This window comes from Paramormyrops kingsleyae, chromosome 20 (genome assembly GCF_048594095.1).
Source record: "Paramormyrops kingsleyae isolate MSU_618 chromosome 20, PKINGS_0.4, whole genome shotgun sequence".
Classification (NCBI taxonomy): domain Eukaryota; kingdom Metazoa; phylum Chordata; class Actinopteri; order Osteoglossiformes; family Mormyridae; genus Paramormyrops; species Paramormyrops kingsleyae.
Window position 1 is genome coordinate 13,663,499 of NC_132816.1, and position 70,569 is coordinate 13,734,067.

Sequence of the window (70,569 nt, forward strand, 5' to 3'; positions counted from 1 at the left end):
CTCTGAGCCGCAAGTGGGTCGTCCGCCCCTTTTTGTGCCTGCACTATGCCTCGTTCCCGCACCCAAGCTGCCCGGTACCGTGACAAACTTTCTTACGCGTAACTTTCTTACGCGTAACATATGCAGAAACACGAGCCGCCCGGTACCATGACAGAACGAACCACCCTCAAGGACGATCCCCAGGCTCCGGGACACCTGCCCCCCCTGAAGGTCTGGATGACGTCCAGGCTCGTGTGGAGCAGCTCCGTTCCCTTCAGGCCGTCTGGAAATGGCTATTCCTGACCCCTACAGTCCTCCGGTCACCATGGTTGTGCCAGGCCCTGATGGAGGCTGGCAACCAACTTCTCCAGCTCTCTCCTGCATCTCCAGAGGAGGAGGTGTGTAGGCTGGAGACAGTTTTTTTTGACACCTGGTGGACAAAAACAAGTCTGCTCTGCCCGAGCCCTGCCCAGGGGAAGCGTCCGCCACCACCGCCGCTCTGCCCGAGCCCTACCCAGGGGAAGCCGCAGCCACCACCGCCGCTCTGCCCGAGCCCTGCCCAGGGGAAGCCGCAGCCACCACCGCCGCTCTGCCCGAGCCCTGCCCAGGGGAAGCCGATGCCGCCGCCTCCGCTGCTCTGCCCGAGCCCTGCCCAGGGGAAGCCGATGCCGCCACCTCCACCGCTCTGTCCGAGCCCTGCCCAGGGGAAGCCGCAGCCGCTTCCGCCGCTCTGCCCGAGCCCTGCCCAGGGAAAGCTGCAGCCACCTCCGCCGCTCTGCCCGAGCCCTGCCCAGGGGAAGCGTCCGCCACCACCGCCGCTCTGCCCGAGCCCTACCCAGGGGAAGCGTCCGCCACCACCGCCGCTCTGCCCGAGCCCTGCCCAGGGGAAGCCGCAGCCGCTTCCGCCGCTCTGCCCGAGCCCTGCCCAGGGAAAGCTGCAGCCACCTCCGCCGCTCTGCCCGAGCCCTGCCCAGGGGAAGCGTCCGCCACCACCGCCGCTCTGCCCGAGCCCTACCCAGGGGAAGCGTCCGCCACCACCGCCGCTCTGCCCGAGCCCTGCCCAGGGGAAGCCGCAGCCACCACCGCCGCTCTGCCCGAGCCCTGCCCAGGGAAAGCTGCAGCCACCTCCGCCGCTCTGCCCGAGCCCTGCCCAGGGGAAGCGTCCGCCACCACCGCCGCTCTGCCCGAGCCCTACCCAGGGGAAGCGTCCGCCACCACCGCCGCTCTGCCCGAGCCCTACCCAGGGGAAGCGTCCGCCACCACCGCCGCTCTGCCCGAGCCCTGCCCAGGGGAAGCCGCAGCCGCCGTCTCCGCAGCTCTGCCCGAGCCCTGCCCAGGGGAAGCCGCAGCCGCCGTCTCCGCAGCTCTGCCCGAGCCCTGCCCAGGGGAAGCCGATGCCGCCACCTCCGCCGCTCTGTCCGAGCCCTGCCCAGGGGAAGCCGCAGCCGCTTCCGCCGCTCTGCCCGAGCCCTGCCCAGGGGAAGCCGCAGCCGCCACTGCTCTGCACGCACTGCCCGTGCTCGGCCCACAGGGGGCCATGCCTTTTGACTTTGCCCCTGGTTCTCTGCCCAAGGCCGTCCTGGCCCCAATCCCCAAATGTCAAGCTACTACCTCCACCCAAGCGAACCTTGCATGGCGCTGGTGGAGGTCCAGCAGAGGGCCAGGCCGGTTCTGTCTCCCGAAAGGGGAGACGGGGACACACCAGGCGGACCAACCGCCCAGACGCAGTCCCTTTCTCATCACCCTCCAGTTCCTGTCCTGTTCCTTCCTCATCGCTCCCCAGTTCCCATCCTACAGACCCCTCCTCGTCATTCCCCAGTCCTGTAGTCCCTTCCTCGTCACCCTCAATTCCCAGTTCCAGTCCTGCAGTCACCTCATCGCCCTCCAGTCCTGCACTCCCTTCGTTGTCCCCTTCCAGTTCCCATCCTGCAGTCTCTTCCTCATCACTTCCTGGTTCCTGTCCTGCAGTCCCTTCCTCGTCGTTCCCCAGTTCCCGTCCTCATCCTGCAGTCCCTTCCTCCTTGCCGTCAAGTCAGTCACAGAGCCCGCAACCTACCCATCCTTTCCCTTTTCTGTTTCCTGGCCAGCTGCCCCAACAAGTCCCATTTCTGCCCTTCCCTTTCAGTTCGTCTGCCCAATTTCAGTCCCAGTGTCATGTCCCTGGTCCTTTCCCTCGCCCTGCTCCTTTTGTACCTTTCCCTTCCGGTTCCCCTACACCATTTTGTTTTCTGCCTCGTGCCCCTGGTCCTGTTCCTCAGTGTCCGCGTCCGTTTGTTCCTGGTCCCCCAGTTCTGCCCCCTACTGTGCTCCCTCGTCTAGTCTTCTTGTCCCAGCTCCTGGTGTCTGCCCTATCTGTTTTTGTTCCCCTCTTGTCTGAGCTCTTGATTCTGTCTGTCCAGTTCCTTGGTTTTCGTTAGTGGGTTCCCTGTCTTGTTCTATGTCCTTGTCCTGTCCTCCCGTTCTCTGTGGCCCTGGCAGTGCCCTTGTGCGCGTCCGGTGTCTGCGCGTTAGGTGGGGGGTACTGTCAGGGTCAGCCTTTTTTACGCGTAACTTTTTTACGCGTAACTTTCTTACGCGTAACTTTTTCACGCGTAACTTTCTTACGCGTAACTTTCTTACGCGTAACTTTTTTACGCGTAACTTTCTTACGCGTAACTTTTTTACGCGTAACTTTCTTACGCGTAACTTTTTTACGCGTAACTTTTTTACGCGTAACTTTTTTACGCGTAACTTTTTTACGCGTAACTTTTTTACGCGTAACTTTTTTACGCGTAACTTTTTTACGCGTAACTTTTTTACGCGTAACTTTTTTACGCGTAACTTTTTTACGCGTAACTTTTTTACGCGTAACTTTTTTACGCGTAACTTTTTTACGCGTAACTTTTTTACGCGTAACTTTTTTACGCGTAACTTTTTTACGCGTAACTTTTTTACGCGTAACTTTTTTACGCGTAACTTTTTTACGCGTAACTTTTTTACGCGTAACTTTTTTACGCGTAACTTTTTTACGCGTAACTTTTTTACGCGTAACTTTTTTACGCGTAACTTTTTTACGCGTAACTTTTTTACGCGTAACTTTTTTACGCGTAACTTTTTTACGCGTAACTTTTTTACGCGTAACTTTTTTACGCGTAACTTTTTTACGCGTAACTTTTTTACGCGTAACTTTTTTACGCGTAACTTTTTTACGCGTAACTTTTTTACGCGTAACTTTTTTACGCGTAACTTTTTTACGCGTAACTTTTTTACGCGTAACTTTTTTACGCGTAACTTTTTTACGCGTAACTTTTTTACGCGTAACTTTTTTACGCGTAACTTTTTTACGCGTAACTTTTTTACGCGTAACTTTTTTACGCGTAACTTTTTTACGCGTAACTTTTTTACGCGTAACTTTTTTACGCGTAACTTTTTTACGCGTAACTTTTTTACGCGTAACTTTTTTACGCGTAACTTTTTTACGCGTAACTTTTTTACGCGTAACTTTTTTACGCGTAACTTTTTTACGCGTAACTTTTTTACGCGTAACTTTTTTACGCGTAACTTTTTTACGCGTAACTTTTTTACGCGTAACTTTTTTACGCGTAACTTTTTTACGCGTAACTTTTTTACGCGTAACTTTTTTACGCGTAACTTTTTTACGCGTAACTTTTTTACGCGTAACTTTTTTACGCGTAACTTTTTTACGCGTAACTTTTTTACGCGTAACTTTTTTACGCGTAACTTTTTTACGCGTAACTTTTTTACGCGTAACTTTTTTACGCGTAACTTTTTTACGCGTAACTTTTTTACGCGTAACTTTTTTACGCGTAACTTTTTCTCTCCCTAATGCACTGCGGCTGTGTTCGCGCTGCTGCTCTCAATTGCCACTCCCAGCTGTAACATGACTGAGCGGCTCCAGAAACACACTTTCACTGACTGGGGCATGATCACACATTTCTTCAAATATCATAAACTTAATTCATGACAAATTATTTTTTATATATTTGCTTTGCCATTACACTCGTCTTTATTTTAATGTATTTTGTAAATATGTCAGATTTTTGGTAAGTTTGTAATTTGACATCAAAGTAAAGACATTGCAAAATGCAGTTTGGAACACTTGCAGAAACATTATAAAAGTACATAGTAAGCAATGCTGGCAGTTTGTTTTGATCCCAGATATCTGATCACCAAAGTCTTGGCTACATGAAGATGACTAAATGGTGTAGTTGCAACATTCATTTTGATAAATAAGAAAAACCTAACTCATGTAACTATTTCTGGCTCCTTTCATTGAATATGTAGCAACTTTAATGTGTATGAATGAACCATTGTCACCTGGCCACGTCCCTACCCCCCTTTTATGGAGCTGATGGGGACGTATCTGGATCGCGTTTCACCGTTGCGCTGTTAATCAAATTACCATGCGAATGCGATTTGAATATGCTGACACAATTACATGCTGGGAGGGGGGGTCATGTACTAACTGACAAACTGGAGCAAATGTAAAAAGACAGAGCCGATAACTATTGCACAGCACATTTATAGTCACGCCAAAAAAAGTTACGCCAAAAAAAGGGAGCACAGTATGGGGCAGAACTAGGGGACCAGGAACAAATGGACGCGGACACTGAGGATCAGGACCAGGGGCACGAGGCAGAAAACAAAATGGTGTAGGGGAACCGGAAAGGAAAGGTACAAAATGAGCAGGGCGAGGGAAAATGACCAGGGACATGACACTGGGACTGAAATGGGGCAGACGAACTGAAAGGGAAGGGCAGAAATGGGACTTGTTGGGGCAGCTGGCCAGGAAACAGAAAAGGGAAAGGATGGGTAGGTTGCGGGCTCTGTGACTGACTTGACGGCAAGGAGGAAGGGACTGCAGGATGAGGACGGGAACTGGGGAACGACGAGGAAGGGACTGCAGGACAGGAACCAGGAAGCGATGAGGAAGGAACAGGACAGGAACTGGAGGGTGATGAGAAAGAGGCGGCGGAGGCTTCCCCTGGGCAGGGCTCGGGCAGAGCGGCGGTGGTGGCTGCGGCTTCCCCTGGGCAGGGCTCGGGCAGAGCGGCGGAGGTGGCTGCGGCTTCCCCTGGGCAGGGCTCGGGCAGTTTTTGTCCACCAGGTGTCAAAAAAACTGTCTCCAGCCTACACACCTCCTCCTCTGGAGATGCAGGAGAGAGCTGGAGAAGTTGGTTGCCAGCCTCCATCAGGGCCTGGCACAACCATGGTGACCGGAGGACTGTAGGGGTCAGGAATAGCCATTTCCAGACGGCCTGAAGGGAACGGAGCTGCTCCACACGAACCTGGACGTCATCCAGACCTTCAGGGGGGGCAGGTGTCCCGGAGCCTGGGGATCGTCCTTGAGGGTGGTTCGTTCTGTCATGGTACCGGGCGGCTCGTGTTTCTGCATATGTTACGCGTAAGAAAGTTACGTGTAAGAAAGTTTGTCACGGTACCGGGCAGCTTGGGTGCGGGAACGAGGCATAGTGCAGGCACAAAAAGGGGCGGACGACCCACTTGCGGCTCAGAGACAGATGGGGATTTATTCAAATAAAACAGAAAACACTATAAACACAATGAAACCAAAAGGACCACGAGGGGTCAAAACTAAAGGTGGTAATTAAAGTGTCTACTTTTAAATAAAGCAATTTAAATGAAAAATAAATATTTTCAGTTTATGTAATCCATGTGAAACCAAGGAGAGGCACAGAATTTCTGTCGCACTTCATTATCTGCTAATGACCCGAGGCAGGGCACGCCCACAGCCATTCACACGGAAAACAGTCCGGGCAGCATGCGTACAAGGCCACGCCCCCCGGTTTAAAAACACATACAGTCTAATGGTGCGTTCGTTTTTCTCTCGGATCTCGGAAATTCTGAGTTGAGTGACATTATGGTGCGTTCGACTATTTCTCTCCAAGTCGGAACTCGGATGAAAACGTCACGAAACGTCAAGAAAAACGTCGCTTCCCGTCGGAAACACGCCTTTTTCATGACGTTGAAGTCGGACAAGATTTGCCCCAAGAGCCTGTCACTTACCAGCCAATCAAAAAAAAAAGAAAGGGCCTACACAATAGCCAATCAGAAAATAGTACTATTGTATCTGGGTAAAATACAACACAACAACCAATGAAAAGGCATCCTGTGGAATGTCACTCTTGCCTGTGTTCAAAACTTGACAGCCCTGGGGTAAGTTATTAAGTCTTATATAACTCTTATTCTGATAATAATAAACTAATATTAGTAAATATTTTCCTCACTTCAGCTAGCTTTTGTCAGCTTATGTGAAACATTGGCTTTCAATTCCATTTACATAGGTTAGTGTAGCATGTAGATAACTCTGCTAACATGCTGCCTTATGTAGCAAACATGTTTCCTGGTGGCTAAGATAATGCCTTATGGAGTTTACAGATGTTTGTAAATGTCCTAATGTATTTCACCTCATTTTGGATAGCTTTAGATTATGGTTGCTAATATATATTTGGCTCCGTTTTGGTTAGCCTATAATACTGCTATCGGTAATGTTATTTAGCACAAACATTTCGGGTGTAAATGTTTGAGATGCTAACATTTTTTTATTTATTTGTTTTTAGGAATGTGTCTGCATCACCCTTGCCTTCACCAGCACCTCACATCGGGACATGCATGCTAAATAAACCACAAACCAAGAAATATGTTTCTGTCCTCAAAGTATTTTCTTGTAGCACTTTCCTCTGTCCCATACCTGACTGAAAGGGGTAATTATACAGCTCATTATGCAGGTCTTTGTCTTCTCTGGTGTGAACTACAGCATTATTGATGAGCATTCCCACCTCCTCGCATATGGCCTTTCCAAACAAAAAGTGTCTTAGAAAATTTAAATGGATGTATTGTTTTCTGTGAATGAGTGAGTGAGATGATTGTCACATCATTTTGAAGTAAAACCTCTACACTACAAGATCCAGGTCACAAAAGTCTTGTACACAAATGTCATGAATGTGTTTTGTGGTCTAATTTCAGTGACTTATTTTTTTGTTGTTTTCAAGAATCACACATAACTGTTATTTTCTCCAATATAACGACTTGTACATACATGCTGCTCATATATTATTGTAGCCCAGTTTCTGCTGAATACAATGTTATCAGACTTTAGACATTTATATGTTTATAAGTAACTGAAAAATACACAAATGTCAGGACATGTCAGAATCTCTTCAGGGCTCCAAAACACCTTCAGACTCCTAAGGGTTAATGAATGATGAGTGCACATACATTGCATTAATCAGTTCTGTATCAAAATGCATAAGTATTAATATTGAACTTCTAGCAGCAAGTCATTGCTCTTGTTTGGTAGTTGAGCCTCACAAGTACAGGTGCAGCATTGTACTAAAAGTGATGCAATTGTTACTGTTTTATGAAAGGATCATGAAGCAGATTGAATCTAATGTGATCTACATGTGAACCATATATATGATATATTTCTGTATTGTCTTTGTATCTCTTATTTTCATAAATAAAGCATATCATTTTAGAAAGGCTTACAGCTCATTCTTGATAATGAAAGACAAGCTAAGGTCTTTTAAATTATAACTAATTATCAACTTCAGGTTATATTCAACAATACTTAACCTATGTTAAAACATAGGCTATTACTCAGAACTGTGAAAACTTTTTACATCTAGTTGGCTTTTTCTGTTATATAAGTCAACTTTTACACTGCTGTTCATTTAAGGCTCTGTTAGGCAATAATAGCAAGGAACAGGCAGACATTCAAAAGAGTAATTTATTTCTGTGACTGTATCCTATGCTGTCTCCAGAAGACTGAAATTAATTTGTATCATAAAGCTATATAATAGATTAAACAAAATATTGTGGGCATATAAATTAAACTGTTAATGTTTTATTTAGAAATCCCAGACATTACCCTGAAATAATCCCTGTAAAACACACATAAACGTCCTGCTTAATTAAAGTAGCCATCATTCATTATTCTTAAAATACATTTTACAGTTTAAAGCTTCTTTTGAAACATTGTAAGCCGTTTGAATGACTTTATATCTTAAATATAAAGTACGGTGCTTTCTTTTTTTGAGATTATAACTGGAATTAGTGGTTTTGTCTCCACTCAACATCAAATACCTCAAAAGGAAAAAAAGCATTCTCAATAAAAACATCAAACGTTTCTGAAAGTATCAAACTTATTTTAACATTTGCTTGAATAAATATTCAGATAGTATGTATTCTGCCAGTATATGTCGAAGAAAGGCCTTTTATACCTCAAACGAGAACTAAACCTCAACTTATTTCCTATGTAACTCTACATAATTACAGTGAATAGTTCACACTCTCATTGAAATACTATATGACTAAGAAATATTTCAGTTATGGCCCTTTTTTAGAGGGCAAGTCTATTTCTGTGATGATTGCCGTGAATTTAGTAGAGCTCAGCAGTGGTCCTTTGGTCACCTTTAACTTTAAGCGATTTCTCATCGAACCTCCTCATCCCCTTGTCCTCATTAAGATCCCCGCAGGGGCCCTCGTCGCTGCCTTCCTGGAGGCTGTCGAACGTACCCTGTCTTCCCCCCGGCTTTAGATTCTTCTCCCCATGCCTTTTCCTCCTACACTCCTCAGTGCAACGGTCAAGGCACCGGAAGCGGGATTCAGCGGCGCAAGCATACATCCCAGCGGGAATGGCCAGAACCATCGCACAGACGATAACGACGATGTGAATGAGCTTCTCCCTCTGCTCCAGCTCGCTGATGTCGCTGCCCGTCATAAACATGACACACTGACCGCTCCTGGGCGTGTGGTTCTTCAGAGACACACACATCTCATACTTAGTGGCAGGCAGGAGGTCATTGACTGAGTAGCTGTTGATCCCGGGCCCAATGTAGATCATTTCTTTCTTGGCGTCATCAATCCTTCTGAAGTGTATGGTGTACCAAGTCTCATCCGGGGTCTCCGTCACAGCGTACCACTCTAGGGTGATGCCGTACACCGTCTGCTTGGCGATGCGGATGTCTATGAATGCGTTTTCTTCAGCTGCAGCCAAGGAGTGCATGGGCAGCAGTGCGGAGGAGGTATTCAGGGACTTGATGTTCACTGTAATGCTGGCAGAGGAGTTGCCAATGATGTTTATGGCAGTGCATGTGTAGACTCCCCTGGCAGCAAGGTGCAGTGAAGGGATCACTAACTCTGACTTAATTGTGTCTTCATCCATCTGTGTCTGTATCTCTGTTAGTCCATCAAAATGACACATTTCAGTCAACAGGCAGCTTTATATTTACTAAATATCCAAAACTGCAACATTGATACAATTAGTAATTTAACAGTACACTCACTAAATGCACTCATTAATTGTATACACTAGTGTTTCCCAATCCGGTCCTCGGGAACTCACAGCCAGTGCATGTTTTTGCTCCTTCCCAGACTGTCTGTGGGTCCCCAAGGACTAAATTGGGAAACACTGGTATACACTATCCATGTTATGAAAAAGTAAGAATACATCTTACCAGTGAATCCTCGTATCATCTTTAAACCGTATGTCCAGTGGATTACTGGATCGGGACTCCCCTTGATTAGGCATGTGAGAGTAACATTAAACCCCAATGGCCTTGTGAGATTAGTAACTGGTGCTGTCACAACTGGCTTCATGCAACTCTTTAATTCAACTTCATGAAAATACTTGCCAACTCTGATACCCGGGCCTGTGCATGTTAAGTACGAGTTTGTTAAAATAACAGGAAGGTTGACAGACCTGATGAAATCTACAAAACCTTTCAGGCGGCAGTCACATAGCCAAGGGTTGTCATTAAGTGCTAAAACTGCACTGGTAGTGATCTCCTCGCATTTTCCGTGTTTTACTGATCTGTGGTTTAGAGCTGAGCTCAGAAAGACATCCCTAGATATGACATTAAGCTTATTGAAAGACAAGTCTAAGTAGGTCAGCCTTGGCAAATATCGCAGAGCGTTTTCTGGTAGAACATCCAATTGGTTGTGTTTCAGGTCCAGAACCTTTAAATTTGGTGTATCCTGAAATGCCGTCCATGGGACTGAACTCAGCTTATTCCCTTCAAGTCTTAGTTCTGTCAAATTACCGAGACCCTCCAAGCTTTTCATATCCATGACAGTAATATTGTCAAAATTCAACCAAAGGAACTCCAAGGCACTGACTTTGAAGAACGAGCCACGGGGTAGTTCAGTAAGATGTGAATTCTCTATCCGTAACTTTGTTAAATCTTCAGGCATGTTTTCAGGAATTCTTCTTAGGACAGGTTCCATACAAAGCAATGATCTACAAAGCAAACCGTTGAAATTGTCAAAAACATAGTCATATATTTCTTTTTCATATAGGCTAGCTACGGAGAGAAAAAAAAATGCAAAAACATATGGTCAATTAGTTTATGATGTTTTTCCGTTTAAGATTAATCTTATTTACGGCTCTATGACAGCTGGTATAATCCAAGTAACTTTAAATGATTAACAGAAATTTATTTATAATTACATTTAATTTGAAAGTACCTATTTCACAATTCCCAGATGTACGATACACTTAAACTGATATCAGTGAGCACACGCAGAATAGTCCACTGACACTGACAGTTGTGTTCATCATTTCTCACGCTTCTCACATAGATTTTCTTGTTTTAAAAGGCAAAACTTACCTCCCCAAATCGTCATTTTTGCAAGAGCAACCGGACAAGCAAAATGAATAAACTGATTTAGCTTGAAAGTAAATTAAACAAATAGCAAAAGCAACATAAAAGGTGTCCATACTTCTTTACATGAACGCATGTATAGTATTTGCACAGGACCTGTCCGCCGGCACAGTGTAAGAAAAGCTTATTATCGGTAATCCGCCTTGACGCAGTTCTTAAGATACCAAAGACGTAAGAAGTTGGTGATTTTAGTTTGGTAGAGACACATAAAACTAAAGCTTCGAGAATCGGAAACAAAATTGGTTTTCTCTTTAGATGTGAAAAAAGCCGGAGGTGATCAATGCAGATTATATTTATTTACATGAACTAGTGTTTAAAGAGGAGGACACCAGGAAATGTAGTTCAGCGTGTTTGGGTGTTATGTCATACAATGATGTAGCTTATATTTACTGCGCATGACAGGCAAGTTTCCAGCTATATAGTTGCTCCATCCTTGCTTGTATGTAAAACAATATATGTCACGCACATTTTTCTTGCACGTTTCCTACCATTAAAATTATTAGTTATTGTATCTGGAAGATGATTTAGAAATCATTGGACGTTAGTTTTGCAAAATTACCTAAGCAAAACAAGGCCCCCCGTCAATGTATGTATTTCGTCTAGCGGAATCCATATGTACGCATAAATCATCCACCAGCCACCCACCCGAAGAAATAATTTTTTCCCGATTTACAGATCTGGACCTGATCACACATTACCAGTATTTCTCAATGAGATACATATAAGCGTGATGATCTGGTAACATATTACAGTAAATTAATTAAAAATAAACATTTATGTAAAGTAAAAGTTCTTATTTTTGGTTTAAAAATGTCAACAAGTAGGCCTATTTCCACAACAGCCGAACCACAGCCTTACGTCTTTAATCTCTACAAACTAAAATTCAGAATGTCACTGCAACCTTCCGAACTGAAACGGTTTAAAAGCAAAGAATAGCGTATGACTGCTGCACATACTGTAGTAAATAACACATTTTTTTAATTTGTAAAATGAAATACATGTAAATGTGTGTGTAGACTTGTCCCAAATTGAAAATCTCATGCTAGCCAGCTGACCAAAGTTGGCAACCCTGTAGTTATAGCTTTTGTTTTCCACAGATAACTTTTGTTGTTTTGTGATCTCAGGAAAATAGTGTAATAGCCCTCAGACCCGTGCATTGTGGCAGCAGAAATGAGAGAGACGAGATGACTTTCACATTGTGATAGATAGGACATGAAAACTGGCATATTATTAGGCAGACCACCTCATTGTGGTAACTGAGTCATTGGTTCAAGCCCGGCTTTGGCACGTCTGTGGGCCCTTGAGCAAGGCCCCTAACCCCCAGCCCCCCGGGTGCCACAACAGGTGGCTGCCCTTCACAGCCAAGTTTGCTCTCACCTACAGAGAGCAAGAAAAGAGAATTTCTCCACAGGTATCAATAAAAAGGTATCTATCTATTATTATTTTTTTTATTTTTATTTTTTTTATTATACCATAACGGAATCATGCGATTTCTTCTTGGCTGCAGTAAACCCTGTTGTGTTTCAACTGTGATGTATTATTTGAATACAAAGTCATAAAATGAGCTGTACACACTTAACATATTGCATCTAAGGTGTAAATGTGGTGAAAACTTTTAAAACTATTTTGTCACTTTTATAAAAATCAGGCATCACGTCATTGAATCACATGTAGTTCACTTTGTAATTAAAAAATGCTCACTACTTTGGATACTTTTTAAACAAGATACTTTTACTTTACTCAGATTTCTCTTTTTTGGAAACTTAAAGTACTTTTACCTTAGGTTTCGTTATGGTAAAGAATCATGTATTCTATGTCTAAGAATGACAACTACCTTACTCTGACTATTTATATTTTTGGCAAATAATGCCAAATACCAGGTCAAGTACTGAAAAGAAATGTATATTATTATACGTGTTTTACAGAACCAATTTATCAAAATGTTTTTCAGAAATTCAAAAAACGACACATCTCAGAAATAAGTTCAGTATACCACATGTGCAATATTTGTATTATATGTCAAAACTTAAACAAGATCAACCACTAAATTAAAGGATTGTAAAATAATACTTTCAGAATACTGTATTTAAACAATTTAACATATTATAAATGAAATGTACATATATATATATATACAGTTCTCTGCTGAGTTATAAAGTCAGGGCAGTTAAGGTTAAATGAGAGGGTGTAATACCTGGCACATGAACATCTGTGGACACCATTACAAGCTGATCCCAACCCTACATGTACAAACCTGTCAAGTTTCATTCTGTATCCAGTGAAACAGTGTATCCCAGCAAACTCCACAGTGACAACTGATGTTCCTTTGAAAAATGCCTTAATGAGCAAACCAAAATTCTTATTACAGTGTAACCATTAATGAACACAAAAATTTGCGCTCGAGTTGTTTAGATATATCTGTAAGTGCACGGCATGTAAAATGCAGTACTGTTTTACAATTATGCATAAACATCTGTCATATTTACAATGAAAATTTTTGTATTTGTTTCTTTTTCTACTTTTCTTTTGTTTTCTTTTCATGTCTTTAGCCTGTGCCTTCAATAGGCCATATGCCGCAGAATTAGACAGAGTTCATGCCAATATGGCCAGCAAGAAGATAAGTACTTTAACCAACAGCAAAATTCTAATTATAAAAGCATTCTTTTGATCATTCCACATGCAGGATCAGTGTAATATGCCTCAATCGCTGCACCAACCTACAGGCCTACAAGGAAACTGCACCTAGCAGCAAAACTGCTATTCTTGAAAATGTGAGGTTCTGCTGGTGGTCATCAGCAGAAGTACTCATTCGGCTGTCCCTCCGCTCTGACAGTTGCCTCTGAGTCCACACTTGACCTGGCTGAGAGGAGTCGATTGGACTCATCAAGGTTCAGCCTTGTCAGGTACTCTCCCTCCAGGCCCTTCGCATTCGTTGCCGGGGACAGTGTCTCAAAGGTGATGTATGAGTCCTGGACGTCTTTTGAGTTTCTACCCAGGAGTTTCTTGAGGCGCCTCTTCAGTGCCCCGCAGCAGACGATCAAAGTCAGAGGAACGGCGATCACGCAGGCAACAGTGATCACAACTACGTTAATGAGCTTTTGGGTGCCACTGGCACTGGCTGCCTCATCTGTTGAGAAGATTACGCACTGCTCCTTTTTTGGGATCAGCCCCTTTACACACACGCAGGCAATGTACTTTGTCTTTGGCTTCAGCCCCTCGATGGTGATCCTGTTCTTTCCCGGGCTGACGTTAATCTGCCGCATGTCCCGCTCTCCGAAAACAGCGTAGAGCACGCTGAACACTGTGGTGTTTCTGGCAGTGGGGGCCCTCCAGTTCAGGGACACTGTGTGGTCAGTGTCCCCGATCACCTTTACTGATCTCACCACTCGCTTGTCTGGGTCTTGCTGCTGTGATGAAGCATTTGCAGTCAGGTTGCTCAGCAGGGTCTTCTCCGCATCCAGCAACTTCTCCATGCTGGTTGCTCCGAGCATCTGTTCCTCTGTGGTGCCATCTGAGAGGCTCTCAATGTTAGGGTATGGTCCAGTGAAGCCGTATGATTCCATACTGGACCCCTTATTGGCGGCCGCTGGGCCAGAGCCCCTTGCCACGAGTTTCTCCTGGTAACCAGGATTTTCCAGTCCTTCTGGTCTTTTCCCCCTTGATCGTTTAGTACTACTCGTTTCATTGTCCAACTTTATGGCATCCGCTATGATCAGTGAGATAATGGCATCCGCACTTCCGATAAAGTTTGTTGCTTTGCAAATGTATTTCCCAGAGTCACGGTATGAAACGGCAGGAACACTTAAAATGGACCAGATAATGCCCTCCTTTGAAACCTCTTGTTGAACTGTAGGCAAGAGAAAAGCAGCGTAAGATGAATGTCTAGTAGAAATCAGTTTGGATGAGCTATTTCTCATTTCCAACAACGTTGCAACAAAATAGTACTCCAAAGCCGTTACATACATCTTCCAGCTGCTCATCAGGTATAGGATCACAGGGTTCTGTTAGGACGCTTTTCGACTGGACCAGATATCGTACTTTTGCAACCAAATAAGTACCAAAAGTATGATACTTTGTGTTTTTCACTGGCGTAAAAACTGGTACTGCCGCCGAATGACTTCACAGTGCGAGGCGGGTATTTTGTACTAAATTCGAAAAATGGCTGTAGTATTTTATAGGTCTGGGCAATGTGCGATATTAATACTGACAGCTCCTTTGAGATCAGGCTTTTTCATACCTTCACGCTGTACAGGCAATATAACATGTGGGATTTAAGTTTCACTAAAACATTTTTACTCTGTCATAGGAAACAAAACTTATCAATCACTGCAATTTCAGTGATTGTTCCTTTTCAAACTGATCTACTATGTGTTTATCTCGATAAGTACGGTATCTGGTGCAGTGCACCTTAATATCCTCCTGAGACCCGACCTATTCATTTATGTCCATTGTAGTGGACATTGTATTTTTGCATTTAGTTTTTCACTGATGTTCGGAAACATATTTATTCCTGTTGTGCACTAAACAGGACATGCTGCGAAATTAAAAATAAAAATAAATTTGAAAAAATTTAATTGTAAGATGTCTTATTTCCTCCAAAGACAAATAACCTACAATTGAAGGACACTTTTTTCCTTGTTTCTCAGGATATATTCTAAATGCTTATCCTGGTCAATGGGCCTAGAGTCTATCCTAGGTAGCACAGGGCTTAATGCTTGGGTGAATGGATGCCAGTGCATCATAGGGTACATACATGTACCCACACTATGGGTACTTAAGAGATGCTGTTTACATTAACTTATTACTACTTGACAGGGGGAGAACATGCAAGCTCCACACACACAGGGCACACAGAGGTGGGATATAGGCAAACCAAACCACCAAGTCTCCCCTTCTATCACACATGTAACACTAAATTCTATTATACGCAGTTCTGTTATGGAACACCGAGGACCAACTCACTCACCCGTCCCGTTCACTTGCTTGCCATCAGTCCTACTCCAGGACAGGTCTGGTATGGGCACGCCGACGGTGCCGCAGCGCAGCAGGACATTATTGCCGACGGCGCTCTTCACGCGGGCCACGGCGGTGTGCACCCGGGGCCCCTGGCAGCGCCTGAGTTCGGCATCGCTGAACAGCACCCCCGAGAGGCTCTCGGGCGCGGCGCACCTCAGCCTGGTGTCTATGAAGGCTACAGGTGGAGATGGGGGCTTCTGGAACTGGACCAGCTCGTACAGCCGGCAGTCACAAACCCAGGGATTATCATGAAGACCTAAAGGATGAGAAAAGGAAAGAAATACAGGGAATACATGTAAAACAAGAAATATGTCTTGCAGTTTGATAACATAAATAATTATTATTATTCTAATGGTATTGATATACAGATTATTTTAACACTGTAATCATCCCTGCTTCATTTCATATATGTATTTGATAAGTCAGGGCATAAAATTCACCTTACAGTCATTCATTTTAATGTTTTATTAAGACTCTTTCATTATGTTGATCCTTTTGTTTTAGGGCTGTAGCTGTAAAACTGAAATAAACAAACAAATGACAATAAATAAAAACTGGAAGTTCAAATATCAAATATAAATGAACCCCTTACTGTACCTAGGATCATTCTGGAATTCTCTGCATCCTGAGTGGGTGTTACAGTTAACCACATTGACAGAACCTCCAAGGGCACAGTTACCAAGTTGTTGCTGGACAGATCCAGATATGTCAGGTTTTTAATGTAAATTGCCGCCTCTGCTGGGACTGAGGCGATTTTGTTGTTGTGTATGTCAAGAAGTCGAAGATTGGGCATGTCAGAGAGTGATTTCCAAGGAAAGGACGTAAGGGCGTTTCCATCCAGACGCAGCTCGTCAAGGCCGGATAAGCCACGGAAACTGTCCGGATATAATGAGGATAGTGCATTAAAAGACATCCACAAGAATTCCAGATTGTTCAGATAATGGAAAGTCTCACTTGCTATCTTCCTGATTCCCGTCTTTTCAATTCGGAGTTTGGAAGTATCCAGTGGAAAATTTGCAGGGACCACTGAGATTTCTGGATCATTGCAAATGACACTCCTGTAAATGAAACAGAAGTGTACCACCATAAACAAATTAAAAAACACAGGCAAATGTTTTACTTGCACATTTTAGCTATTGTAAAGAATAGTAAAAAAACAATAATTATTAGAATACGTATGGATTGCAACTTGCCTACTTACAAACTACTAACTTATAAAATGTCTTATTTCTGCAGGAAACCTTGCTTTCCATCAATGTACTGTAAAGCAATGTCCATTAGTAACCAAAGAGAGATTATAGAAAATCAGCACATTAATCCTACCTTGACAGAAAACAGAAAACCTTGGAAAACAACAACAGGGTTGAATGAAACTGTCGTTGCTCTATCTTTACGGAGAGAAAGACGTGCATTAACTTGAGTACTGACTGATATGTGGGAGACGACTTACCTGGCCTTTGACCCGTCACTTAGTTTATGGAAGAAGCAGCTGCACTGAGATGGACATAAGCTCCATACCAGCGGGAGGCAAACTAAGGCCAAGCCAAGAAAAGCACTAATCCGCCAACGCATGTTTCTTCTCAGCTACGTTTCTATTCTACAGAATAACAAAGGACTGCAGTCTAGCTTATCTGGACATCAGAAACACCACGTCATCCTGTCGTCCCCTGTCCATACTGATCTAACCGCTCTGAATCCCCAGATAAAAGGGATAGAGGCGATTAGTGAAAGGACTTGGGTTATTTTCATCTACATGCTTATTGCTTCCCAGAATCCAATAGGCTGCATTCAGTCCCATGATTATACGCAGAGGAACAGCTTCTGAATGTTTCATTGGAGCAATATTTAGTAGCACTTTCTATGAATGCCAAGCCTTTAAGAATCTATGAACATATTCATAACGCATTATAATGCATTCATAAACAAAAGCATTCATAAACATGGCTATAAATATTTTTAAGAATGTATTACAGTCATGTTTATTATGCATTATGAATGCTTTATGAAGCTCTCATCTATAAGGCTCTATAGATATAGCCAGTAAATAATGCAGTGTAAAGCATCCTTAATTCTTATACTGACCATTATAATGCCTTCTAAAGGTATTTATACCATTATGAATGAGAGCTTCATTGGAGTTCATTATAATCGGCATTATAATTATAAGATTATAATTCTTATAATCGACACTATAATGTCTTATGACTGTCACTAGAAAATGCTGTAATGCTTTATCAATTCTTATACTGATCATTACAATTCATTATGAAGGTATCTATAGTGCATTATAGATGACAGCTTCAAGAAAAGTGTTACTGAATATTTTTATTTGGTAAGGTTTTTCACTTTTATTTTTGAAAAGTAAGTGAATATGATGTAATTACCAAATATAAATATTATTATGACATCATGAGGCAAAAGAAATAATTAATAGAGATTCAGTAAACATTTATTTTAAAGTTAAACATAATTCTTTTTAAGTGCATTCAGTATTTAAATGCCGTCATTTGGCAACTTTAATATAGAAAATGTCCCCAAAAGGGAACTTTCAAACATTAAGGTTAAGTTGTTCACTGAAGTGTAATAATAAGTGTCATTATATTTCAGCAGGGGTCACATTTTTCATACAAGTCCTTGCACCCTAGTTATTGGGGTTCTCGATATCACGTTCCCTGGACATATGTTAATTCATAAATAACTTCAGTACTTCATATTAAAATAACAAACGTGTAGCAGCCAATAATGTAATAAATGCTGATATGGTAATAATTGCTAATAACATAATAATTTTTCCATTCTTGATGTAATTATCAAAATAACTTATGTGTATTATGTAATATGTTACTACATTAGAGGCTGGTTATTACATTAGAGGCTGGTGTCAATGTATGAAAATTCTTTTACGTTATTGGTAGCTATTACGTTATTGGCTGCTACAATAAGATGTGTTTTAGCAGATTTATTTAAACCTGAAACATATTTTTCTAGTTTAAGGAACTACATTTGCTCAGCATACCAAGCTTCAGGGGCCAGTGTAGATATAGATGCACCTCTACATGTGAGAGAAGTATGAATGGCCACATTTAATGATATGACCCGCTTTGTTTATTTTTCCCAAACTTATAATCCCAAGCAAACGTTTACTGCCCAGTATAACCATTGTTGTTAAAATCTCACAACTAAACTCTTGATTCTAATATTTGACCTCAGATGCCCTTTTCCCAAGTGGAAAACATCTGTGAATCATAAGTGCACATTGTGGTCCAGCAGCATTAAGCCAAAATGAGACATTTGACACAATAAACACTCTTTGATTATGTAAAGTGCGACCTGTCGCTGTTTGTTATTTCACTGACATCTAACCAAAAAGAAAGCTAGGAATGCTGTTCCGCTCATTACAGCATTCTTGTTGGAATTACCTAAAAAACTAAAAGGGCTTTTCAGTGTGACGTAAATGGATTTTAAGTGAAATCTCCTTTTGGGTTAAAAGGGTTACGGTCCAATATTTGCAGGCATTTCAGACAGGAGTAGCAGAGTCAAAGTAACGAGCAAAATGGATACTCCGTATATTTTACCAGAAGGTTTTACTGACTTTGATATGTATACATTTGGCTGTGCTCTTGTCGTAGAAGGTAAGAAATTAAAAAGCATGTAAAAATAATGTTACATTATGTTATCTTTTGCACAGTGCATTTTGGTGTATGTACTGCTTGTATGCTGTTTGTAATCAAATTTTTCCCTTTTGTTTTAAAGGTCTCTCAGGATTTCTCCTCAATTTCCTCTCAATTCTTTCATTTCTTTCAATAAAGGATTTGCAAAACCCAAATAATTTTGTTCTTTTTAACTTGGCCGTCGCTGATATTAGTCTCAATGTTAATGGACTCTTTGCTGCTTATGCAAGCTTTCTTAGGTATTTTTTTCTTTGTTTGGATGCTTCTCAACATACTTTTCAAAAAATGTAACTTAAATGTAAATGTTTCAATATTAGTGTATGATTAATATAAGTCAGTATATAATGAGTAACAACTGCCATGACAAAGCACTTAGGTCAGCTGCACATACTGTATGTCATAACAAGAGTGGTTATATAGATAAAGAAGAGTTATAAACCGAATTTGAAGCTGAATAAAAAGGAATATCATAGACCATGGAAGCGTAGGAAGAATTGTAGGAGTAAACGTATCATTATCCTGTGAGTAGAAGGAGGCAATAAATGGAGAAGGGAAAGTACTCAGAATGTATTCAGAAAGTACTCAGAAAGAACTCAGAAAAGTTGATCACCTGGTTGAATAGTTTTGATGTAAGTGTACAAGCAACAATGTTTATGTTAATGATTGTAAGGTGTGTTCTCTTACGTTAGGAAAAATGAAAGCCAATGCTGACACGTCCTTCACCTCTGCCCCCCAGGTACTGGCCCTACGGTCCAGAGGGATGCCAGGTCCATGCTTTCCATGGCATGGTGGCTGTGCTTGCAAGCATCAGCTTCCTTGGTGTGGTTGCCTGGGACAGATACCATGAGTACTGCACCAGTAAGTAGACCAGTGCACGGGGAAAGCTAATGGAGATGAAAAGGATATATTCCAGAAACAAATTGATAACGTTATACTCAAAACTAAAACGGATTTAAATGTATCTGTGTATCATTTTTATTTATTCAATTTATGCGGCCAGGCATAACCTTTATATTTGTATCCATGTCAAATTCAATTTTTACGATAAATATGATAAATCATAGTATCCACCATAAGAAATTGAACCACATTGTTTACTTGCTGTTCTCAGGACAGAAGTTACCCTGGACCACAGCAGTGACTGTGGTAGTGATTATTTGGCTGCTTGCTGTCTTCTGGTCTGTCCTCCCTCTCAAAGGATGGGGTGAATATGACTTTGAACCCCTAAAGACCTGCTGTACACTGGACTATAGCAAGGGAGGCTGGTATGCTTATTCTCTCTGTCCATCTGTCCACCTGCCCGTCCATCCTCCTGTCTGTCCATCTGTCCCTATGAAAACTTTAATAAGTCTAAGTTCAGTACCTCTTGAGTATTAGTTTTGTTATGAGACTTGGTTAGTCTTTCAATTTTTATAGGATTTTTTGATTGCAATCAGAATAATAGTCATATTAATCATATACTAATATTAAAAAATTTACATTTGGATAATATATCCATAACTAAATCTGACCGCAGTGTATATATCGTAAAGGATTGAGTGACATCAGAATACATCATCTTCCTTCAGGAAACAGCACTCAGCTGTTTCTAATTTCTAAATCTCAATGGCGATGTCAATGATGGCCATTGTACTTTAATTCCCTGTTTGATGCCAATTTGTTCCTGTTTGTTGAATCTCTGTGCATATTCCCTAAGCATTGCTGTGCTATTTTGTTTATGGGGGCAGCGAGTGGCTCCGCAGGCTAAGTCTCTGTGCCTGTAATCAGCAGTTCAAGCCCTGGCTGTGGTAGAACAGTCACATGTCTGTGGGCCCTTGAGCAAGGCCCTTAATTCCAAGCCCCAGGGACACCGCATGTTGCTGACCCTGAGCTGTGACCCCCAAGCTATGGAGAGCCAGAAGGAGTTAGGTGAAGAGAAGCATCCCAATGTACCTGTAGTCGTGCAAATGAAAATGAAGCGTGTTTGTGGGTGCTGCTATTTTGCAGGAACTACACAGCCTACACACTGTCAGTGGCCGCCTTGTTCTTCATCATCCCAGCCATCACTATGCATTCTTCTTATCAGTCCATATACAACCAGTTCAAAAGAACCAGAAAGTACAAGGTAAACCATGTTTAATCTGTTATATGTGTGCATGGCTGGTAAAACGATAAACAGCCACGAATAGCTGCTGTATATGGCGCTCAAATCTGAAATTCATAAGCAAAATAAATGAAGGATCAAAGCTTCTTAGATCTACAATTAGTGTATCTGTTCCATGACATTCTCAAAAGAAACTCTTCATTTGTTTATTCTAAAATGGAACACAATAATCACTTTACATAGGTAGAATATTTTTAATCGAAGGTGCTGTTTTTCAGTACTAAATAAATTGTATTCAAGGTGATGTATTTCTGAGCGTTGATGCAAAATGATTGAATGTGACATTGTGTATGTCTGTCTTTCAGTTCAACACCAAACTGCCTCTGATGGCACTAATGTTTTGCTGGGGTCCCTACGTGCTGCTGTGTATGTTTGCTATGGTTAAGAACGTGAACCTTCTGTCGCCTAAGCTGAGGATGGTAAGGAGAGGGGGGCTTGTATGGAGATGTGCAGTTTAGCTCAGTTAGTTCTTAGAGTAGAAGTCAAAGTGACACAAAGACTAATGGAAATCATTGCATTCTGTAGGTGCTATCAGCCTGAATGGGGTTTTCCATGAATACATTAAAGTTGCATCTTTCCTCTTTTTTTAAATAGATCCTTCCGCTTCTGGCAAAGACCTCTCCAGTGTTCCATTTCTTCTTGTATGCCTTCGGAAGTGAAAGTTACAAGGCGGGAATCTGGCAGTTGCTTACAGGGGAAATTTTTTCAGTACCCGAAACTGAGAAGAAGAAGTAAAGTTGTTGTTTTGCATTAAATATCCTCTAGGTTTTCACTGAGGTCCCCCTCACTTGGAATCTTCATGTTGACTGCAGTAATGGGTAACAAAAGAGATAAAAATGGTATATTAAATATTTAGCTAGCTGATATACTAAAATGAGCGGAATGGCGGCTCAGTGCTTCTTCGTGCCTTCAGTGTTGGACTGATGTGTCCGCTGTGTATCTGTGGAGTTTGTCTGTCCTCCATGTCTGTGTGACGGCTTCCTCAGGGTGCTCCAATGTCCTCCCACAGCCCAAAGACATGCAGTCAGGCTAACCTCAATATCCAGCTCACCCCAGGATAAATAGCTACACGACAGATGGATCATATTCTGTTTTTATTTTGTCTCATTCTCCACTTATTGGAAATTAACCACAGTGATCCCCCGCTATATCGCGGTTCAGCTATCGCGCCCACCGCTATATCGCAGATTTTTCCCCGACGCATCACAGTTCTCTACGATGTGTGTATATATACCTGTATACATATACATTACATATTATTATTATTATTATTATTATTATGTTACTCATATCCTTAGCCCGACATCCACATATCATATGTGTTTACAAAGTGTGTTTTAATGAGTTTGCATGTGTTTAAAGCATGTGGGAGGAGTATTTTAAGGCTTAAACTATAAAAAATATATATATCTATGTGGTCTTTATCACGGATTTTCATCTATCGCTGATGGGTCTGGAACCTAACTTCCGCGATAGGCGAGGGGATCACTGTATACTTACTGAGCTGACATGTTAATCCAAAGAGATGTACGAGTAGGGCCAGCTTGTTGCTGGAGCCAAGGGGACTGAGGGCCTTGTTCAACGGTGTAATGGCGAAACCGTTCTGCTGACAATGGGCTCACACCAGCTACCTTCTGAATATGGGTACAGTGGCCTAACCCACTGACTTACATGTGAGGCTAATAGAGCAATTAACAAGTGAAGCATAAGGTTGTTTCTAACCATAGTGCATTAATATTTTGCCATGCTCGATTTTGATCATAGTTTTGTCGTGATCCTTGTTAAGCTTGTTAAGACACATGAGTTTAAGGTCCATGACTAATAACCAAATCTATCACTGAATGCCTTCACTCCCCTAAGAGGATTATGCTTATTTGGAATAAGGAGCACTGTGAAGGAAACCGAATGTTTTTAACAGAACAAAGTATGTGCTGGTTTTTCATTAGATTTTATTAGATAATATTTAGCTTTAAGCCATTGAGATAAAAAAACAAGCTACCAATTTCAAGCTCTCTTGAGCCCATACTGTGCAGTTTTATTTTTACAAATGTTATAAATTTATAAATTCATTAGGTTATAGAATATCAAAGCATAATATATATAATAGCATCATTTTACACCAACATGAAGATCATTTAAACATCATTTATGTATGTGCATTTAGTGCAGTTAAATGAATTATTAGTTCACATATATGAACTTATTATAATCATCCAGTAAATAGGACTCAGTACTCAGTTTCTGTCATCTATATACAGATTTTTTAGGATTAATGTAAACATTTCTAATATAGTTTGTCTTTCAAAGAAATACATTTGAAAGGGTTAGAGATGAAGTATAATCCGGATTAATAATGTTTGCGTCATTACTCTTTAGAAAGCTTTCCATTCTAATTAAATAAATCACTCCATTTTTTTAGCCTTAAGACTTGAAAGTAAAATGTACTCAAACTATCTGACTTCTTCTGCCATGACTTGGCTCACTTCAGTATTTGTTAAGCAAAAAGCTCCTGAGGTTCACATGGTTTTAAAATGTCAGAGAATTTTATATCCAAGCACAGCATAATGGCAATGCCATCCTTACAGTTTACTTTAGCTACACGAGATTTATCATTTATTCAGGATGTGTGAAATTAAGGATTACGTCATGATTACAGCTGATGTGCAACATTTAGGCATGTGGGATTTGAGGATGCGAGTCAGTTAATAGATAATGACTTGGTCGTCTTGAGCTACATCTGGAGTCATAAACCGAAATGGTAACTTTGTACATCTTTTAGACACTGACAAACAAACAGAGAATTAGTGATGCCTGGGGGGGGTTCGTGTTATGCCCTGAATTTTGTTGCTTCCATTAATGAAATTGTACTGCAAGCAAGGGTGTTTTAATCCCTCTTATTTTTTTATAGGTAATTTAGGCAGGTTGATTATGTGTATTTCCTGTATATTTGCACCATTAAAGTGATTGTGCCTATAAAACCATCTTTACTTAACATTCAATTGAATTGAAATGAAAGAATATGATTTAAAATTGTCTGTATTATGTCATTATTGTAGCTTCGTAAAATCACCAAGCAAATGTGATTTTGGCACATGAAACTGTTACACAAAGACAATTATTTTACTTAATGATAAATTTGCATATTAAACTGTGAGAAACATATATTGATTTACAAACTGATTCACACTGCTAACCATCTTGCATTTTGTGAGCTTTAATACAGTTAAATATTTTACTGTAGCAATTCAGGTTAAATGCTTTGCTTATTGGCAGACATGAATTGAAACCAGCTGTATAAAAATAGAATTATAAACTATGTTTCATACTTGCTATTAAAATGCAGGCGATGCTGTTTTATTCATTCAGAAATAAATCTTAGAGCGTGAATGACAATGAATGAAGTGAGAAATATGCAGCTATTAATTCCACCAGATTTAGTCGAAATCATTTAATCCATTAATTTAATTAAGTTCATCTTTTGCAAAGATTAATCAAAATATAAGTAAAAAGAGCAATAGCAATTAGAAATGTTGAATTGCATTGTGTATAATTTTAACATCTGTGCCTAATAAATGTGTGTTTGTTTCAATACTTTATAATCTGTATGTGGTTATTTATTATATCTGAATTATATTAAAATTACACCAGGAGAACCTTTTAACACTACCTGATAATGATGATTTCCTGCCTGGCAAACTGTCCTGTATACTTGCACAAAATATGCCATTATCAGTGATTACATGGTTCAAATATTCAATTTGTTTCCAGAATGACATATATTTACTGTATAGGGATAACTGCATTTTGGAATTACTGGAGTTTCCTGGAGATTGCTGTCATGCTCTGCAGCTGAATGCTCCTGTAAGACCTCATTCAGATTCATTTCATCTGGCAGCTTCTGCAGTACTAAGGTCATCGTTTTCTCATTCTACCATGAACACTGAGTCATTGTGAAGGGACACTTGGCATGCAACAACTCCCAAAATTAATTATAAACAAAACAGATGCAAGAACAGCCATATTCTGTTATGAGTATTTCCACTTGTCATGGACAGGAAAAGCAAAATATGACACTTTGTGAAAGTGTATTTTATTCTGAATTACTGTTTATCAGAAGGAGTAGTTGCCCAATCCCTTTGCTGTTAGGTTTTCAAAGATCTATCATCAATGCACAGTCAGATACTGCCTGCTTTATTCAGCCTGACAATAAATGGAAAACCGTAGGGGGACAAATCAATTGTTTCAAACTCACTCGCTGCTAGTAAGTTGTTTACAGAAGTGGTAACTTTTGCCGATGATGGTAATTGGGCCAGTTTCTGACACCCTGGTGTTAGAAATCGACATATGATGAATGAATTGCTTTTTATTTGGTGGGAAAGTGGACAGGGACTGTAGAGTGGCGATGGCACCGACACACAGCAAAGGTGTGACACAGCAAATCTGAGGGAAAGTTGCTCCACACAAATGGATGAGGATTTTCTGCAATGTTCTTCATTTGCCCCATTATGGTAGAAGCCTTGTCCAATTTATTATGAGCTCAGTTGTAAAAAGAACAACAGCCAACATAGTGGGTTCCAGAACCTGTAATAGGCAACCGTAGGTTTTCGGTACCCAATTAAAACGTGGGGCTGGTTTTTGGCTCAGTGGGGGGGGGCACTATGAGCTTGGACAGGGTTAGCAAACTACCATTTCAATTAAAAGGACCTGGCTTTCACTTTAGCACTGAGTTCTTGCTGTGTGCTGATTGGTCAGTCTCCTATAGCCAATCATGTGTCACTAATGTTAATGTGAAACATCTGGATGAGTCTTTCAATCGAGGAAACAAACCAGTCAAAGCAGAAGAAGAATTGAACTATTTAGCCAAGAATTGGAGCCTTTCGGGTTTAAAGTAGTTTGTAAAACTTGAAGTAGCTCATAGTGTCACCCCTGCCGTGGATTGGGTGGACACCCTAGTTACGACACTAAACCTGTGATGAAAAGGTTACTGGTTTAAATCCTGCAGTCAGCAGTAATTTCACCATCGATTCCTTAAGCAAGGTCTTTAACCCCCGGTTGTTCCAGGTTCTGTCTGACCCTTCCTTCTCAAAAAATGCGACTCACTTTGGGTACAAGTGCTTGTTGAATAAGTGAAATGTCAAAAAGTTTAGCGTCATGTCTCAATCCGGCCACCAGAGGGAGACGAGAGCGACTTCGGAATTTCTCGCTCCAGTTCAAGCTAACTAGTTGTTTGCCTACTTAGGAGAGCATGTTTACACCTCTGCGTAGTAAAGTTTCATATATAAGTTGCAGCTTGGGTTAGATTCTTTTCTGTTTTTGAGTTATCTACCTGACTGTTTGAATTCCCAGGACAGTGTATAGATGTACCAAGTTATTTGGAATTCTTCTGAAAAGTATTGTAAATGGAAATGAATTGACTTGAACCGCTATTTCTTTAAATTCCGCAGCTGCACTTGGAGTGGAGATTTTCCAAGGAGCATTGAGACAGTAGCTTAAGCTTTCCTTATTATCTAAATGTCAAACTGAGCTTTAATCTTATTGTATTCCAACATATTCTTATTTTTGACAAAAGCAGAAAATGTATGTTTCAGTTAAGGGGTTGGGGGCTATCCAGGGCACACACACATGCAAACAATCACTTGAAAAGTGATTCTAACATATAGTCTGATTCTGGTATTGGTCACATTTCGAACACCGTGCGAATTTGCTTTACAGCAATACATTATTTCTCCACTAGATGTCCCTGTTGTGCTTCATCTTACATTGCGTCCGGTTGAACACTATGTACTGTGTAAGTCCGTCTTTAAAAACGTGGAATATAATTATTCAAAAATACTGTTCAGATTGATGAAACCATAAAAACGGAAGCGGAACAATATTTCTAGTAGCACAAACTTAATGCATGAATCGGGGAAACAAATAATTAAATATCTTCTTTTTACATTCTTTGGGAGCGCCGTTTTTATACTGTTCATTTGTCATTTTACTAGATTTAGTTTCCCCATCACCATGCATTTTGAATCGCAATGCTCTGTTTCACCAGCTGCGCCGCCATTGCATTGAATTTCTTGCGCTATCCAATTGTTTGTGGTGCTGAAATAGTAAGTGCACAGCAGTCGACTGAATAATAAAATGAGCGCAATTTTAGTCGTGACGATTACGCATCACACATATAAAGCACGTTACTATGTTGCTTAAGTGTACTGCATGTCGTCATGCATTCTTACGAGTTCTCTTTTTTTGTTAATCGTTTATTCCTCAAAATTCTTTTCTTGATAAAAACAAAGGTGTTTAAAAATCCGTTAAATCTCCGCTTGATATGTGTCAAAACAGCTTGGATTTTTCCACTTTTCCCAATAGCACGTATCGTATCAGTTGTGATATTTGAATTAAAATCCTGGTGGTTTTTGGGGACACGAGAGTATTTGTAAAATAGCCTAGATAAGTTCGTATAAATGTCTTCATTCTAAATAAGTTTTGATTGATTGTGTTACCATTTATTAGAACTAAATCACTGTTAACACATACCTCCTGTAGAATTACATGCAGTTCTCAAAGTCTGAAGAATGATTACGAAATAGTCAAAACACACATAAAAACGTGGACCCATGCTAGTAATATTCAGACAAATCTAATGACTCAAGTCATTACGCAGCGAAATCATCGATCGACCGCGCCAAAAATCGTGATTAACTGGTCCTGCAGATAACTGCGACACATTAACATGAATGATATTTTTCAAAGTCCCTTTTTCTAAATTGGTCCTAAAGTATTTAATAATAAACTAAGAAGACTAACTACAGGAAACGACAAATTTAATCCGATCCCAATAACATTACTTAACGTCCAATAAATTTATTAGAAGACTACAGAAAAAATTGAAATTTAACCCAATGTATCTCAATGCACATAATTAACACAGTACTTAACAGTCAAAACATTTTTCAGAATCTTCGAATATGTGAACTCGTCAGTCAGCAAGAAGATGTCTCCGGCTTTCTAGGGTTTACCCATTTGGTTGTTTAGCGATATACTGTTTTTTCCCCTTATTGGTTAAGGATTGTCCATGTGTAAAATTAGCATAAAAGACGCAACTGGCGAAGGAACCACTTGGGGGCAAGCTGGTAGTGCGTCACAAGCCTCGCAAAAAAACACGGGAAAACAGAAGCAAAGGGTGGACTGAGGTGCGAGTCAATCCTTACCAATGGCAACAAAAGCGCTGCCGAGCTGAGATGCGAACATACCGGCCGGTATTACAGGTGGCAGACGGCATGCATCTTGGAGGAAGAAAGCCGTCTTATCCGAAGGTCTATAAAATAGTAAGAACTGCTCAATAAGTTGATATGGAGGATAAGGAAGAGAAGCCATAACTTGAAGTGCACAAAGCCACGTCAAAATCATTGTAAAAAAACGATGAAGTAGCGGAGGACACCAAGAATGAGACGCTCTGAAGTCCAGACGGAGAAAAGCGCAGCGGTTATGAAGAACTGCGGTACAAACGTATAAAAGGAAAGATCACCGCCGTCTTCAGTCTCGCACAAAGAGTAAGTTAACTGAAGAAAAAAGAGACGTAAATGTTTACAAAGTGCGCCTAGTTTTACCATAGAAGTGAAGTGATTTTTTTTTTCTGTCACCGTGAAGAAGAAAGTTTGCTTGAAGTACAAGGAGCGATGGCTTCGGAAGAACCCGCCGGGTTGGCGAAATCTGCGGCCGTGAAACTGTCAGAGATGAGCGAAAGAACTAAACAGCTGGGCACGGCTATGCAAGACCCCAATCGACAAAGAAGGATTATTTTAGTAATTGTTTGCGTGGCTCTTTTGTTAGATAATATGCTATATATGGTTATTGTGCCGATTATACCAGACTACCTTGCTGATCTGCAGAATGAAAAGTCAAAGCACGTCCATGCACCTGTGCGTCCCAATTCTTCAATCAACGCTACAACCTACGTCTCCAAAGACAACTTAGACATACAAATAGGAGTTCTTTTTGCATCGAAAGCTATCCTGCAGTTATTAGTTAACCCTTTGTCGGGAACCTTCATTGACAGAATTGGATACGACATCCCACTTTTGATCGGACTCACTGTCATGTTCTTCTCCACCTGCATATTTGCCTTTGCCGAAAACTACGCCACCCTGTTCGCGGCGCGTAGCCTTCAGGGTCTCGGATCAGCCTTCGCAGATACGTCGGGAATAGCCATGATCGCGGACAAATACACGGAGGAGGCTGAGCGGAGCAAAGCCCTCGGCATCGCGCTGGCCTTCATCTCCTTCGGCAGCCTGGTGGCGCCTCCTTTCGGCGGCGTCCTGTACGAATTTGCGGGTAAACGCGTGCCGTTTATTGTGCTTGCGTGCGTCTGCTTAGCCGACGGGATTCTGCTCTTAACTGTAATAAAACCCTTTTCTAATAGGACTAGAGAGAACATGCCGGTGGGCACCCCTATTTACAGACTCATGATTGATCCCTATATAGCCGTTGTTGCCGGAGCCTTGACAGTGTGTAATATCCCTCTGGCCTTTTTGGAACCCACCATAGCCAACTGGATGGAGAGCACCATGAATGCCACACAGTGGGAGATGGGACTGACGTGGTTGCCAGCATTCTTCCCCCATGTCCTTGGTGTATACATTACTGTAAAACTGGCTGCCCAGTATCCTAATTTGCAGTGGTTCTACGGCGCCGTCGGTATGGTTATAATCGGCGCGAGTTCCTGCACCGTACCGGCTTGCAAAAACTTCGGAGAGTTAATCGCCCCGCTGTGCGGTATCTGCTTCGGCATCGCTTTGGTGGACACCGCTCTCCTGCCCACGCTGGCCTTTCTGGTTGATGTGCGGCACGTCTCAGTCTATGGCAGCGTCTACGCCATCGCGGATATCTCCTACTCCGTCGCGTACGCCATGGGTCCCATCGTCGCTGGCCAGATCGTCCATTACCTGGGTTTTGTCCAGCTTAACTTGGGCATGGGCCTCGTCAATGTGCTGTACGCGCCCGCTCTGCTCCTCCTCAGAAACGTGTGCCAGATGAAGCCCTCATATTCAGAGAGAAATGTTCTTCTTGAAGAAGGGCCACAGGGACTGTATGATACCATAAAGATGGAAGAGCGCAAATGCAAGAGAAAGGGCTATAGCACTTCTGGCAATTACATGGCTGGAAATGAAAATGGCATTGACGATTTTATGGGACAGGCACAGTCATATTCTGAGGAAGAATTATCAGGTCCTGAATACAGTTAAAAGTAACTCTCTAAATGATTCAGCATATGTTCTCTTAGGTGACTGGAATCGACTATACCTAAAATACAAAATAGGCACACGTGCCATGTAACGTACTGATGTGCAATATACCTTACCACCTAATCATGATTGTGTAACCAGTTCTTTCAGTTTTGGAAATTATTTTAAGCAGTTTGATTTTTATTGATTTTATTGTATCTGAACAAATTTAGAGTCAAATGTTTAATCGTATATATGTATATAAGTATTGTGAACGGTTATCGGTTATTGAAAACTGTATCAATAACTATTGTATAGACATGTAAAAAGGTAAATACGTAAATGTATTAAAAAAAAAAAAAACTATATTTGCATAATCAGGGAATCCCGCCTAAATAAATAACTGAGGCTGTTTACGGTGACTGTTTTCGTATACAGGGATTAGATGTATTTTTCTTTACATTATATGCTATGTAACAATATACCTTATTTGCTGGTATTGTCAACATGCAATGTGTCATTAAAAAGCCTTGCATTAATACGGAGGTCTGGAATCTTTTATATGTTTTTTTTATTTTAAATGTATGACGTGTATTTTTTAGAAAGTTTCAACTGTACTTATGTGTATGCTTGTAGAAATGTTTATAAAGGTACGGCTGTTCGTAGGCTATTTAAAGGTATAATGTGAAAACTATAAATAACCATACAAGCAAAATTACAATGGGCTGTCCTAACTAAATTCCAAATAAAAAAAGTAATTTTATTCAGACCAACGTAGGAATCTCAGTGTTTCATTTAGATACGTTTAATTAAATATTCGATGAATATGCTAGGACCAAATTTGCTTGTAGATTACCCTATAAGTTAAATTTACTAACGAAATTACTTTCAATTTTTTAATTATTAATTTTAGCGGTGCATTCTCGAAAACATTAAAATTGTACTCCAATATTTTGTGGGGACCTGACGCTCAACTGAACGATAAATGGAAATTTGAACAAAACGTTATATATGTAGATATATCCTATATACATCGCACTTTAAGATCAAATCTCACCACACAATATATTTAGCGTTTCCGATTATGAGCCGTAAGGTGAAGATGACATAAAACTGCTAAAATCGCATGAATACTCAGCAAAGACGATTAATCTAAAAAACGTTCAGTGTGATGGAACTTCCTTATTAACACACTGGATCGGATCTAGTGGAAAAAAAAAGTCCCGTTGGTTTTCTTGGATCACAAAAGAACCGTACGTCATGGTAAGTCTTAATCACTATAACAAGCTTGTGCAACGTTATGCAAAATTTGTGCAGCTTTTCCATCTGTTACTCGTATTTACATGTTTGACATAAATCAGTTAAAAAATTCAACTAACAGGTACCCTAATCATTTTCGACAGTCAACATCACAAGTAAACGGCGAATTCACTGGCCCGTACATGTATATATATATATACCGAACAGGCTATGCCTCCAAGGATTAGTTATTCGATGCTTACTTCAGTACAGTATAGTGCGTTACAGTGAATTAATTCAACCATAAATGCTAGTGTATCAGGGTTTACATTTTACTTATATTAACTGGTTCGTTAAGAATCGTATTTCCAAATTAGGCAATTTCCAAAACATTTGGATAAAAGAACTTTCCACTGTTTTTTTCTTTTTTCTTCTTTTTTTTTTGCTTTTGATAACAATAAATACAGCCGTCTAACTAGCTGTAATATTAATAGCTTCAGGACAAGTTTTTATAGTTTTAGTCTGACGTGAGCAGTAAGAGAAAGCGGTGTGAAACTGCGCTCCGCGAATGAGTCGTGGTGGGAGGAGTCTCTTGCATGCAGGGTTAGGTAGGGAGAAGCACCTACACGCATATCTGTTGAGCTCACTGTAAGGCCTCCTAGTCACCAATGAGTCTGATACGAGGATGCCAATGAGAAGAAATCTCGTCCAAGTCGCCTGAAGCTGCAGCCACGGAATCTTGCTTGTAGGCATGGGTATTACCGACCATGCAATCTAGCGCAATATCTGGACTTTCTGAAGAGTAGACCAGACATCTGTTGCTCAGGTAAGCTGGCATTTCTAGGATTACATTCCAGATATATCTAATATGAAGTTGTACTATTGCCACTGCGTTAAAATGGCATACATGCATATATGTGCACTTGCACTTGAGCGCCATGAGAAAATTCTTGTATAGACGAAGCGCAAATCATTGCATGTGAATTCGTGTTCACGAAAATCGTTGGTGCTTTTCGATCGCAAGACTTCTTTAAATGTACTAAGCGTGATATTTAGGAAAAAAACACTGTTTTTATGATTTATGTCACTGTCATCAGTTTAACAATGAAACTAACTTACTGTTTAATCAGAAGAAGTTGTTTGACTAGGGGGATTTGTCACTTTGAACATGAGTGGTGTCTTTAATATTTATTTAGGCTGTTTGTTTGTTTGTTTGTTTGTTTGTTTGTTTGTTTGTTTTCTTTCTCCATGGGACAGCCATTCGGAGCACTATCATCAGCTTACAGGCTCCGGAGGTTCCTCTTCTTGGCTATACATTTCAGGATCCAGCATGCCCATTCTAGAACAAGAGTCACCCAAAGGTCACGGGGACCACCATGTAAATACAGCCTTATATTCTAATCAGATTGATTTCAGACTGTTTTCCTTTTTTAATTATTCACTGAATGTTCTCCATTTAAAAAGGCAGAGTTAATACGTTTAAGATATAGAACAGGTTTAAATGCATGTTTAAAGTTTCACAATACTTTCTTCTTGAAGATGGTTTTCCCATATCAGGTCACTAAAAGGTTTGGTAAACGGCAGGTATTTTTAGATGCGGCTGCTGACACATTCTGCCGGCTAAGTGGTGCCATTTATTAGAAAAATGCCTTTACAACACCAACAGAAATTGGAAATGCTACAGTATAAAGATGCATGAAGAAACACCTTCTGAATTTCAACATGTGACAATTTAATGAGCATGTTCATTAAAAAAGTAGTAAATCATATCAGTAATGTAGTACGGAAACCTACAATTATTATTATTTCCTTTTTTTATTTATTTTTTGGTTCATATTATAGCCTGGTGCTTTACAATGGTAATTGGCTTCATTATTACTTTGAAATGTTTCAAAAGTTGAGTTTAATTTTAAACATTTTGTCCAAATTCTGAAAATATCTATAGTCAAATCCAAAATGGCGTCCAAAACGTGCAGCCAGTCAATAAGGTATATGCAGGCACTTGTTTTGCAGTCATAGAATATCGTCTAATTTTTAAATTAGGTTTAATGAAGATGATAAACTGTGCTTTGTTTACTCAAATGGGGAAAATATTGTGATGCCAAGAGATTTTGTAATATTCAGGAATTTATTTGACCTTAGCTGTTATGTGATGCCATTCATACAGTTTTTGTTATTTTTATATGAAAACTAGTTATTGGACCATTTCATTTTTCATGTCACTATAAACAGAGGTAAGAGAACAACCACATTCATGAAATCTATGCTCTAAGTTAACATGTAGTCTCATTCTATTATCTTTCTCATAATTCTATGCGGGGGAAATGACTACTGAAAGTGCATTGTAGTATAAACTGACAAGCTATTTGTCCAATCATCTTCCAACTGCTATTCTTAGTCAGGGTCACAAGGAGCCTGGAACCTATTCCAGACTATAGGGGTGGGGTATACCCTGGTATACCCTGCTGGTCTCTCACATGGGGCATTATTTCAAATTATAGACACCAATTAGCCAGTTGGAGAAAACCTACCTGAATTGGGGAGAGCGTGCACATCCAGAGTGGGGGCAGGATTTGATCCTCTGGCCCTGGCGTTGTGAGGCTGCAATGCCATCTTCACTCACATACACACAATAACACAAACTGAATCCTAGCCATGCACTTGGTAATGCAATATTACTCAGTTTGCTCCAGTTGCCTTTAATGTGACAGCTAAGAGTCACCCAATACTGCAAATTCAACCCAATTTTTTTCTAATTGATTTAATTGGAAACTCCAAATCTGCTATGGAATTGCAAATCATTGAATTACTTTGAATTGTGGGTGACGTGGTCAATTTACACATTTCTTTGACATTTTAATCCAAGGCAATTTACAGTGGAGGGAAGGATTACAATTTACACATGCAGCCGGGGACTTAAACCAATGACCTTTGTAACATTAGCACAATGCTCTGCGTGTTGAACTACAGGAGCTCATGCACGTACTGAAGCCAAACATGGGCTGTTTGACAGCTGTGTTAATGACATCACATTATTGGTGTCCATCTGATTTCAAAGATTAGAAATGATGTATTGCTGCTATTATGATGAATTCACATTAAATTACTGAAACTATGAAAAAAATCACGATATAAATTATGGTTTTGTATTACAAAGAATGTTCATGGAATATCCGCAAAACAAATGCAAATTGAATATTAGTGTGTATGGTGAGTGAATCCCTTGACTCAATTATAAATTATTTGCATTAATTTGCATTTTTTTCCATGTGCAAGGGAAGTATTTTTTCCTGATTAGCATTGAAATTCATTCTTCATTCGTCTTCAAGCAACTTTTATAAATAATTCACCGCTGCCCCAAAAATTCAGGTATGAAAAAAATCTTTAGCAGTTGAGGCGGGAGAGTGAATTCAGGGATAAATTAATATAGTGCAGCTTTTCCCAATCCAGTCCGCGGGGAACCACAGAGAGTCCATGTTTTTGCTCCCTCCCAGCTGGGCAGGGCGCTCGGAGGAAGCAAAAACACGGACTGACTGTTGGTCCCCGAGGACCGGATTGGAAAACACTGATATATTGGATGGTTCTTATGCACAGGCTTCTGTACAGCACTGAGAATTGCCTAATCTGTATTTCATTGTGACTGCCAAAGTGTTTCAGCGTAATTATCATTTGTTTGGCCAGGTCTTGCCTAAGCTACCCATCCCAACTTTGCACCAGACTCTGGACATGTACCTAAAGTGTGTGGAGCACCTGGTCAAACCAGAGCAATTCAAGAAGACCAAAGCCATTGTGGAGAGGTTTGGAGCAGCAGGAGGGCAAGGAGAGTTCCTTCAGGAAAAGCTAATGGAGAAAAGAGAGAAAACGGACAACTGGGTAAACACTGCATTTCCGGAAGCATAAAAGCAACTAATCTAATTAGGACTGAGACATTTCTGGTCTATGAAATGAAACCAGCTCTTTGAAATCTTTATTTCTACCAGTGCTGGTATGGGCTAATTGACTATTTCTACAAAAGCCCATATCTATTCAGAAATGAGGCTCAACTGGAGACCAGGACGCACATATCCACTCAATCGGTTAATGAACATTAAGTAGCGTGTTTACAATTCGTCGATAAATTATCTTGAGTGTGATTGAGAGTGCAGCTCCCCAGGGATGACACAATGCTTGTAAACCATTACAAAAGAGGGGGCAAGTTAAGTGGAGGGTTAGAGCAAGAACAGAACCATCCCATTTTTTATCATTTCTGGGAGCCAGAATCCATCAGCAGGGTAAGTGTAACCAATCGGCGTAAGATTAATCAGCTGCTGTAAGCTCTATCAAACGCCGTTGTCTCAAAAGCAGTTCTGACTCCCCTTTTCACTCACAAAGACATGTCGATCTCGCAGTGTTGATGGATTTCTGTTATTCAATCGCCCACAAGGCCACATCTCAAATGGGCAGTTTCCACCCATCTTTATTACAAGCATAGTCATAAGCTCAAATCCAATTTGGCTGAGCGCAGCTGAAGGCCTCAGAACAGAGCACAACAGGCAGCAAATGCCCCATGTGGAATATTTAGTGGCGTAAGGGTCAGATATAGAGGAAATGCTTGAACCCTTTTCTATATATGTTTCAGGTGTACAGCTACTGGCTGGATGACATGTATCTGAGCAACCGACTGGCTCTACCTATCAATTCCAGTCCTGCCATGGTTTTCCCAAAACAAGTTTTCAAAGATCGTAGTGACTCACTCAGGTAAAAAAAATAAATAAATGAAAGTGACTAAGTGAATCAGTTATACCTTTAGATATTTCGTGTCTAATATTAAGGTTAACATAAGGGTTAACATATACCGGATGGCATATTTGTTTTCATACACTACTGTTTTGGTTAAAAAACTCTTTTCACTATTTGTGTGGCTGCCTCATCTCAAGTACCTCAGTTGTGCAGTCTTAGTCAATTAATAATTTATTTTTCTCACTAGGTTTCTTACGACTGATTTGTAAGAAATGAAGTCTACATACCCCTTTTAATCTCACTGCTATTAGTATTATAATTGGTTTAAGAAATATGACTTTATTATTTCTTTTTCACTGTCGGGGCACTTGAAAAGCCTCATATTTTTTCTTAGTTTTTTTTGGTAATATGTCAGTATACAGAGGTGGAAAGTTCAGGTTCTGAAATCCAGACCAAGATTTTGTTCAGCTGAGTATAAAGAGTCACAGTCACAGAATACTCAACTGGTTGGTTGAAACAAAATCCTGGTCTGGATTTTTACTTTCCGAACCTGAACTTTCCATCTCTGCCAGTCTGGAATGTGATGATGCCGTGCATGATTTCCAATATGAACATGTCCTCATATCCCTACTCCACACATCTGCCAAAATTACATTCCAATTTATGACATGCTCTGCTCCTAATCGTTATGCCACGATCATTGTTTGCAAGAGCAGAGAGGGTTTACCCCGCCAAAGTCATCTGTGCTGCAAATCATTGTTATTATTCAACATGTCGTGGACTAATACACTGTCACTAGCTAGACCGTAATAAAAAATAATGCTTTACTATCTTTTGTGTTTTTATGGAGTATTAACTGAACACTTCCGGAGCAGAGACAGCAATGCTAAATATAATGACAGACACTGTTATAAGATTAAGAGGCACAGCACTGAGCACCCTTATGAGTCGGGAAACTCGTTTAATGTCCTCTGATTGGTGTGGTCAAGCCTTTATTTATATTGATCTGGCTTTGTGTACTACAACCAGATGAATTAGATAAGACATGAGGTCTGTTTTTTTTCTGTAACTGAACACACTCTGCCTCTGTGTCACACACAGCAAACCCCGCTACGCTCCTGTAATCTAGCCCATCAAATTAAATTACGCAGGCAATTTTGAGAGGCTGAAGGGTGAATGAGAGTGTAGGCTGCAGCTCACTGTGGCAAGTCCAAATAGGCAGGCGCTCACGCGACATCAGGGCTGTTTATTTGACTGCACGGTAAATAACAGTGGCATAAACAGAGTATTTAGGCAGCCCAATTTTCATGTCATGGGCCTTGATACAATGACGTTTATGACTGCAGTCAGGGGTACAGCACCATACGAAAAAAAACATCTATAAAAATAGACCAGATAGCGCCGTTCCTTGCAGGTGATGTCATAGAACTCTGGCAGCTTAAGAATTATCCCTGCACCTCTGTCCATAATGGAAGCTTTATTGATATCTGAACAATGTTTTCCAGGACTGTGGATGGGTATTGGGTGCTTTAAGGTTATTAAGGTTATTGGAGGAAGGGTGGTGGGTTGGTTAATTTGTAATTCTCTGCAATGGACACAATCATAGAACATATAATAGAGTGGTGTGGGGGTAAGTTGTTTAGAATGCAATACCTGTGATCAGATAGTTGTAGGTTCAAATCCTGTGGTTGGTGGAGTGACAGTCCAGGTATGGTGTAACCCTGCTTTCTCAAAAAGAGGTATGTTACCTTGGATCCAAGGCTCTGCTATGTAGATAAAGTAGTCTTTCAGCAGTCTGGACAGGCAGAAGTATTAAGGCAGAAAAGCTTAGTACATTTTCTCTAATCTGCATAAAAATCAGCCATTTTGGTAACACGTATTCAGATCCATTGTGTTTTTATCTGTTTCAGATTTGCTGCTCATCTAATATCGGGGGTTTTAAACTACAAGAGTCTACTTGATGGGTAGGTTCCAACACGTGGTACTGTCTGTGCGCATTTCTATAGTGCTGGTCGGTTTGGAATGCACTTTCGGGCATGTCAGTTGATGTGCTTGTGGCTTTTCAGACGGTCCCTGCCTGTGGACTATGCCCGGGGCCAGCTAGCCGGAACGCCGCTCTGCATGGAGCAATACTATCGACTTTTCACAACCTACCGCCTCCCTGGACTGAAGAAGGACACCCTTGTCACTCAGACGAGCAGCGTCATGCCAGAACCAGAGTACATCATAGTGGCTTGTAAAAATCAGGTGAAAAACATTCCTGAAAAGTGATACAGAATTTGGAACCATTATATATCGATTGATATGGGTGGCTGTTCACTGATGGAAAGAGAAATTCAAATTTGTATGAGTTCAAACCATGGCTAAACATCCCAGTGTATGAAAGTAGACAGCCTTCCCATTATTCCATTGGAAACTTACACCTCAGCCTTCCTAAGACACACAACAATGATTGGGTAAAAGAAGAAGCCTTACCTGAATATCCGTGAGCGGGTGATCAATCCCCGTCCTATGGGTCCATCTCTGATCAGATGCTGGGGTGTAAATAAATTACAATTAATTGAACCTGTCAGCTGGTTCAAGAGTCGCTGTGGGACATGAGAACAATTGATTGGTGCAGCCAGATCTATCTGAGCAGGTCACTGATATTTCTAACTTGAGTTGCTAGTCGCTAGCTTTGTTTTTCTTTCATTATGTAACCACAAGTTCAATGCAAACTTTGGCTTTAACTATCTAAACGTAGTAGATTTACACAAGACTATATCGACAGTAGAACAAAACTCCTCTCTGTGATCAGATGTGAAGTGACAGTTCCCATATATAAACTTCTTAGTGCTAACTGCTTTATATGTCATTGTCAAATCCACAGGGTCAGGATTGCCATTGGGGGTAGAGCTAGGGATTGAGTTGCTATAAGGCTTGGAGCTAGGGGTTGGGTCAGGGTTACGGCTGGAGTTAGGGTTGCCATTTGGGTTAGAGTTAGGTTTAGTTTTAAGGCTGCCATACAAGTAGGAGCTAGGATTAGTGTGAGGGTTGCACAGTGTACACTATGAAGTGTTCACTAAAAAGTCCACACTATTACGAGGTATTACAGTAAGAATCAGATTTAGAGACAGGTTGGCATTATGGTTAGGTTTAGGATTTTGGTTATTGTTATCATTTGGTTTTAGCCGGAGTTTGAATTATGCTTATAGCTATGGCTATGGTCATGGATATTTTTGACATTATAGTTTGGTTTGACATGAAGCTCAGGCCCAAATTTAGAGTTAATTTTAATGAGAGATGTAGAATCTTCAGTGATATTATAACTAACACTTTTTACTATTCTGAGTGCATCTAGTTTTCATATCGATCCTTATTTTTGTTCTTTATTGTCTGCCTGCAACAGTTCTTCGTGCTGGATGTGGTGATTAACTTCCGCCGGCTCAATGAGAGTGACCTCCTGGCACAGCTGGAGAAGATCGTAAAGATGGCAGAAAACACAGAAGAGCCGCTCCCACCGATTGGTCTGCTCACATCAGATGGAAGGACAGAGTGGGCCGAAGCCCGAGCCATGCTAATCAAAGGTTCGAGTGTGGCGTAGCACACAAGTGTAACCATGGTAATCAGTTTTATTGGGCAAAGTGTGATGCCACTCTGCACGTCACTAGTGAAGAAAAGGTTCTAGATTTTGGTCAGATGGCTGTCCCCAGGAGCTCCTTAACAAATTTTTCACTTATTGCATCTTGCCCCATCCTCTAAGATTGTTTCCTTTCATCTTTAATGAGTTTGATGCAGCGTTTCCCAATCCGATCCTCAGAAACCCTCAGTCGGTCCATGTTTTCACTCCATCCGAGCTCCCTGTCAGACTGACCACATTTTTGCTCCCTCCGAGCTCATGGACTTTCATGGCCTGTATATGGCTCTCCGAAGACCACATTGCGAAGCACTGGTTTAATGAGTTGAGAGTTGCCTTTTCTGCAACTTCCTTTCCAGTTCACTGCTACAGCAAACTGGTGAATAATGATCGTTTACTTTTTCATCCTGTTGCACTTATTGTTCTGAACAGCAGTATCAGCAGGAAGACCAAATTAGGAGTATCAGCAACTGGCCAACTCATGTCCAAGAGATGTCCTGCTTGCAACACACATTTTCCCTCACTTTCCAGCTACTAAGCCAAACCTTAAAAATGTTCAGCAATGTCACCTATTTAGCTGAAATAGATAAAGCAACAAAAACCTTAGTAAGAATAATTCTGGCAGTAATATTTTACTCCCAAGATTCACTTGAAGCATGGCTTTACAAATCAGTATTTTTTCCATTCGTGAAGTTATTCCTGAGGTTGAAGCAGACAGCGTGCATCTTTTTACATGTTATTTTCCTCTTCAGATTCCACCAACAGGGACTCACTAGATATGATTGAGAGGTCCCTATGTCTGTTATGTTTGGACGACACCAGTGGAGCTGAGCTCACGGATACCAACAGAGCCCTGCAGATGCTGCACGGTGCAGGCCACCAGAAGAATGGGGGCAATCGCTGGTATGACAAGCCAATGCAGGTAGGGGAACTAAAAGCCACCAGTCACTTGTCAGGTGAATGGAAACCAGTCGCATGAAAATTAAGGTGGAATCTGTGCTTCAGTTTGTTGTAGGGGCAGATGGAGCTTGTGGCGTGATCTGTGAACACTCCCCCTTTGAAGGAATCGTCCTCGTGCAATGCACGGAATACCTGCTGAAATACATGTAAGCAGGAAGGAAAGAGCCATTTGCTCTTTTTATTTTTTATTTTTTTTTGGAATTAAAGATTTTCAGTGATTGGTAATAGGATTTGTACCTTAGAAAGACATTAGACAATAGAAAGAATTAGACAATATTTGGAACGACAGCTCAGAGTTGAAGGTGTGGGGGTTCGTCTCCGGCCTCCACTGGGGGGGGCAGCATGTATATATGACCTCATGGAGACCAAGTGTCCCCACAATGTGATAAAAACTCGCTATTTTGATCTTGTGGGGACATTTTTTTTTAAATCTGTGACTGCAATCAAAAACTAAAAATGTCGTATTTTTTTTGGTTAAGGTTACTTATGGTAAGTAACCTTAACCAGGGCTGGGTAGGAGTTAAGGTCGTCATGTTGGGATTAGAGTTTTCCCCATGCAAATGAATGGTTAGTCCCCACAAAGATATAATTACAAACCTGTATGCATGTGTGTGTATGTGTGTGTTTGTGTCTGAGTGTGTTTGTGTATGGAGTTTACATGTTATCCCTGTTATGTGGTTTTCCTTCTGCGGCATAATGATTATGTAGTGTGGTTAAATTGATCAAATAGGTTAAATTTCCAAAACGTATTCAGTTCACAACATACATGGCAGGGTCAGTTTGTAAGTAAGTACCATTCCGATGGACTTTGAAATTCAGTGAAGGTTCTTCATTGGATTACATGAGGACTGACTGAGTTTTGGTTCCCAGTGCTGTAACATATTATAAGGAAGCCTGACATTGGTCATCTCATCTCAACATGAAAATGGATTTTTGGAAATTTGCCCTTCAGTTAGCTGGCGTTCTCTCCATTGTACCCCCCCACTAGTGCCCAGGACCCTCCTTGACCCTGTACAGCACAGCTCCTAGAATAGAAAATTTGAACAGAAAAACAATGCTGAACCTTGAACCCCCTCCCCACAGGAAAGGAAGCCCCTCAAAGCTGGTGAGGGCATCCAGCATCACGAATCTGCACACCCCCCGTAGGCTGCACTGGAAATGCTCCCCGGAGATCCAGGAGCGCCTGGCATCCTCAGCTCACAAGCTCCAAAGGTAAGTGCCCCCCCCCCCGCCGACACTGATTGCAGTTGCACTCTTTGTCCTCACAGCAAGCCCCTTTTCATTTATAACATCTGTCCCCTACTGACATTGCTCCCACCACCTACAAGTGAAAAAAATTGCTTTGCAAATTTTGAACGGACGGAGTCTGACTGAAAATGCACTTGAAGTGCATTCGTAGCACCACCACCATTTCATAGACAGCCCACTGGCTCAATCCCAGTATCTATCACTGTGAGATCCCTAACTGAAACAGTAACAGAATTACACAGTGGCTACCCTTCCGATAAAATCAATTTTGATTTCTTATATAAATCCTCAAACACTTTTCACATTTTCCTTAGACTGGTGAGAAGCCTTGACATGGACGTTTTCAAGTTTAAAGCTTACGGAAAGGAATTCATCAAGAAGCAGAAAATGAGCCCAGATGCATACATACAGGTGGCACTGCAACTGGCATTTTACAGGTAATGCCCACTGCATTTGCATATTTATACATACAGGTGGCACTGCAACTGGCATTTTACAGGTAATGCCCACTGCATTTACATATTTTTACATACAGGTGGCACTGCAACTGGCATTTTACAGGTAATGCCCACTGCATTTGCGTATTTTTACATACAGGTGGCACTGCAACTGGCATTTTACAGGTAATGCCCACTGCATTTGCTTATTTATACATACAGATGGCACTGCAACTGGCATTTTACAGGTAATGCCCACTGCATTTGCTTATTTATACACACAGGGGAACTACACTGACAGCAGTTACTCAGTATTAATATCCAGTCTTGTCATTCGTAATTATGCTTGACAGATAGTCCATATTTTTGATCCATCACAACTCACTGCCGGGCACCCCCTGTTTTTGCTCCATCCCAGGTCCCGGTAGGAGCAAAAACGTGGACTGTCTGTGGGTCCCCAAGGACCGTATTGGCAAACACTGAATTAAGCGATTAATAGCTAGTAATTTGAGATGTGCTTCATATTAAAAAATGAACATGTAAGACAACACAAGGTTTATATTCTATGAATTGTGCTACATTATTTTTCAGATGATAGGAATGCATGTCTTTGACAAAGTACATGTTAATGTGTGCCTCTTTAATTTTAAATGTTGTGTCCGTGTGCCTTCAGATGTGAAGGAAGGACTGTGCCTACTTACGAGAGCGCGTCCATCCGCCGCTTCCGAGAAGGCAGGGTGGACAACATCCGCTCGGCCACAGTGGAGGTCCTGGCCTTTGTGAAATCCATGACGGATGGGAAGGCGGCGGTACCCGTATGCCATTTTTCTTACTTACTCCCAATTACTGTGTATCTCCCCTGATCTCATTCACCATGGTGCTCCAAATCTGGGAAATGAGGAGCAGTGATGTAAGCCCCTCCTCCTGCAGCCCACCCCACCCCCGACACATTGGTATACATATTACCTCCCATTTGTCACATGTGTTTTACTGTTATGGGAGACAGTCCACCTGTGGTGCTTTCATATATTCTCTGTGCCACCTTCATGACAATGTTTTTATGAAAATACTGAGTTGGTCTCCTCTTTCCAGGATGCTGAAAAGATGAAAAAACTCTGGGATGCAATTTCTGCTCAGACTAATTATACCATCTTAGTAAGTATGAGCATTTGCACTGACTGTTGTTTGCATTCTGCATTAGGTAATTAAACTTCATGGTCCTGGTCTTTGCCAGTCGTCAGCTTTACTCTGTCCTCTTAAAGGCAATTACTGGAAAAGCTATAGACAATCACTTGCTCGGCCTGCGGGAGATTGCGGAGGAGTTAAACGTGGAAAAGCCTGAGATTTTCTCAGACGAGACATACGTGTCCAGCAATAAGTTCATTCTTTCCACAAGCCAGGTGAGATTATCTCTCACAGTTTTTGGTCTGACTCTGTTTGATGTTTGGAAGAGGAACCTGCAGGTCTTACTTAATGATTTCCATGATCTAGCCAACTCAACGGAGCATCCCCTTCTCCACAGGTCCCCACCACAGTGGAGATGTTTTGCTGCTACGGCCCAGTGGTGCCCAACGGCTATGGCACCTGCTACAACCCTCAGTCAGATCACATCATCTTCTGCGTGTCCAGCTTTCGGGAGAGCGTGGAGACGTCCTCGGCCGTGTTCATCAAGGCGCTGGAGGAAGGCTTGCTGGACATGAGGGACCTGTGCTGCAAACAGAACACAGCAGCAAAGCCCGTCGCCCCGAAAGATGGCGCCACTGCGAGAAATGGAAGTAAGCCATAGTGGGGGGGTAGACACACCCCCCTCACCACAACCAATCACATGAACACTACGCTGTAGCTGCCCATGTTGTGTAGTTGTTCTGGTTTAGACACAATTAATCCAGTATCTACATAAATATGGACCAACCACTAAAAGATATAAGGACCATATCAAATCATTCCTAATAAATCAATATCTGTTTCATACCAAATATGTCTATATATGGGATTCATAATGGCTCAGTAAGCAGGACTGTTGCTTCATACCTCTGGAGTTGAGGGTTTGAACCCATGGTGTCCTCCAGGTTTTCAAGTTTCCTTCAACATTCCAAAGATATGCAATTTGGTTAACTGACATCTTATAATTGTCTATAATATCCCATCCAGGGTATACCATTGCTTTGGGTAGACTCCTTGGGTCCCGTGACCCTGAAAAATTGAAAGTTCTAAATCATAATCAGGCGACTTTGACATGGTACTTCAAATGACAAGAAAAACTGCTAAGGTTAGACCAGTAAAGTCTAACAAAAACTTGCACTTTCATGTTGCACCTTGACGAGAAACTTACCTTTAATGTAAAGAATTTGAAATTTATTGTCAGTAAGTTGTTTTTTTTTAATATTGTGCTGTTTATTACACTTCAGCAAACGCTGAAGTAATGTCTCATCAAATAGTATTTTATCATAATCAGATTCTGTCATTTTAATAGCTGTTCTGTTACGATGTGTGTTAAATGTGTGTTAAACGTGCTAAAATGTTAAATGTTACTGTTAATGTTTACCTGTGATACTTGTGGCAATAGCGTAATAAAGAAAAGATCACAAAATAAATTACTATAAATATATATTAATACTATATTATATTAATATTACAACATATAACTTAATCATTAACTTACTACTATTTACTGAAGTACAGGAACTGCTTTGTAACAAAATACATATAATTATTAAATGAAATCTATGCAATAAGAGAAAAAATAAAAAGTAGACAGATATTACCTGCTGATATATTAGCTGATATATTTTAGAAGTTTTAGTATTTTGTGAGTCAGTAAACAGAAGTTTATGCCAAAGTACATATATTGTTGCAGTAAAAAGTGGTATTACAATTTGTGTTGAATATCGCAAGTAAAACAAAGTAGAGAAATGTCTGTTTCCATAACACTTCAAGATTAATCAAAGTGAAACGTGTGAACATTCAATATAAGTTACACATGCTCAACATATACGTACACAAATATGCTCATCAAACGTCAAATATTTCAGTATATGCAGATGTTCATTTAAAATAGTGATGGTTTCTGTGGAAATGAACACCACATATGTATGTCATATTTAGTACATTTTATGTATATAAATACATAAAATGCACTTTATGTATATTATATATACCCACATGATTTTTCTCCCATAGTGCCAAATACTTTTTAATAGTATCCTTTTCACGATTTCAATTAACTTGTGAAAAATGACTGCCTGTTAGTCAGGTTTGGACATACAGATGTTTCAGATTCATCATCTATATTGTAGACCATAAACTGTTCCACTCCAGCAAGGGATACAGTATTACTATTCTGAATGATGCAGTCTATTTCTGGATAGATCCAGTCTCCAGCAAGATATTATCCAAATCTGTAATAACAAAAAATAAGTCTTTCTGAATGTTGCAGATAAAAACCTTAAAACTGTGATCTTTAGAGAAAACATAGTATTTTTATTCTTTATTTTTGTACATTACATGTCATATTAAGTTATTAGATGTATTTTAATTGAAATATATGTAATAATACTACATTAGAGTATAATGTGTATAGAGATATAGTATTGTATGAAATGTGAAAATGTATATTGTCATACTGTGCAACATTGAAAACATTGAAAATAAAGATGAAATTTATTGTGATTTATGAAAACTGTATTTACTTTGACAAAGGGTGCTTTCCCTACTTTGTCATGTATGACACCAGAATATCCCATGATGAACCACTGTATGTGGTTTGAACGAAAATCCTGATGTGAATTTGTCAATAGAGCACGATGGCCGGTCCATATAGTGTCAGAGTCATGTATCACTCCAAGTCTCGCACACTTAATCAATAGAGGAGAGTAACGTTATTGATGTAGCAGAGCATGCAAGGTCGCAGCCCTATTTCCTCTGCAACTCCGTCTGCTTCCTTTCCGATCCAGACCATAAAATGGTTGTCAACAATTTGTCGCAAGATGCATTAAATTGTCCAGCATATTTTATCGAGCACAGAAGACAGTAAGGGGGGGGGGGGGGGGGGGGGGATTCAATCTACTGTACGACAGCAATTTCAGGAGTAATTTAGAAAGAAAAATTTACAGGGCACCAGTTTTGTTTCTATCGTTAGAATTGGGGAGGGGGGGGGGGGGTTTCCAATGTTGCAAATCATAAACAATAAAAATAAAAAATTGCTTTTGTAGCCTCATGCAAGAGTAAATAGAAGGTTCTGGGTGACAGGGGGTTATTACACCTTATAAGTAAAGTCAAGCTGTGTCCAGGAAAACAGAAATAAGTGCATAAGGCAAAGCTAATGAGACGACTTTAAGGTTTAAAAGGCATTGTTTGTGTGACACTATTCATGGGTGTGAAGCTGCACACCTTGGTCGAGGTCAGCCACCTTAGTACTGTGCCAAGTATTGTGGCTTGTACAATATTTATATCTGTACAATATCTATACGAATATTTATCGCTAGTGTCCTAAAAATGACTGGCATCCATTCTTGGAATAAGCTTCATTCTCACTTGCAAAGTGGTGAGGAAATTGAATGGACGGATGGATCCTGAATGCAATGACACATTGCCTTCAGCCTGTCCTATTCACACCGTTGTTTATAATGCCATGAAACCACATCTTCAGCACAAGGAGTCATATTACCTTTCATTTGCTACTACATAATGTGGTTCATTTTAAATAACTTAATCTACCTTTGCCAGGAAAACAAATGTTACACTGCTGTTTAAATGCAGCATCTGTGCTTCATGTGGCTATATCATGTTACAAATTCTCCTCAATAGTACCCACACGTTATGAACCAGCTTCAGAGAAGCATTTAATAAAACTGCGGACACAATTAATTAATAAAGACAGGGGCATCACATCTTCTACTTTTTTTTTGTTTAATGATTGGAATAAAAGCTCCCGATTCACATCCAGTTACCATTCAGTGCTCTGCAACAGACCAAACCCATGGGAGTTCTGGCCTAATTAGATAACAGGATCAGCTACCGTGACACAGAGAGACGCCAATAGACTCAAAGTGTTTGTTTCATTCTGCCTTCCCCGTCAAATCAGCTGAGTGAATCCGAATATGATTTCGCTGACGTCTCTGAATTTTACATCAATACTGCGCTTCTAGAGTGATCTCACAAAAAAGTCCACATGACACCTTGATTTTCAGTAATGACCAATCAGCATTACAGCTGTCAGCTCATTCCAGGCTCGCCAACAGAATTTGTGAGAATTTGTAACATGATATAGCCACATGAAGCACAGATGCTGCATTTAACACTTAAAGAATTCTCAAATGTATTAGCATTTCGGTGTTAATTATGTCTACTTAAAGGTCCCCCATCTGACTGTAAAACTGTATATATGTTGTGTTACGTGTTTTCTTGGCTAATCCTTTGAGAGTTAGCATACTTCGCTATCCACTCTCTCAGTAAATACATGGATGGACACTGGTAGACATATCCTTTGTCATGTCCCTGCAACAAAAAATGATAAAACAATTTCATCACAGGGTGTATAAATCCAGCCAATGAAATCGCTGTGTACTGTTGAGCCCTCATACAGGCCACGCCCTTATTGTAGGTGATTGGTGTCTGCATCCTTACTATGCACAGAGCTAATTCAGAAGAATTACTTTACACTGTAGCAACTGTTGTTCAGTGGAAGATTAATAATTCTGAGACAGCTAATTGATAAATTTGATTATCAATGATTCATTGCTTGTTACATCTGATTGCACATTAAATTGAAATGCAATTAGCTGGTTTTATTGATAATTAGTGCTAACGATGCCAAGCTAGCTTTGTAATTTAACATATAAGCCTTTATTATAATAAATGAAAACTATTGTGTAAGAATCAGCAGATTCATACATCAATGCTTTATTTTATAAACTACATAAAGTTAAAAAAAAAGAAGAAGAAAGAAATATAAGCAAATGATTTGCATTTTTATACCTATTTTTATAGAAAAACTTTGAAGCTCTCCAGTCATGGGGTGAAGAAAACATTACGCTCCACCTCCAGGCCAAAAGTCATGGTTACAGTCAGTACTACAGTCTGACTCAGCTTTGGGCTACAAGACTGTATTATCCATCCCTTCATCCACCCATCATCCAACTGGCTATCCTGATCAGGGTCACATGGACGCCTGGAGCCTATCCAGACAGCACAGGACACAATGCCGGAGTATAGCTTGGATGGGATACCAGGCCATCAAATACAAGACTGAATCATTTTGTTGGCCTATATTCAAGGTAAGTATCATAGACAGATGGGTAATTCAGGTCCAGAGAGTAAAAGTCCAGACCGGGATTTTGTTTCAACCAACCACTCAACTGTTTGGTTGAAATAAAATCCCGGTCGGGACTTTTACTCTCTGGACCTGAATTACCCAACTCTGGCATCATACAGGTATTAATGTTTTATACATTTAATGAAAATGTAAGGTTCTTAGAAAGAAATACCTTGCTATGATTAGATGTGTTTTTATTATTTAATGCATACTACTCAATAGTAAAAACGTGATATATCACAAAAAAATGTGATTGATTGACCTGGTGCAGTCAAACACATTTAATATGACGCTTGCTTAGATTGCAACATGATTTTAAGATACTTTTGATTTAGCTCATCTTGACATTTACTTTAACAATAAATTATTGAAAACAGTTTCACAGCCAGGCAACTCTGCTATTTAGACCATGACATTTTAAGAAATTCATAGAAAATACCACTGTCTGTTATAAACTGCCAGTCTTCAAATCCTTCAATTAAAGTAGACTAAGGGCGTCTGTTTCCTTCACAAAAAAGCCCTGATAATAACCTTTTTTGGCATTTACATAGTAGGTATTCCACAGAGACAGTTACCAGGGTGCATGTTATACAAAGTCTTGGTTCCTAATTGGGACGGATTTTAACTGCCATGCTTTTATGCATGAGAGAACTTTTTGGACTCTTTGTCAGGTCAATGACAACATCTAAGAATACTTGCAAATATGTTTTTAAAATCAAACTACACTGTGGTTTCCCTTTATACGGGGGCCCTGAACAATCATAAAAACTGTTTCTGATGTCTGCAAAAGTCATAACCTTTCTAAACCTATCCCTAGCTTCAGTTGGCTAAAGCTAAATTTGGCACTTAGGGTGACACGACAGGTTGTTATAAAGTATGAAATGTACGGTAACGCTTTACATTAAGTGCACCTTCATAATGCATTCATTATGTATTCATAGAACATTCAGTGCACCTTCATAATGCATTCATAATGCATTCATAGAACATTCATAAGCAGCATGCAAGTACACCTTAACATCCTAACATCCCTTAACAGCTTTAATATACATTATAAACAAACATTACATGATTATACAATTATAATGTTTATTATTATATAATGTTTGTTATTAATGTATATTACAGCTGTTAAGAGATGCTAGGATGTTGAGGTATACATACATGATGTTTATGAATGTTCTATGAATACTTAATGAATAAATTATAAAGGTGCACTGAACGTTATATGAATGCAATATAAAAACATTATGAAGGTGCAGTTAATGTAAAGAGTTACCAAATATACTATTAAACTGAACTAGACAGTAGATTCCCGTGATAAGGACGGGCTGAACTAAGTTAAGGTGACAGAACACCCATGTTGCAATATATGAAATATGCTATTAAAATGAGCTAAACTTCCCATTATACAGTCGTCCTGAACTCATAGAAACAGGTCTTGATGTTTGAAAAAGCCTTAATCTTCGTAACTGTAATCCCAGCTTCAGCTGGCTAAACCTAAATTTGTGAGGTAGGGTGACACAACAGATTAGGTTGAGCTAAAGTGTGGTTTCCCCTTATGAGGCCCTAAGCAATCATAAAAACGGAAAACCACAGGTTAACTCGATTTAATGGCATATTTCATACTTTCCAACATCCAGTAGTGTCACCCTAACTCTCCAAATTTGGGTTAGCCAACTAACCCTAGGGACAGGCATAGAAAGGTTGTTTTTTTCTGACCTCAAGAGATGAATGAGACTCCGCAGTCTCCTAGCTTCAGTTGGGTTACCCTAATTCGGGGACTCAGGGTGACAGAACAGGCCCTTGGAAAGTATGAAATATGCTATTAATTAGATATGGCATTATATAATATGGTATAACATAATGTCAATGCAGCCCAGCATTGGAGAAGCATATTTAGGTAATTATTAGAATTACTGCAGTGTCATGAAAATGAAAATAGAAAATACTGCTGAAGGAAATGTAAGTATTTCTATACATATAACTGAGTTTTTAAGATCACCATAAAGTAAAAACATACTTACAAAACTTTAACACTGTTACAATGCACCCATCATGACCAATTCAGTTCTGTGTTTTACACCATTCCCAATATTCAAAGCTCTGTTTCATTTTAACTGGAAAATGAACTGCACAACGATTAGCTTAATATGTCCTGGCAATACAGTCATATTCGATAAAGCGATTTTGCGGAAGCTATTTCAGCTAGCGTCACTTGTGATAAATGTCACTTAATTTGCTGCCGTCCATGAAATTACACACCTGACCTCATCTCTTACCACTTGAGAGAGATACTTTCTGAGGGAAAAGTGAAATGAAATGAAAGACTTTTGACGCATCACTTTTAGCTTGATAATTAAGTAACTGGATTTTTTTTAAATTGACCACGTGACCTGTTTCACCTTAAACAGGAAATTTCCCGTTTAAGGTGAAATTGCTACTCACTGTGTATGTATGCATATATTAAAAGGACACTATGCAAATATAGTAAAACTAAATTGGTTATTGGACCCATTATTGTTTCTTTTCCTCATGGATACTTGACTGGTAAGTTTTAACACAGAAATGCAGGCTTTCATTGCTGAAGATCCATTTTTAGTTTCTCTCAGGCTCTCTGGATCATAACACAATCTGTCCCCATAATACCTGAATCTACCTGGCAGGTGTTACACATCTGGCCGCAATCCAACTCCGCACCCCGTCTGCTGTGCTCCCAGTGGAGAAGTAAATGAAAATACCCATAATGATGCTTTTAAATGAGCGGAGCAGTAATAGCATTTCGAAATAATAGCCAAGTGGCGTGTTGTGTATGAAGTGGGAGAGAGAGAGACACGTGGCATCCCGCACTGACGTCACACGTCCCAGGGCCAGTAAATGGTTCTTTTGTGGACCAGGCGGCTAATATGATGACGCTGCTCTTACTGTTAGTCCTATGGCGGTGCCAAGGAAAGCACACATTAAACACAGGCTTCAAGGAAAAGCAAAATTGTCCATATGTTTTCACTACAGCAAAGGTCAGCCATGTTCTTGGTTTTGGCGTCGCGGACTTTGTTCCAGAGTCTTCCAAACGTTCCCTGAGATAAACGGCTTTTTCTATCAACATATAAAATACTGTGTGAGCTATTTCAAATAAAAAAATATAAATAAAATCTGACTCCAGTGATGTCAGCCAAGCAGTCGGTGTTGACCTGCTGTTTCAGAGGTGAAGAAGTTTGTTTTCATGTTGTAAGCTGACGATGTCTCACTTGATAAAAAAAAAAAACCTTAAAACCCTTGCGCAGTGGAAAAATGTACTGTATGTCTGAAAAGTAAATTCCATAAAAAATCATGAATAAGAAAACTTACGGTAGTACCCATTCCACTTCATCTAGGTAGAGAGGAACAAAAAAAAAACTGTGTGTATAGTTTCCGGAATACAGACGGCCCTCGGGTTAAGAACACTTGACTTACAGACAATTTGTACAAACAAATGGACAGCCGTAAAGCCTATTTTTTTCAAATTTGGGTTAAGTTCAATGCTTCGTAATAACGAAAGTGCGCTCTACTTTGTGACGCTCGTGAAAACATTGTGCTGCTACAGCACTTCGTGGAGGTACAGTTCAGTACCATATGCAGTTCCTTTTTTATCACTGCATAATAATAATTATTATTGTTATTATAATATATATTTTTCTGACTTCCCTACAAATTTGACTTAAAGACAGACTTAAGGAGCAGACCTCGTTCGTTACCTGGGAGCTGCCTTGTAAAATAGTAATTATCTTGCAATTAGCTCAAATAACTAATTTGGCAATTGATCTCAACAAGAAAGTACTAATAGAAGCAATAATTACCTGAGAAGGGAAATACCCTCAAGACCATTTGTAATTGTGTACAAAAAGCTCTGATTAATAATGAACCAGTCAAGTGCTATTTAAATAGCAGGCTTGCATGAGTGTAAACTAATGGGTGGAAATATGCAGATATTGGAGAGCTGCACCCCCTGCCGGGCTGACACAGGTCATTCTGGGACAGCTGTGAGATGTGTCTCGGCCAAGCATGGGATGGGGGGGGGCTGGTGCTGATTAGTGTGCAAACAGACAAAAGGAGACCATTCACTGAGCAATGAAAATAAAGCATTTCAGAAATCACTTTTTGTTTTTCTTGATTTATTTTTTTTATTGTACCTGTCAACACAAAGGCAGAATCCTAAGGGGGCCGGTCTTTCACGCTACACCAAGCATCTCTCTTTTGTTGCTAATTTTCTGTAATTGAAGGCATTTCTTTTAAACCAGCAAGGGATTCCAACTGCTGTTGATGTTTCCTTTCTGCATTTCGGTGCGCAGGAGCCGATCAGCACGGCATCCTTTGAAGGCTACGTCTCGACGGGCCCTTTGCCTGGTTCTAACACACGTCCTAACACCAGACAGAGGAGGAAATGAGAATCGGAAGTGTGATCTTTGGTGCTTCTGAGCTGTTTTTCCTAAATTTGGTCAAGATCTCTGCGTTTTGAAGGCATGACTTCTTGGTCTGTCGCGGACGGGATGAAAATGTGATTTACGTTCTGCAAAAACAGCAGACTTCTTCCCTACTTACCACTAATTATCATTTTCACTAGTGTGTGTTCAGTTAGTGGCAGTAAGCATGTCTTGCTTACTCTACATAGATTCCCTCATGTGCTCCGTTCAGAGTAAAAAATGACAGATTTAAACACCTGCTGACCTTCCTGATCCTGATCTAATACTGTAGCTGTCATAAGTGATAAATATAGGGCTGAGATTTATGTTCTTTGTGCAGAGAATCTTCACACTGTCAGATACACATACACTGTGTATCTACCTTTGTTAATTTAGCTTTGATCCAAGTTACATAATATGTGTATAAATTAATCTTGATTTATATCTTTTAGTAACATGATGTTAAAGTCACATTGATTCCTTGGGAAATGGAAAATGGAAAAAATTTACATTTTTTGGTCTATAATGTCAAACAAGTAATCATTGTGTTTTATTGTTACAGTTACAAACAAAAGGAGCATTTTTTTCTGTTAAAAATATGTTACTGGTAATGAAAGCCATCAGATGCAACACACTGAATAAAGATACCGGGATGCATAAAACCCAGTTCTGGCAGAGTTAACGGCCCGGAACACTGGTCCAGCTTAATGGCCCCATCGTCTCTTTGACCCGTTTGTATCGCAAGGGTGACGCCGGCCAATCAGGAAAGCCGTTCCAGATAGAGCCACTTCCACCCATATGGAAAACTTAAAAAAAAACCATTACTCTTATGCCTTTTATCCAAGTCATATAAGCTCTTTATATGACACAAAAAATAAATACACAATGCATATTAATTTAATGTGTCATTAGACATGTATGTCCTTATTGATGCAAAGTACGGATGAAATTATTGTACCATCAAACATATAAGTCCTGCATTCATGTACAGTCCATATTAAATGTATGTCTCATTAGTAATATATGTCCTTTATTCATGTAAAATACATATAAAATCGATGTCTTGTCAGTATTAGGTTTTATGCATAATACTCAATTGAATCATGGACAGCGGGTCCACACAACTAGAATGAGTATTTTGAAAAGGAAACACAGTTCAGTTCGTGTGTTTACTTTGTGTTCTGAGAACATAGCCTGAATTTTCTTATGTCTAATTAAACCAACTGAATGTGGCGGGATCGTACATGTCTTTCATTATAACAGTATAAAAGCAATGGAAATTTTCATTAAGAAACAAGAAGCAAGAAGCATGTACTTCCTACTAAAGCCATGTGTTATCATGCATGGTAAGATGCAAAGTTCATGTAAAAGTTTTACATTTTTGCTACAGACTTTTTCCTTGAGTGCCTTACATATCAAGTGTGTTTTTAGTAAGAATGTGGCCACAATCATACAAGAAAAAACACTGACTTTAGTGAACATATAAAAACATCATGCGTTTTCATATATAACTGATTTAACAAAAATGCTGTATAGCCTTATGTGAACTGTACAGTTTTTCCTCTTATGGACAGTTGGGTATGGGGTAGCTGCAGCAGAGGCGGTCAGTGTGAAAGCCAACGAGATGGAGGCCCCTGCAGGGTGGGGAGGAGGGGCTGCAGGGAGGAGGGGCTCCAGGGAGGAGGGGCTGCAGGGAGGAGGGGCTCCAGGGAGGAGGGGCTGCAGGGAGGAGGGGCTGCAGGGAGGAGGGGCTCCAGGGAGGAGCGTTTGACTGTTTGTTTGTTTGTCTGCTATCTATCTATCTATCTATCTATCTAATCTATCTAATCTATCTAATCTATCTATCTATCTATCTAATCTATCTATCTATCTGTCTGTCTATTTGTTTATGTCTGTTTGTTTATTATATCTGTCGGATTGTTTGTTTGAGAATAGATAGACAGACAGATAGACAGACAGACAGACAGACAGAGAGAGAGATAATTAATTTATCCAGAAGGAAATTTAGGTGAGAAAGCAGGGTTAAAAAAATCACTGGCGCAATTGGGGATTAAGGGCCTTGCTCAAGGGCCCAACAGTGAAATCTCCCCTGGGATTTGAACCCCATCACAGGCACAGGGCCCCAACCCACTGAGCCATACACTGCTGCCAAAAACGTGTTCCCAGTCAGGACTCAGCAATGTGTTCCCAGTCAGGACTCAGCAAAGGCAAGGCTCGCTTGGGCTGTAACAGCTTCTGCTAGGCCATCCCTAGAAGTTGGAGTCCAACCATCCAACTGAGCGCGACGGGACAGTCATTTAAAATCGCTTAAGGATCACATTAGTGATGTGCCTAGCGCTGGCTCTCCTGCGGGCCGGGTTAGAAGAGCCTGCTGCATCAGAGTGGGAGTACAGCATCCGTGCTGACGGGGGGAAAATCAAGTCAAAGTCAGACAAGCTGATTTCGAAAAGGAAGAAAAATCATCCCCCCACACCGAGTTGGACTGGCTATATTTCTTAAAAGCAGAATCCTCCTACACGGGCTCCACCATTTCACTCACAGGGGTGTCGGCTGCGTCGAGCAAATCACACAATTGCCATAACGGAATTTTACATTTCAGGTAAGGCACGGCGAACGAGAGCACCATGATGGAGTAGCAATTAAATGGCAATCACGGCAAATGTGTTCGAACGGGGGCAGATAATTGCGGGCGCCGTTCCAGTTTGGCCCGTTTGTTCCAAGGTGTCCCCCAGGAGCTCCTCAGGCTGGCAGAGCATCCGGGGCGAGGGATAAACGGCGGGTCCTCGGTGCCACAGCTGCCAGAGGGCCCATAAATCAGCGACAGAGAACGGCGACGAAGTGCACCTTCGCGCACAGACGCCCGGGCCAATTACTACAAGCCATTAACTCTCTAAGTAACGAGCAGATCTACCAGACGGAGACACTCCAATATGTCAAACCTTGGGACGTCCGGCTGGGAAGCGAGCGAAGCCGTAATCCATATGATGTGGCCCATTTCGAACCGACGGAGAGATGCAACCAAGCCGGTGGCTTCCTGCCACTGCTAGGTGACATCTGCGGTATCATCGCGAAGCATAATCATCAAGCTAAGTAACATCACAGACTGTTACGTGGAGACAGATTTAAGAGTTAAACTTCAACTGGAGGATTTATTTCAATAGTGATTATGAGGCTCAGCAAAATTAACCTAACGTTAAATTGACAGACTTCCTGAGGGCTGTAATCTCCTTACAGCTATTGTGGGAAACTTAAAGGAAAAAACATGGAGTGAAATCAAGGAGGAAAAAAAACATTACTTAGCGGTATAAAAATGGCACCGTTTGGTAGGTAAATGGGGTGTGGAAGACAAAAGACATAAAGACAGATGCTACATGTCATTCCAGAAGGAGATAAGGCTACCGAATGATGAATCCTTCATCGGGCTGGACATTTATGAGGATCTAACGTTACCTGCCTTAAGTTATGACACACTCCTTCTCAACTGTTCATATTGAATCCTAGAAAGCGTTTAATTGGACAATTTGTCTCTCTTCATTTTATTCAGAGAGAAAGGAAGACAACATTGCCATTCACTGGAGCTGCTTATGCTGCGTGTACCTAAACAGCTCAACAGACATCGAAGTCCGTGGCTAAATCGTACCCCTAAGGAGGGGGGGGCTGCATGCTCTCCACACCTGATGACTGCTCTCTGAACGGAGCAGGTATCCCCTCCTTCAACACTCATGCCCCCACCAAATTCTGCTTGGCTTCACAGGATAATGAGACAAGGCTGCAGCGGAGAGGAGTCGGACATCATGAAGGAGAGACATGCATGTGGCCTAGAGCACACAGTGCTCTGCTTTTCCTGTCACGGTATCTTACACACTCTGTCAATACCAGAGCATTTATCAGATGGCTGTACCATAACCCAACATCACTTCCTGGTACTGAGCCATTGGCAATTTAAGCTGAAGTGAGAGTGCTCCCCCTGCTGGTAGGAGAGAGAGAAGACGATCGCAAAACGACATGACTCAGCGCCAGCAGCGGAAAGCACGGCAGCCAATTATGAAAAACGGTAACTTCCAGGTGGCCCAGAGACCAACAGATATGGCATTAAACAGAGAGGACAATATAAACTGAGAAGCGGAGATAAAAATCAACGGCCCGTCCCGTGATCAACTGTCGGCAGCACTGATGCTCAGAGAATACACTTGGTGCCGCATTAAGAGCAGTCAAGCTGTCGAATTCTGGAGGGAAAAGATCTGTTTACATGCAAGCTGTTTATAGTGACTTAGCGGATCATGAAACCGGTCAGAGGCAAAAAGCCTGTGGGGGGGGGGGGGGGGGGGGGATTTCTCCTTGTGATCGGGGGCTGTCACTTTGTTAAGGTGATTAGCCGGTTGCTGATTGGAGCCTGGAATGGAGGGGGTCCCGTAATGGAGGGGCCCCCTGGGCTGGAACTTCATCACGACACGGTGGCTCTTTTAAATCAGGCTGCGATTGCCGCGGACGGGGAGGAACATCAGAAGCCAACCGGCGCCCGTCCTCCTGAGACCTGCCGGCTCGTTATGGGGGATTTTGGTAAGTGAACAGCTGGAAGTGAAAAGTCAAGGACCGGAGACCATCTAAAGGAGAACAGAAGATACGTTTGACGCTCAGAGAGCAGCGAAATATCCCCCTTCCTGTTCTTAAGTAAAGGAGACTTCCCCACATTCCCCACATTGGTAAGAGTTTTCCATCGCATATACAAAAGATTCATTATCCATCCAATCATCTTTTAACCGCTTATCTTGGTTTGGGTCGCAAGGTGCTTGGATCCTTACCCAGGCAGAACAGGGCACCAGGTCTAGCCTGAATAAGAATCAGTCCATTGCAGGGCATATTCCCACCCGTACGCACAATAACACCCTACATCTAATCCCACAAAGAACAGAGCTTACGTGCAATCTCCACACAGACTGAGAAGAGGTGGGATTCAAACCCACAACCCTGTAGGTGTTAGACATGATTTATTAGACTAATTCGGTAATAAGCCCTTATACATATCAAAACGGGAGTTTCTTATTGACTTGCATCGCTGCAGGAAGCTCTTGTTAAGAGATCAAAAAGGGACAACCAAGTCCCTTTAGCGACAAAAAGTCATACTGTAAGGGCACAGGCTCTGCTCATCTTAGCTTCATCTTTGGTAGTGGGGCAAAACCGTCTCTATTCATACAATTCCTAGTTCCCAAACTATATACTCATCTGCACAGTGCCTATAGTAAGTGAATTGCTAGACTATGTTTTGCTTATATAATTTAATAAACTACGTTATTTTGACCTGCTTGATTAAATGTAAAATATCAGGGTCTGCAAATATTTTTTTTGTATTTTTGTAAGTAGAATTTCTTGAAACTATTTAAAGGTAACACCCTTCATAAAATACAGTTCAGCAGACAGTAGTGACATAAATTATGATAGTAATATAAAGTAGCAGATTAATAAAAGTATTAGCATTTACCCTGTACTGGATAAGAAGATATATGGATGAATTGATGTATGGATGGATAGATGGATGGATGGATGGATGGATGGATGGGTGGATGGATGGATGGATGGACATGTGTCGCATACTGTAAACAGAACTGAAAATTCTCACTGAATATTGAGGGGTAAAAAATTAAATTTAAGAAATCAAAAATAAGTCTGATCCACCCTCTAACCTGTCACCCTGGTCAGGGGTGTGAAGGGTCCTGTTGTCGTCCCCCCACCAGGCAGCGTAAGGCGAAAGGCTCTGGTTCACACTGCAAGGAATGCCAGGAAGACAAAGACAGGCAAAATAATACCATGGATCTGCAAGGAGTTCAACACACATCCTATTTACCGTAATCTAAAGTGGATGGATTGTAAAAGATGATCATTGAAGCACAACAACAGTGATGATTCAAAATAAAAAAAAAATAAAAGATCAGGCCTCTAGTAGAGTAACAGAGTTGATTTAAGAAGATGCATGTTGTACACATGTCACATTCTGCATGTCACAAGAGGATAACAAATGCTGTACTGGAACATCATCAATCCCCAGCTTTGCTGCGTAAACAGGATCCCATCAAGTGACAGAACAGCCTTTTGTTGATGGGAAGAACGCGGCCATTTGAGAGCCAGCATGTCTGAGACGGATGACTGTGCAAGGCGTACTGTGATAAAAGCACATACCACCAAATTAAAGCATGTTTTTTGTGGCAGTGGTCCAGAAAAACAGAAGACAGGTTCAGATGCATGAAGCATGATGTGATGTGGCATCCTAATGCTTCTTTGTGACTGATCCTACAGGATCAATGAATGATTCACAGCTGGGTGCAATATTGCAGATCATGTTAACGATGGATCACCCTTATAAGGTCAATTTATAGCCAAACATTCAAGCAATTGACACATTTATGGACTATTGGAGGAAACTCAATGGAACAATGCTCACCACTGAGTCATCATGCCATATATCATACGAAACGACACATAATTGTTAATTTAGTTGGGTCACACTGTTGCCCCAAACATCCCAGGCTGGGGGTTTTAATCCCATCCCTGCCATATTTAAGGCGAAGCTTGTGTGGCAAGTGGATCGGGGGAGGGGCTCAGTAAATTTTGTGTTATCGTCAGATATCAAAAGGGGGCATTTTCAATAATGGGGGCCCAGGAGCACCGCCAGCTACCCTCCCCCCTGCTTGTGTCTGCTTCTGCTTCTTTATGGATTCTGCATGTTTTTCATGTGTCAAAAAACATCAATTGGAACTGGTGCCTCTAAATTGCCCATGATATATAACTATGCATCTGAATGCATGCACTATCATAGAATGGTTTCTGATTCAGGGCGACTGTGCTTTCTGTGACAGGCGTCAGACTTCACTGTAACCCTGTGCTGGATACGCCATTTGTGGAAGATGGATGCATCAATACTTGAATTGGTTATATTAACAAAACCATCAAAACAACAAATATTGACTGCGGTCTATGGGATTACCTTAATTGGATTTTCTTGCCCGTCATATTTGACCGTTAATTGTGATGGAATGCAATTTGCTATGAAACCAAGACAACAGTCAGCTAAGGGCAACGTCAATGTGTGGATAAGGCAAGAGGAACAGAAGACGAAAGGCAGAACATCTCACGGTGCCAACTGCTGCTTCGTTCCTCCAAAACAAAGTCTTTCTGTGCAGGCTGCTGTTCAGCCAGGAAATTTTAAACCATCGCCCAGAAATCTATTTTACATTTTTATCAGCCAAAAAAAAAATACAATTTACTTAGGTGGTAGATCTGGGACCAGGGGCATCAGAGGGAATGTGTAGCTACTCCTTTGGCCGGGACACTTCATCCCTAAAGTAAAATAAAATAAAAAAAATAACCTCTAATTATGGGGTGTTGATTATGAAATACCAACCTCCCTTATACATCTTACATACAGTCATGAATTAGTTACGAAATGCTAAGCACAAAAAATACCCTTATATATTAGTTATGAATTAATATGAGTTAATGTAAATTCCCACTGTGTGAGCCAGTTTCTCAGCCTGCAACTTAACCCTAACACTCTTTCGTCTTCAATCTGGTGTGTGATCTTCTCAATTACGCCCGTCTGTTCAGGCATGCCTTTACTTCACCGGCCGACATCTTCATCCTTGTTCCCTCCTGCTTCTGAACTTTTGAACATTATGAACAAGGCCGACTGAATTCTAAATAATCCATATTCAACGCCAGTTCGATTTCAAACCCTGAACAAACCTGGGATCTGTCTTAATTTTCTTACATGTATAATACCAGTACTGAGTTTAAAAGAAATCATAATGATATTGCTTATATCCAGAACAGATATTTTTAACGGAGCAATTTAATTATATTCACTTACAGCAAAGTCCCCACTACTCTTCCATTCATTTCCTTCAAAGTTTGACTTACTTTCCGATATTTTAATCCACCAATGGGATTTCACATGTGCAATTTCATTTTCTAATTTGTATAATGTTGGGATTTGCAGTAGCAGATGTTAGTTTCATGGTTAAAAGTTTACTGGTTTGTTGTGTAAGTCTTTTGAGGCTCCCTGAGAAGGCTCCATAATCTCCCTTTCTTCGGTACACCTATCCCATTACAAAACTGAATCCAGGTCAGTCAATTTGGATAAAGGTATCCAGTAAATGACTAATTGCCACAAAATAATAGTGCTCCTGCATCGTTGTTAAAGAAGGACACATTACACATTCAGCTGCACGATTGCGCTAAACTGCCAAACGTTTTCCACAGATGATGTACAAAATATATCAAGTCAGCTCTTAATGGCTGTACAGCATGCTGGAGGGAGACCCCTCATTTGCACTACAAATGGCCAAGCACATGAATTAAGTCGATCCTAACAAGATAATTAAGATGTGAAGAACTCCCATAAGATTAAAGCATCTTTACATTACATGTCTCGGTTACAAGAAGCAAAATCCCCAGGGTTTCAGAGAAACTTGCAATCATGTTAACTCGCCTCATAAATGTTTTGATTAAAAGAAAAATCTCAGACTGCCTGGAAGACAATCAAGGGAGAAGATCCAATTTACATTCGGCACAAGGCCCTGAAGCGAATCATTTTGAGTCACAGATCACTGTATCGACACTCCGTTTAGCTACATCTCTGCGGACCTGCTTTACCGTTATCAACTTAAATTTAGTTGCCACCACAGCAGCCCTATTCTCACCCCAGTAAATGATCTATAAGTATCACGTATTTCCCATCGACGAGTTTCCCAATGGCGTTAAACACTCGACAGCGACACCTCTTTGTTGTTCAATTTTCAGGCCGTGTACAGTACATGCACGACACAGATACTTTGGGGGGTTCTTGCAGAATGCATCCTTTTGAGGGGGGGGATAGCTAATTCCAGATCACCGTATCGACACTGCGTTTAGCTACATCTCCGCAGACCTGCTTTACAGTTACCCACTTAAATTTAGTCGTACAACTTTCAGGCCGTGTACATGCATGATACAGATATACTTTGGGGACTTCTTACAGAATGCATCCTTGGGGGGTGGGGGGGGGGGGGCAGCTAATTCCAGCCGGTTGGACAGGAAACACTGATGGATCAGAGGAACACAACCTGACAGACAGTGTCCCAGCCGGGGAAAAGTAGCCACAGAAGCCGTGTACAGACTGAGCGGCATAGCCATCCATACCACTAGTGACAGCTATATAACAAGTCCAGTCCAGAAGGCCTCAAGGCCCTCTCTGCTGGAAGCGATGTGACAGCTATTTAGCCTTTAGCGGTACCCGCCCCTCCCCCAATCCACTCGCCAAGCAAGGCCATCTACAGAAAGCCAAGCAGGCCGCTAAACACCAGTACGAAGGATGCGGAAAGCGGCGAGGTGATGGTGAATGTAAAGCAGTGCTGGTATGAAATCATTGCAGCCTGAAAGATATAGGCCTCCAGAAGAGTATTCATTAGAAAGGCCTGTCGCAGAGCATGAGCTTTGCCGGAATATATGAGTGAATGTAAGGAGTTGTATTAAAGTGAAGGTATATATAACCTCGGCTGGCCCTTTGCAATGGTGCTGCTCGCTTTCCCGGAACAGGACGCCATGACGGCGCACTAATTACGGAGATACAGAAATGCCCGGATATGGACTGCCGAACTTCCACCGAACTTCTGCACAACCATCTCTCCCCTCAGACGTTGTTTTTTTTTTTCCCACTGACATATGTGTGAAGACCTCAGCTTATCCAGCAGAATGATCAAGGGCCCAAACCTTGTAAAATGATTCCTTTGAAATTTGAAGGGAACATCTGTCTGAGGTACTTTGAAATCAGTGCCAGAGAGAAAAGAGTATATTTTTCCCTCTGCGAAATGACGACTGGTCTTGTTTGGCCCCTGGAACAGATGGTGCTGGGTGCTGCATGGTGAGGCTGTTGCAACAAGTGTGCAATTACAAGGCAAAAAAAAAAACAAACAAAAAAAAAACGGCGCCCTCCCCTGGTGGAGGTTAAAAAAAACAGAAAAGGGAACGCAAACTGAAGACTGGTTGATGCACCATTACACACGCACACACAAGACAAATTAACAGCTGAATCTCTTGTGGTTTTATGTGAAGTCCAGGCTTTGCTCTTGTGTATGTATTAAGATAATCAAGCCCTGAAGAAGTCCAGAAAGAAAAACAGGATGCTATTAACCATTACGGACAGATTTACAGAACCGCACGAGGAACACGGCTCATATATCGTACATACAACACTTGCTATAAAAATCATTTAAATAATTTGAATTATTCGCAACACTCAGAGAGCGTGACCATGAAGAAATCACGCGAAGCTATTTAAGGAAAACTAATCCTGAAATTAATATTTTCATGAAGAGAAATAATTCTGACTGCAGCTAGCATCTCATCCAGGATGTACCCAAAGTTTGTGCCTGAAGCTGCCTGGGACAGGCTTCAACCAGGACTCATGGCTAGAAGATGGATGGATGGATGGATGGGTGGATGAATGAATGGAGGGACAGATGGACGAACATGCGGACAATATCCAGCATGTAGACTGTACAGGCTCACAGGCGCCAGATGCATCAGAGGAGACAAGTGCCACAAATTACATTAGACACATGCGGCACGAATAAAAACGAAAAACACAGTGGTGACTGAAGGTGGACATGCTGTTGAAGGACCTGCAGGAAATGCCGTGAATACCCGAGAGAGCGTTCATTGGACAGCTAAGACATGTGGCTCCAAGTTAATAACATGCATTATATATACATGGCGAACTCTAACAGGTGTATGTGCATATTGCACTTTCATATGTGTTTCCTTTTTTATATTTAATCATTTGTTTTCGTTTAAATTGATGTAAGTGAAGCCCAAAACCAAAACGATGTAATGCTACTTTGCTTTTTCGAAGGATGCTATTTGCAAGACAGTGAAATGCAGGGCCACATTAAGACCGAAATGCTCAGTAGTGGGTGTTGCCTGTGTGCTAATTGGACACTGAACAGCTATTGTCAAAAAAAGGCAAAACAGATTAAAGAAATACTTTCTAAACAAGTCAGACAAAGGGGCTATTAATTAAGAACTGTAGAGCTCCTCGCCGATGGAGCGCTGTGTTTGCACTTAGAACCGGTTCCTCCACACCGTCAAGCAGCATCATTAACTTCAATATGCTGACACTTCCTAAAGACGCTTCCTATTCAAGCCCCAGCGGCGCAGCCTCCCTTCCTGTTTACGTCTCTCTCATTAGACGCATCACCCACAGCCCCGATTTGCTTTAGTTGTGGACGGTCCCGCCAGACGGCAGCGGCTGTACCTGGCTTTTAGGGGGGAGCGGGTGGGAGGGGCCTTGCAAGGGGCTGGGGGGAGCCGTTTGATGGGCGCTGTGGAGGTGTTCAATATTTCACAACGTCTCAGCTCATATCAATCTTTGTTTTGCCCCTTTCATGTGCCATCTGATACCTCAACCCAGAAGGCTTACGCAGGGCAGAAACGAGCCTTTCAGACCAAGCCCTTCACAGCCTGTTCCTTTAAGATATAAATTAATAAATTACTCTTAGAATAGAATAGAAAACTTCATTGACATTGCATAGCAGTACAGCTCGATTAAGTTGGATTTTCCTAATCAGTGCTAATAAATAGGGGAATTATAAAGGACAAAAAATGAAGTAAAAAATATATTTTGGTTACACTTTACTTAAAGCAATTATCATAATGCCTTATAGATACCTTAATACATTCATAAAGTATTACAAACATAGCTGTAACTATTTATAAAAATCCATAACACATTATAGCCATGTTTATTATGTGTTATGAATGCTCTGTGAAGCCCTCGTCTATAATACACACTAGATACCTTCATAATGCATTATACTGGACAGTATAAGCCATTATAATGCATTATGTAGGTATTTATAGAGCATTCTTAATATATTAAATATCTCAGCCATATTCTGAAATTCGAGGTCTTGGCGCAGTGAGGGAGCAGACAAACATGGCACAGTTAATGGTCAAACACTCAAAGTCAAGTCAGGTCCCCATTACAGTTGAGAAATGGCGAGGATAGCAAGAGGAAATGTCCATTCAACAGAGCTGCCCGTTCACAAGAGGTGAGCCATAAAGACAGATACACACAATTCCAAAAGAACCTGCAGATAGCTGGAATTATATAGAAAAGGAAAGAACAGGCAACTGACGTAACTACATCATTCAATAAAATTCTGGTTCAGTAGCTGAAAATGAGACTCCATGGAAACTGTAAGGTGAAATATATTTGGAAATATCACAGTTTATGGTTTAATACAGGGCATCGATGTACTGAGACGCGATGTGTTTCTGTTCCCCCCGAGCATCACGGTCGACCTGGTGAGGTGTTCTATGGTGCGAAGACAGTTCAGTACCTCAGATGTCAAACCATGCAGGGATAATGAATGACTTTCTCCATGGCTGGGAGTTGCAAAATGTGCACGGGGCGGGGAGCGGGTGGGGGGACTGAGGAACCGCCTTTAGTCCTGGAAACAAAGTCAGCAAATTCAGTGTCTACCAAAGGAAACAGCGCCTGGGGGCAGGCAGATTAATCACCCTGCAAGTAGGGCATCCCCGACTGTTAGGGATGGGGGAGAAGGCGGAGCCACAGGTCACATGGTGCACAGCTAGTTTTATACTGGAAGTTTGGGAAAAAAGACACACATAATACTGTAGATGCAGTTTGACACGTATCCACTTATTTACCTTTTAACTTTTTAATGTTGAATGCTATGAAAATGGTTAACGCTATTGCCTAACACCTCTGTCCATTGAAGTTCTAAAAACAAGCTAAGGTTCCTGTAGGATATAGTTCTGACCCCACTGCAACCCTGCATAGGACAAGCAGTTATAGAAAATGAGTGGATGGATGGATGGATGGATGGATGGATGTGAAGAGAAAAATCTTAAAATAAATGACACCAGACATCCCAGGGTCTGCTGTCTCATGACCTATGGCTCCTGAGAGTGGCTGATCATGACCCTGCATTAGGGGTTATGAAAACGGCATAGCTAGACGGACGCCTGAATCATCAAAATCTCTCAAACTAGCGTAAATCATCATTGTAAATCCAAACCTGGAACCCTAGTAGGGCTTATTTTTTTGCCATAATGGAGTGAGTCCTCAGTTCAGGGACTCGCCGGGCAGCAAATAAACGCTGGCATCACATTGCAGACAAAGCACTGATGAGAATTCGAAGAAGCTGTAACTGTAGCACCCAGGGGACGGTGGTGGGAGCTGAACGTGGGGGAAAGACGGCCAGGAAAAGGCAGAATTTAATAACTCCCCAGGAAAGTTGTCCTTATTAATGAGCGGGTGAAGGGAGTGCCACCACCTGTTTTGTTTGAATAATGCTTTTGATGTTTCCATTTTTAATACCGGTAAGCTAATAAAGTCGTAATTTAGCTAATAATTCGCATTGCCTCATATTGCTCTTTGAGATTTCATATTTGCATGAAATGCATTTCAGTCTAACACAGACCGAAATTTTTGATGAGAAAGCATTCTGTTGATATGTCTATGTCATCTCTGTAAAACCTTCACAAACAGTCTGAAACGGAGTTCACTGCGCCAGCAGTGTCGATTCATTTATAAAAAACTAAGGCTAATAATAATAATAAATTTAATTTATAGTGCACTTTACATTTTACAAAGAAAATCTCAAAGTACATACAGACAATGAGAAAACATTACATTAAAAACAGCATTAAAAAGAGGAATAAAACATTTAAATATTTAAGCAATCATTAAAAACATTGGCTACAAAGAAACGTTTTCAGGCTTTTTTTTTAAACATGTCACAGTCTGTGGAGCCCTCAGATGTAGAGGTAGGGCATTCCACAGCCGTGGGGCAGCGCAGGAAAAGGCCCTATCTCCAGTGGTGCGGGAGTGAGTCCTGGGAGGGAGGGGAAGGTCTGCGTTGGTGGTGCGGAGAGTGTGTGGGTGACGGTGGGGAGTGAGGAGTTCTTTTAAGTATACAGGCGCATTAACATGCAGACATTGGAAGGTAAGCAGGGAGATTTTGTAGGTGATTCGGGCAGAAACGGGAAGCCAGTGAAGGGAATGGAGCACGGGGGTGATGTGCTCGTGTTTCCTCACTCTCATCAGGACCCTGGCAGCGCAGTTCTGAACATACTGAAGTTTTTGTATGTTTTTGCCAGGAATCCCGATGAGAAGCACGTTACAGTAATCCAGTCTGGAGGAGACAAAGGCATGCACAAGTTTTTCTAAATCAAAAAGGGAAAGTGTAGGCCGGAGTTTAGCAATATTTCTGAGATGGAAAAAGGAGATTTTGCAAATATGCTTGATATGGCTTTCAAAAGTAAGTTGAGGGTCAAAGATAACACAAAGGTTGGCGACTGTTTTAGAAAGAGAAATGTTCTGACCAGAGAAAGAGATTCTGAAGATTTTTTGTTGAATTTGGTGAGGAGTGCCAATTTGAATCACTTCAGTTTTTGAGCTGTTAAGATTAAGGAAATTTTGCTCCATCCATGCCTTTATCTTATCCAGACAGGCGGTGAGTGTGGGGGGAGGGGGGCGTAGATATCGAAGGGGCTGATGAAGTGAAAGGGGCCTCAGATGCATTGCTACCCAGCTTCAAGTAGAACTGGGTATCATCAGTGTAGTAGTGGAATGAGACCCCACATCTGCTGATGATGCGCCCAAGTGGAGCCATGTACAGATTAAAAAGAATGGGCCCCAATACTGATCCCTGAGGAACACCACAAGTGACAGGATGACTCAATGATTTAGCGTGTCCAATGGAGACGAACTCAGATCTGTCTGTGAGGTATGACTTGAACCAATCCAGGACAGTGCCAGTGAACCCTGCAAGGTATTGTAAACAGTGGAGGAGAACTTGTACTTTCTGAACCTGGACCTCCCACCTCTGGTTTTGAGCAATTCAACTCCCAGGATAAGGTAACAGACAACTTTTGATCTTTGGTGTGGTGTTGCTAATGTATTTTGAAGTATATATTTTGCCATAATTTATCTGCTTGTGTTCCTCATCCAGAGTTATTTTTCAAAGATGGCATATTCGTGTCTTACTATAATGCAGCAGTAGTCTTAATATAATTAATTTCATATATCTGAATTTCCGTCCATCTTGCCTCCTGATTGACTCGAGCATCTTGGGGGCGTTGTGTGACTCAGCAGGTTAGTCCGGCAATCGGAAGGTCGCTGGCTAAAGTCCTAATTATAGAATAATCACATTGCTGTTGGGTCCTCGAGCAAACATATGATCTTCCCCCTCCCAAAACGCGCCAGGAGCACTGGAGAAATGGCTGGCCTTGCACTAGGCCCAGTCTTTGCTCTCACCATTGTGTGTTTGCATGTTTCAAAGGAGAGCATGATTGGATACGCGAAAAGAAGCATTCCAATCCATGGCAAAATAAAGCATCATTTCATTTTAGCTTATCCTCAAAGGGGGGGCCAGAGCCTATTTCAGGCAGGACAGGACACAAGGCTGGGGAACACCCTAGACAGGATGTCAGCCCATCGCAGGGCACTTACAGAGAGGACACCTAACTGCATGTATTTGGACTGTGGGAGAATGACCAAACACAGCACAGATAGAACATGCAAACTCCACACACACAGCTGAGGGGGGTTCAAACCCCCTACCAAGTAAATGCAAAACAACAGTAACTTTAACTAATAACTGAAATAAACTGAAATTTCACCAACTGAAATAGCTATTTTACCTTTTATGTTTAACTATAGCATAGCATTCCAAACAATTCAGGAAATGTGTCTCCCATGTATCTGATGTCTTGCCTTGTCCTGGTCTCTATAAATCAGTTTTAAATCCAGTCACAGCACTGAAGAGGTCTATAGCTTGGCTGATTTAGTATTAAAATAACATCCAAGGCCTGTGCTGTGGAAACATGTCTCACAGGCTTAAAGAAGAACCAGTGACCCACAATCCGAGCCATACTGCACAAATACAAACAGCTGACACATTAGTGGCCGAAGCACCTCCAAGGACCACTGCCAAGGTCGTGACAAAGAACCGTCAACGAACATTCAGGAATCTGTAGGTTTCTCTCACCCTGGCGGTACACGGTATCAAAAATACTAATAAAAAACATCACTACAAATGCAGGTTATTCAGAGAGCAGAGAGTATATTTGTGAAGGTTCCCATGGTACCTTAAAGCAACCTCTATCTTTCTTCTGCTTCTCAATGAAGCCCATTTGGCTGCGCTGATTATTCAGAAAAATCCCACGCCAGCACGCTTCTCACACATGGCGTCGAGAGGAAACAAGTACCTGTGGTGTATTACCCACTAAACAACACGAGACAGACAAGTTTTATCAGGTTAATCCTTTACCGAACTCATGAACTGACGAAACATATCCCAGCATCCTTTGGTACACAGTCAGATAACTACAGCACAACCAAGGATCCTGAATAGCAAAACACAACATCTGATACATCACACTCCACAATCAGCAGCATTGTCCAAAAGATGAAACGTTGAGATCTTACAGGGTCTTGGCTTCTCCAATACCACACAAGATGTCCATACTTTGGCAATACATGCTTGACAAATACGACAACTATAAAAGAATAAAATGACGCATGACGACAGTGTACATTTATATATGGGGTGGCTTGGCATTTAATCAGATGCAATGAATAGCTGCGTTTCATGACAGATGGTCATTAAAAGGTCAGATTCAAGCATGGGGTCGCTTGAGCAAAGCACAATCCTAAAGCCTTCCCCTTTCAGTCAGGGCGCCCCTCATGAAGGCTCTTATCAAATCCTTTTGAAAACGGCAGGATACAAAGGCACGGCTTAGATCCGAGTAGCTCTGAATCTGCAGGAGGAGCCTGTTTTCGATTTAAGCGGTAAGTGATTAAATATCTTCTATCCATATAATCGCAGCGGCAA

At 41.1% G+C, this 70,569-nt stretch overlaps 5 protein-coding genes across 6 annotated transcripts; 3 read left to right on the forward strand and 2 right to left on the reverse strand.

Moving 5' to 3' along the window:
• Positions 1 to 8,377: 8,377 nt before the first annotated feature.
• Positions 8,378 to 10,237, reverse strand: lrit2 (leucine-rich repeat, immunoglobulin-like and transmembrane domains 2). Its single transcript, XM_023842326.2, has 2 exons — positions 9,456 to 10,237; positions 8,378 to 9,177 (listed from the first exon to the last, which is right to left on the reverse strand). The coding sequence occupies exons 1-2, from the start codon at positions 10,222 to 10,224 to the stop codon at positions 8,378 to 8,380; spliced, it is 1,569 nt and encodes a 522-aa protein (XP_023698094.2). The 5' UTR covers positions 10,225 to 10,237.
• A 3,216-nt stretch (positions 10,238 to 13,453) lies between these two features.
• Positions 13,454 to 17,249, reverse strand: lrit1a (leucine-rich repeat, immunoglobulin-like and transmembrane domains 1a). Its single transcript, XM_023842363.2, has 4 exons — positions 17,128 to 17,249; positions 16,275 to 16,735; positions 15,628 to 15,933; positions 13,454 to 14,508 (listed from the first exon to the last, which is right to left on the reverse strand). Exons 1-4 carry the CDS (start codon positions 17,247 to 17,249, stop codon positions 13,454 to 13,456), a joined length of 1,944 nt encoding a protein of 647 aa, XP_023698131.2.
• A 1,981-nt stretch (positions 17,250 to 19,230) lies between these two features.
• On the forward strand, positions 19,231 to 22,226 carry LOC111859552 (RPE-retinal G protein-coupled receptor-like). The gene is made up of 7 exons (XM_023842323.2): positions 19,231 to 19,309; positions 19,431 to 19,587; positions 20,085 to 20,206; positions 20,460 to 20,613; positions 21,335 to 21,452; positions 21,797 to 21,910; positions 22,086 to 22,226. The coding sequence occupies exons 1-7, from the start codon at positions 19,231 to 19,233 to the stop codon at positions 22,224 to 22,226; spliced, it is 885 nt and encodes a 294-aa protein (XP_023698091.2).
• Positions 22,227 to 28,614: 6,388 nt separating this feature from the next.
• On the forward strand, positions 28,615 to 31,244 carry slc18a3a (solute carrier family 18 member 3a). Its single transcript, XM_023842351.2, has one exon. It carries the CDS (start codon positions 29,159 to 29,161, stop codon positions 30,722 to 30,724), a length of 1,566 nt encoding a protein of 521 aa, XP_023698119.1. The 5' UTR covers positions 28,615 to 29,158; the 3' UTR covers positions 30,725 to 31,244.
• A 1,277-nt stretch (positions 31,245 to 32,521) lies between these two features.
• chata (choline O-acetyltransferase a) lies at positions 32,522 to 46,591 on the forward strand. Of its 2 annotated transcripts, none has more exons than XM_023842350.2 (15): positions 32,522 to 32,768; positions 33,200 to 33,320; positions 35,624 to 35,815; positions 36,561 to 36,679; positions 38,572 to 38,625; positions 38,728 to 38,908; positions 40,050 to 40,227; positions 41,030 to 41,199; positions 41,283 to 41,383; positions 42,321 to 42,449; positions 42,800 to 42,922; positions 43,596 to 43,731; positions 44,015 to 44,077; positions 44,185 to 44,322; positions 44,445 to 46,591. In XM_023842350.2, the coding sequence occupies exons 2-15, from the start codon at positions 33,273 to 33,275 to the stop codon at positions 44,706 to 44,708; spliced, it is 1,896 nt and encodes a 631-aa protein (XP_023698118.2). In that variant the 5' UTR covers positions 32,522 to 32,768; positions 33,200 to 33,272; the 3' UTR covers positions 44,709 to 46,591. The 2 variants fall into 2 exon arrangements, with proteins under 2 accessions (XP_023698118.2, XP_023698117.2); XM_023842349.2 differs by having other exon boundaries at positions 32,524 to 32,768; positions 43,596 to 43,737.
• Positions 46,592 to 70,569: the final 23,978 nt, after the last annotated feature.

What these genes read in the sequence shown, in the direction of transcription:
- lrit2 (XM_023842326.2), bottom strand. Translation starts at nt 10,224, where the DNA reads ATGGAACCTGTCCTAAGAAGAATTCCTGAAAACATGCCTGAAGATTTA. An exon ending in GATGATACGAGGATTCACTG is followed by an intron (nt 9,178 to 9,455) that starts GTAAGATGTATT and finishes ATGGACTAACAG; the next exon opens with AGATACAGACACAGATGGAT.
- chata (XM_023842349.2), top strand. Translation starts at nt 33,273, where the DNA reads ATGCCCATTCTAGAACAAGAGTCACCCAAAGGTCACGGGGACCACCAT. An exon ending in AAGGTCACGGGGACCACCAT is followed by an intron (nt 33,321 to 35,623) that starts GTAAATACAGCC and finishes TTGTTTGGCCAG; the next exon opens with GTCTTGCCTAAGCTACCCAT. An exon ending in GGTATGACAAGCCAATGCAG is followed by an intron (nt 41,200 to 41,282) that starts GTAGGGGAACTA and finishes TCTGTGCTTCAG; the next exon opens with TTTGTTGTAGGGGCAGATGG.
- lrit1a (XM_023842363.2), bottom strand. Translation starts at nt 17,249, where the DNA reads ATGCGTTGGCGGATTAGTGCTTTTCTTGGCTTGGCCTTAGTTTGCCTC. An exon ending in GAATTCCAGAATGATCCTAG is followed by an intron (nt 15,934 to 16,274) that starts GTACAGTAAGGG and finishes CTCATCCTTTAG; the next exon opens with GTCTTCATGATAATCCCTGG. An exon ending in CAAGCAAGTGAACGGGACGG is followed by an intron (nt 14,509 to 15,627) that starts GTGAGTGAGTTG and finishes TCTTGCCTACAG; the next exon opens with TTCAACAAGAGGTTTCAAAG.
- LOC111859552 (XM_023842323.2), top strand. Translation starts at nt 19,231, where the DNA reads ATGGATACTCCGTATATTTTACCAGAAGGTTTTACTGACTTTGATATG. An exon ending in GCTTATGCAAGCTTTCTTAG is followed by an intron (nt 19,588 to 20,084) that starts GTATTTTTTTCT and finishes TCTGCCCCCCAG; the next exon opens with GTACTGGCCCTACGGTCCAG. An exon ending in TGTCGCCTAAGCTGAGGATG is followed by an intron (nt 21,911 to 22,085) that starts GTAAGGAGAGGG and finishes TTTTTTAAATAG; the next exon opens with ATCCTTCCGCTTCTGGCAAA.
- slc18a3a (XM_023842351.2), top strand. Translation starts at nt 29,159, where the DNA reads ATGGCTTCGGAAGAACCCGCCGGGTTGGCGAAATCTGCGGCCGTGAAA.